The sequence below is a fragment of the Dipteris shenzhenensis genome, chromosome 33, assembly GCF_047967505.1.
Source record: "Dipteris shenzhenensis isolate YYH24624 ecotype China chromosome 33, Dip_SZ_1.0, whole genome shotgun sequence".
Taxonomy (NCBI): Eukaryota; Viridiplantae; Streptophyta; class Polypodiopsida; order Gleicheniales; family Dipteridaceae; genus Dipteris; species Dipteris shenzhenensis.
In genome coordinates, this window is record NC_141628.1 from 36120572 (window position 1) to 36192660 (window position 72089).

The following is a 72089-nucleotide window of genomic DNA, read 5'->3' on the forward strand; positions in this document are numbered from 1 at the left end:
TGTCTACATGAAGGAATTCCTTCCACCTTCCAAGTTTGAACTTTGAAGGTTACCTTTATGTAGATGTGCAGGGGAGGCTTCTCATCTTGAACAGGCTTCCTATGGTCAAGTCATGGTAATTTTGAACTTTGTTGGGAAGTATGGGAGCAGAATGGAGGCAAAGCAAGTAGATCTTTATTCATAATATGAGCCTCTTATATAGGCAAGAAATAACAAAGCACCAAACTCCTAAAATCTCTCAATCAATCCCTACATTCTCTCAATCACTCACCATATCTTTTGATTTACTCAAATCACACCTACTAGAATCCTTACCCACTCTAGCACACCTATTCTCACACACTCCTAGCATAGGACTCCTAGCCCTTAGGCACACACCAATACATCAATTTGACTCTACATACCCCCCCACAAATTGATGACCTCATCCCTCAAAAATAGTACATGGGATCCTCCATGATGGCCCCTACCAATATCTCACCCCTCTCTCGATAGTAGTATCTGGGATGCTCCAAGTCATGGCCCCAACCAGTACTCACTCCTAGGACTCTTGGTTTCTTATGTATCTTGGGGTTTTCTTGGAAAATTGACTAAGGGTATAGACCTAGGACCTAGACATCTTTAAAAAACACTCAAAACCCAATACAATCATTTTAGGAGGACTATCCATGGTAGAGAACCATTATTGACACACACAAAACACTTTATTTCATTCATTTTATGCATATAGCAAGGGCAGAGTACCCTAGTACATCAAGCTTACGTAGGAAAATAAATAAAGCTCCCAAGCTGGAAGATGTTCCTTGTGCAGCTGTTGCACACAAGTGTGCACATTCCTCCATGTCGATGAAGGTGTTGATAAAGTCCTTGGCAAGAATGCCCTTGAAGGATATGTCGGTGAAGTCCATGGGAGCAGTTCCGTAGGGCAATCAGCCCAAGACTCTCAAAACCTTGAGTGGAGAGGAACCAATATTGGAGTAGAAGACCTTAATTTAAGTCAATCTTGCTTGATGTAGCAAAATCCCCAAATGTTTACATGATACAAGATTCAATTCTTATTAGGAAGAATGAAATTTAGAAAATCCCCAAAAAATTAAGGAGCTAGTGCATCAAATGTGTCGTCAATAAGAGGAGAAGAGGGAAAAATCAAGAAGAGAGAAGTTGAAGGTAATCAACTTCAATTGGGCGACATTTTACACTTTCAAGGGGAAGCTTCAATCCCAGCGGCACCTTCAACAAAGATGTGCAACTTCGTGTATGAATGTTTTTTCCTGCATGATATCTACGCTGATATCTAGAGGTGGAGTACACTAATAACCTGTAGAACTTGTGCTGGAAATTGTGCAAAAAAATGAGTACGTTGCCCACAGAGCAATTGCTGCTGAATTTGCTATGATAAGGGGCGCCTTGTTCTGATTGATGATGCAGATTACTAGAACAGAGATAGATGTGCTTTGCGATTGCAATCCATCTTTATTATGTCATCCATGCTTGTCCAATGATCAATAGTGATGACCCAACATCAGTCATGCAAAGGTGTCACCCATCAAACTCGAAGCTTTCTTGGACAGGATCAAAGCTATGTCCATGAAAGACAGCAATGGACAATGGTGGGCACAGCTGGATTAGTGACCAACACTAGACAGCTGTAGCTTCATCAGGGCAAAAGAGTGCAAGGGAAGACAGGTAAAAAAAGAAGGAACGTGGTGAGCAGAATTAGGAGAAAATGGCGAGCAAAATGGCACAGCATTAGGGAAGATAGTCGGCAAAAAGAGGATAGTGAGCACACTTCAACAAGGGAGAGTCAAGAAGAAACATGGCTAGCTCTAATACCACATGTTGGGAAGTATGGGAGCAAAATGAAGGCAAAGCAAGTAGATCTTGATTCATGATATGAGCCTCTTATATAGGCAAGAAATTACAAAGCACCAAACTCCTCAAATCTCTCAATCAATCCCTACATTCTCTCAATCACTCACCATACTCCTTGATTTACTCAAATCACACCTACTAGAATCCTTGCCCACTCTAGCACACCTACTCTCACACACTCCTAGAATAGGATGATTTTTTCCTATCAGTTTCATTAAGAAGTGAAACTTTTATATTGGTATGGAAAGTTTGTATGCCCTAATAAAATTAAAGGTTTGAAAATTTCACCAAGATTTGAAACCTTTATGAGAAAAAATTAAAGTTTCGCCAGGATTTACAACTTTTTCTTTTAAATTCAAAAGAAAATATATAAAATTGTAATATGTTCTACAAATATTGTGAAACTAAAAAAACTAGCTTGATAAACTTTTACCAAGATTTAATATTAATATATAAGTATAGCTTCGATAAAAACATCCCTATTCCTAGCCCTTAGACACACACCCATACATCAATTTGACTCTATAACCTTGGTACTTCATATCACTCTCACAACCTCAACTGCAAGTCTTGTGAACAGAACAACAAATAGAAAGTGCAGATAGCAACACAGCACTGACAATTAGGACTATCACAGCACTAACAATTAGGACTATCTGAAGCAAAGCTTAAAGATGTTTAAATGAAAGGGAGGAGTGAGTTCATTAACTAACAAAGCATAGGCCCTTTTCCAATGGAAATACTGACCTTTTTTTCACTAAAAAGTTTTTTTTGACGGGCGCAAAGGTCAAAATTTACATCGCTATAAGCATCGAAAAAGAACGGTCGTTATATAGCAACACTAATAAATGTCGCTATATAGCAACACTAGTAAACGTCGCTATATAGCAACGATTAATAGATGCTTTAAAAAACCATTAGTGGGGCTAAACAGGGCCATAGTAAGCCTTGTTGCCCCACTAATGTTTTTTATTTAGTAATTACAAAAGAATGTTTTTTGTTAGAAAATTTCCCTTGTGGAAAGGGTGATACAAAATCGCTCAAATGAACAGAGCGAGAGAAGCATATACATGTCGAAGATATACAACATTGTTTGTTACAAAATTATCCTTTCAAAAAGGGCAATACAAAATCGCTCAAATGAGCCGATATACAAAAGCATATACATGGCGAAGTATATGCAAACTACTACTACTACTACTATTGCTCATCCGAATCATCATCCTCGTCCTCGTTCTCATCGCATTGGCCTGATCCCTGGCCCTCGTGAGTTGCACTTGATCCCTGACCCTCATGAGTTGTGAGTATAACTACATATGTGTGAGCACATTTCCTCATTTTCACACCAAAAAAGCAAGTACTTAAGTAGAAGAACATATGTGCAAGTACCTATGCATAGGTACATAAGTAGAATGGCATATGTACAAGTACATATGTGCACATACATAAGTAGCAGAACATATGTACAAGTACATACATCTGCATGCATATGCTTTTTGACATGTATATGTGTCAGTATGTAGAAAAATCATTGTTTATGGTTATATATGAATTCTTTCTTTGAGAGGTATTGAGCTTGGTTAAGCCTCATGAGGTACATATGTAAGTACCCTCACCTATAAAAGGGAGGTTCATTTGAAGTAATATCAATCAAGCACTTTGCACTATCTCAAGATTTTCTTTATGAGTCCAAGCTAATCTATCTTGAAATCTAATTGACTTGAGTTATAGATCATGATCACACTTAGGATTCATCCATCTTAGATTAGTGTTGTCATTAGAGTAGATTAGGGTCCATAGGAGAGCTCAGTCCATGTGCCTTAACATGGTATTAGAGCTTAGGTCCTAGCTCTCCTAGATTAGAAGTAGATTTTTTATTGAAAGTTCTCTTCTACTTTGAGAAATTTCTGTCATGCATTAGAAATTTCCGTTCGTATTTCTTGAAAGGTTCATGAGTATTTTCAAAAAGAGAGTGAGAAGTTCCCTTTAGTCTTCAAGCTTCCTTCGGCTGAAGACTCTAGGAGCTTAGACTTAGTGGCTCTTTTGAGCTGAGCAAGAGGCTCCCCACAGTTTGGAACTCCAACGCTGCAACAAAGGCACAATGTGCCTATCTACAAGCATCGACCTACTCAACAATAAATAAGGAAGCCAAGCTCACGATAGCAGCTTCCAAGGTGACCTCGACACCATGAGCTTCTGCCTCCTACAACAACCAGCAGCTGCCTTCTTCTCCATCAGTTCGGTCACATTAGGGCAACAACAGCACCAAAAGCCATAAACTCCAAAGGCAATAGCCTCTTCATGACACCTCAGCAACAGCAGCCGGCAACCAAGGCTTCCATTTCCCTATAGTATCCTCTCTACAATCCTGTCTTCTCTCCAACGACTGATTCTGTACACTAGCATTTTCAATGATGTGCCATCAACGATCTCTTACCAACAATCTACCATCTACATCTTGCACATTACCTTTGTTCAATAAGCCTATCATCGCCCTACTCTTCTCCATCACCGTAGGACATGCCATCTCTAGTCTCTGCAATTCCTCATATGCCGCCACTGCCATGCTCATGCTCGCCATCACTATGTTTCTGACTTCACTAGCAGAGAAAAACTCCACAAAATTCGAATTGCCTCACTTGCAACCACGCTCCATCGTGACTTCTCCCTCGAGCTCCAGTCTCCGTTGCCATCTGCATTGCATAAGAACCTTCAAGCTTCCTTTTTCTTCTCCAAGGCTGTTACCTTAGGCCACATGGCAGATAAGGTGGTCAAACTAATTATGGTTAAGTTAAACCAGGGTTGAGGGTTAGGGTTAGGTTAATGCCACATCATCATGCCACCTAAGCACACAGTAACCCTTGGTAAGCATAGTATGGAATTCTGCATGTGAATCCTTGTGCCACATTAGCAAAGGCATTCTCTTCTTCACAGAAATTTCGACAAGGAGTAACTTGCAATCTAGGAGGAACTTGCACATGCTCCAAAAAGGAAAAATAACCAGTTTTTTGAGCTCTACACACCTATCCACTCAAAATTTTTGTATGCAATTAGACACTGCCATATTTGAAAGTATCGTCAACTGGGAAGACCTTTGCAATGGCAATACGCACCCAAACTGTTGAGAAATTCACCAGGGAAGGATTTCATACCTGGTCTACACAAATGAGGTATCTCCTGATGCATCAAAAGCTTTGGAAGACTGTAAAAGAAGACATGCCCACAACACAAAATGATGCTTGGAAGGAAAAAGATGAAGCAGCACTATCACTCATTGGTTTGCACTTGGGTCCAAACATAATTCATCATATAGACTCCAAGGATCATGCCAAGGATGCATGGGATGAGTTCAACACAGTGTTTGGTGGAAAATCCAAAAAGCAAGAAATCCATCTTAAGATTGAATTCTATGGTATGCACATGGGCTTCAATGAATCCATGGCACAATTTGTCAATAAAATCAAAAGCATTATGACCCAACTAGAAGGCATAAATGCAAAAGTAGGTAGTGTATACTGCAATGACAACCACTTTGAAGAATTTGCCAAATCCAAAGTTTGAGGAGTGTGTATTGTCTCTTATTGAAAAACAAAGAGAGTTGAAGGCATCGACATCTACATGCAACAACTATAATGAAGAACAAGCACTATTCAGTAAAACATCAACGAAGTGCTACCATTGCAAAAGGATGGGTCACTATTAAAGTGACTGCAGACTGAAGACCAAACCAAAGTGTCACCATTGCAAGAAGCTGGGACACAAGGAAGAAGATTGCAGATTGAAGAGCCCACAGGTCAACTACACAGCATCATCATCAAGCCATGAGCCAAAAGGTGACATCAATGGAATGTATTGAGAAACAAAAAAACCTTGCCAACATTGCCTATATTTTGTAAATCAAACCTGACTACCTGAGAGTAGCTATCTAAGCACCCAAGGGAGGATTTGATCTTGTAACTCACATTTGACCACCTTGCAGTAGCCAAAGCATCATGGCACCAAGGGAAGGTGTTGAGAGTTGTGCCATGAGCACATGTAGAGCAAAGGTATGAGTAAAGGACAAGCTGCCACATGGCATGGAGGAGATATCCCACATGTGAGCAAGCATATGGATGTAGTACCCTCACCTATAATAGGGAGGTCCATTTGAAGTAATATCAATCAAGCACTTTGCACTATCTCAAGATTCTCTTTATGAGTCCAAGCTAATCTATCTTAGAACCTAATTGACTTGAGTTATAGATCATGATCACACTTAGGATTCATCCACCTTAGATTAGTGTTGTCATTAGAGTAGATTAGGGTCCATAGGAGAGCTCAATTCATGTGCCTTAATAGAACCTCCTCGTGGTATGAAGAGGCTATCGATCTTTCATGAGCTTCCTTATTGGGGCCAGTTACAAATCAATCATCTCTTGGATCCCATGCATATCTTCAAAAATGTGGGGGCTACTATTTGGGCACACTTGCTTGGTTCCAAAGACTAGAGAGGAGTGCAAGAAGACTTGTGTGCTATGAATAAGATGTCTCGTTTGTGGCCCCAAGTGCATGCTTCAGGAAAAGTTGTCCTCCTGAAAGCAACATGGATCCTCTCCATGACAAAGGAGGCAGCAGTCAAGGCGGACATTGCCTCTTTTCAAACACTCACAGGGTACATGCGTTTCTTGAAAGGAGTATTTTCAAAGAACAATAAGCCTCCAATAAGCTTAGTGGGCTCGAGTCCCATGATTGGCACAAGGTATCGATAATTGTGATTCGTTAGTGTAATTATGATTATGTTATATTATTGACATGACTTCTTTGTTGCTTTGATAGTTCATCCTCCCAATCACAATAAAAGGGTGCTTACAAGAAGATGTTAGAAATCCTATATTTAAGATCAGTGGTATTGTGAGGTATGCTTGCTATCAAATCACATTGATTGCATTTTTTTCAAATTTGTAGACTAATTATGAATATATCTTACATGGGCATGTGAAATAGGTGGATATCTCAAAAAGAGATCTCCATATCGAGCATCGAGAAGGCTAGGGTGGAATCCATCGAAGCCATATGCTTGCTTGAGAAGCACTTTCCCTCGAGCATTATGACAACTCAAGTGCACTTGCTTGTGCACATAGTTGATGAGGTGGCCATTGTAGGTACCATTCATAGTCAGTGGATGTTTTTTCTCGAGCAGTTTATGAAACCTTTGAAGGGATTTGTAAGACAAAGAGCAAGACCAGAAGCAAGCATGGTAGAGGGATGTCTTGTGCAAGAGTCATTAGTATATATCATGGAGTTTCTTGCATCCACGGATCCCGATATGCCACAAGATTAGCATAACAAGGATGATGATTGCATCATTGTTGAGGTTCCCCAAGGAAAAGGGATTGAAAGAATGATGAGCAAAGAGCAAATGGAGAAATTCAATAAGTTTTGTATCCTCAATAGCAAGGAGATGCAGAAGTGGATTGGGAGATATGAAGCGGCCAAAGCAGAAAGAATAAATGCAAGGACGAGATTCAGAGTAATGTATAGGCAATCGCAATCATATCCAGAGGATCTCGCCCTTCTCCCCACTCACATGTCACTTGATTGGCTACAACTCACTCTACATAAAGCCAAACGCGATGCAGAGACAATAAATGAGCACGAGCAAGAGTTATCATCTAGATGTAAGCATGTAAGTTTCTTACCTCTTGACGTAATTAAGTAGTTATTTGTGGCAATATACACTATAAAATAGATGCATCTTCATTGTTTTAATGATGCTCTTTTGCAGTATAAAAAGTGCAGTGCATTATGGTCATATGGACGACATTTTTGCATGGAACGCATGGATTCAAAGAGAGTCACATATGATTGTGGAGTCATGGCTAACTTCACACAAGATAGCCGAGCAAGTGCTTCGGAGACCAATCTTCTCCCCTCACAGTTGGATTATTGTGGAACCATATGCAAAATCTATGAAATTGATTTCAAACGATTAAGTATTTTCATTCTTGATGTAAAATGGTTTAGAACTATTTACAATGGTCCCCATGCAACAGTGAGAAAAGACAGTTTCTTTGCAATAGACTCCACCAAACTTTGGATCGATGAAAGTGATACTATTGTTCTTTTCGAGCATTGTGAGCAGGTGCATACTAATGATTTAATTAATTGAAGCTTTCATTTTTAAAGATCCATTGATACATGTACTTAAGCATTCATCATGTTAAATCCAATAGTCCACATTCTTTGAATGGTGCTAACCAATTAGCATGCTTGATATATTATAGATACACATTCTTCTTTTGCAAGGGTGGTCTTCTCCCAAGCATGCATTTGCTTACATAAATCCTCATGAATCACAATGAACTTGCCTATAAATGACTTAACTGATTCCCAGTCCTCGAAGTCCAAAGGGAAAACATTTGCCATGAATACGGGCTCTTCTAAACCAAACACAAAATTTCCAAATGGACTCATTACACGTACAAGTGAAAAAGGTACATAGATTGAAAAACACACAATGTGATGGTATACTAGATTGATTGAATGATGGAGACAACTACATATATTTTCCCATGTAGACGTGTTGCACCTTTGCAAGCCATTCTTTCTTCCCAAACTTGAACTTCAAGATGAGGCCCTTCTACTCATGCAAGAGATCAACTCTTTTGCTCTTGGGAGGACCTGTGGTCAATCCTTTCATGACTATCCAGTCATTCAAGCTATAGGTGCAAGGAATCTGCTCATCCATTGCATTTCTGGTGTTGTGAAAGACACCAGATGTCACAGCATTACATGGTCTTATATCCATGTTACTCACCATACTTGAAGAGGTCACAACAACTAGAATGGAACTCCTACAAAGGGCAGTGTAGCTGGAAGGGAGAGAGCGGCTCCAACAAAGGCAGAGCAAAGAGAGAGAGAGAGATAGAGAGAGGGTGGGCAAGAAACTCGGGGGGTGCACTGCTAAGACATCCTAGATATCATGTGCATTCAAGGGGTATTTAAAAAAGCCCTCAACTAAAATTTTCCCTCCAATATATCCACCCCTCTTTTCTTATGAAGTAACGGATTTTTTCCTAAAGTTGAATTTAAACACCCCTCTTGTTATTGTAATCCTGCTAAATTTTTGTCAAAAGTGGGATTAAAATACCCCTCCTTTTGAATGCACATGGTACACTAAAAGTTTTGGAGGTGAACCCCTTGAGGCCTAAAGTCGCTATATAGTGACACTTAACGAATCTCGCTTTGGTTACCGATGATTAGCACCCCACGCACGCTAAACATCAGTGCTTAAGCATTGGAATAGGACTCGTTGTGTAGTAGTGATTGGATTGCACACTAAAAAATTTGCTCTCTTATGTCCACATAAAGGTCGTCATCCCATGTTTGTACAGGTCTAGCAATTGATATTGCAATTAACAATGGGTTACTGTTACATTCGCGTTGTTATCCATTGTGGGCTTGAAGCTCATCCTCATCTTGATCCCTTCCACTCTTTGTGCTACAGAGCCCTAGCATAGACCTTCTTGGTCATATATTACAAGTTTTCTCCTCAGCAAGGCATCATATTTCACAAGGTCCTAGCATCCATGAATTTTCTACCTGATCCAAAGACCTATATGTTGCAATGGTTGTGGCTCTTATAGAACTCTCCTATCTAGATTGTGATGATTGATTTGAATTGTATGGGAGGATTAACATAGATGCACTTACGATATGGCTCCTATGGTGATGTTGGGCTATTTGTCATGTCTCGCTTCACTCTCAATCTCTATCCTACTCGTGGACTTCTTTTCAAAAACAATCAAGAGATCATGAAAGATATATGAAAGAACCCTCAACGCTCCGAGCCCACACGCAAAGAAACAATCCAACAACCCTTTTTTTTTAAGATGATGCTCAAAGTGATGACGATGGTGAAAGAATTTCTCATAATCATTAAGCTGAATGTGTAAAACTCTTCCTAAAATCAGCAAGAGTGTAACCATCCTATCGTATCATGTAGGATTAGTGTTTTCTTGATGATATCAATGAATGCAATTAAAGAAGAGGAATCAAGCATGTGAAATCATGATAGGATATGTGGTTATGGACACTATGATTGAATTGAAGGAACAAGATGATGCAAGATTGCATTACTCGAATGTAGTGACCAAAATCAGTAGATGATGTAGAAAGACGATTGCCTTGAGACGTGCAATGTTGATTCCAGCACGATAGCTAGGGCCTCCACTGAAAGCAGTGTAGTTTATGCCAACCACCTTTTCCTTTAAAAATGGAAGTCATACAAGATCAAGGCAATGACAAATGATTTCTTGCTATCCAGCATGAACGAGCTCACATCCTCAATCCCATCTGCATGGAGAGCACAAAAATTGAACAGCAGCAGGCAAAGGGCGAATTTCATGAACCAGTGCATCGAACCCAGTTACATAGTTTTGGCAGCCCCTTGACCCTTCCAGCGCTTCCGAAATGTCTTGATTCATTGTGAGATGAGAGTAGAGACCTTAAGGCATAATCTAGCTGTATAGCGACATTTAAAGAGCGTCACTATATAGCGACACTTATTAGACTTGTAAATGGTCGCTATATAGTGACACTTATTAGACTTGTGAATGGTCGCTATATAGCGACACTGAGATAGTTTCCTATAGCGATGTTTTACAGAAAGTGTTTTTTCCCATATCGACTTTAAAAGAGTTTTTCCCAATGACAATTTTTTTTTCCTTTTCATACATGTTTGATCCTTTGAGAGAATAAAAGTACAAGAGAATGTACATCAAGCCTTTGAAGCTCATATATTCATGTCTAAGTTTGAGGTTAAAAAAATCAATGAAGAGCATTTACATCAACGGCTTCATCTAAAGCCAAGTCTAATGCACCAAAGAAGTCTATCTTTAACTCTATGTCGAGTTGATCTCCTATATCATCATTGTACTCTAGGATCGTACGTTCACCTAAGACTTCATCATCTTCTTCAATAAAGTGTGGTGATTCTTGATGATCGTCATCTTCTTCCTCAATATCGTGATCTGCATCTTCCTCCTGTACGATGTCATTATGCGCATCTTCCTCTTGGCTCATATTGTGATCTTCATCTTCTTCGCTAGATCCATCTAGATCAATTGGATCCGACATTGGTAGTGGCATCTCCATATCCACATCTCTATCTTCAAAAATTTGCTTACTTCATGGTGCAACTTGGATCACATACCACCATCTTGGATCAAAACGATCTAGATGAAAAACCACCTATATTGAAGATGGGTGCTAAATGCCATCAATTGAGACTTTTTAGTGGCACCCCTACAAGGAGTGGACATCATCTTAAGACTGCCATGGAGGCATCAATATAATCCTACGATAGATTACGATTCACATCAGATGTGGATTGAGAAGGACAGACAAGAAAGATGTCTGAAAAGCTCAATGAAACCTGAGATCAGTCCTTTACTCAACCGCACACAAGACAAAAGAGCAATTAGAAAATGTGAGAAGACATATCTAATTTTGGTGAATACGGTAACGGGCTACTCAGCCAAACACTAAGCCTACACACCAAAAGTTTCTTTCTCAAATTTTTGATCGTTTCTTAGAGGAGCAACTGCTGCATACACACGCACACAAAGAGAGAGGAGCTATTGTAGCCAAAATGAGCAGAGGAGGAGGGGCCAGAGCAAGAGGGGCAAAGGGTAGCTGCAAGAGAAGGAAACCCCATATTCAAAAAATGGAGGGGGAAATTGGCTGGACCAGAGAAAGAGGGCAAACCACCTAGAGAGAAGGGAGAAATTGGCCGGACCTAAAATAGTGGACCAGAGAAAGAGGGCAAACCACTTAGAAATAAGGAGGGAATCAAAATGCGTCCAAGAGTGCCCACCTCCTCTTGAATGCCATTTGGGGCCTCTTGAATGCCATTTGGGGCTTATTTGGGAAAGGTGCACATGGGAGGAGTCTTAAGCCTGGGTTAAAGGGGGGGGGATGGTTTGGTGGTCTCTACTATAAGGGGATCAACCAATAGCCTGGGCTCTTTGCAAGCCTACCCACCCTCCACCTCAACATACCATTGTTTTCCATCTTGGAGCACTCTCATTGGTACACTTCAAATCCCTCCCTAATTTCGTGAAATTAGGAAACACTAATTAGAGGGCCGTTTGAGACCCCATTTCTCCCTAAATGAAAAGAAGGCAAGAAGCTTCGAGATTCTAATAACAAAGATTGAAAATTCCAACGAAAAAAGAAAGAGACTAAATGCGAAGAATCCAACAAAGTCAAAAGATGAAACGTGCAGAGCCCCGACCATGAGAAATGCTTTAGCTCAAAGATCCAAAATACGACTTCAGAATGAGAGGCGGTACCCCTTCAAGCTTTTGCCCAAAATATCGCCTACTCTCATCGACCCACGACGGCACCATAAGAGTGTAGCAAGGTGTATCTCTCCACACGATAGGCTTGGAGTTGGTTGCATTCAATTTTGGCCGCCTCTCTAGCACCGCTCCACGTTCTCGAAAGTAAATGAACCCTGACACTTGCACACATGGACTTATTTGCAAGTCTCATAAGGTGCAAAATGATCCAAAGAATCTAGTTTACTTTCAGTAGGACATGCCAAAAATGACGGAGTCATTGAATGCATACATTGAAAGCCCCTTGGAATAGACTATAAAAAAGTTCCAACAATACATGTGGACGAGTGCAAATTTTCAAGAAATCCTAGGCCACAACAAAAATTGGGAAAATTGTTTTTCCCTTTGAGAACTACAACCACCAAGGAGGCGTTCCCCTATGGGACAGGCCAATAAGTTATTATCCTCATCCTGAGTGATTCGACGAGTCAAAGGAAACGTTGCTACCCAGACAGGGTGATGCCAGGCCGGATCAACTGACTTTTGCATGCTCGATGCCGCGTGCCCCTCACACCTGCCAACATATCCACCCTCTCTCCACCTCGATCACTTATATATAAGCAGAATGCAAAGTGCTTCTTCAAGATTGCATTTGCGCCTCGGTGTTTGTCTAATTTGCTGGTTCGTTCTTCGTTGCATTAGCTTCCTACGCTTCCTTATCTACCATGGTTTAGTCGCTTGCTTCCTTATCAGCCAGCTCTCACCCTTCTGTCGTCCTCCTCCGTCGCCATGGCTCACCTCTTTCACCACAATCAGAACGACCAGCAGCCAGCAGACGAGTTGAAGCATGACAAACACAAGGAGCACATGGGTGAGCTCCGTGCTGCTGCAGCGGGTGGCTTTGGCCTGGTAAAGCTCTGTCTCTACTTCTCGATCTCGATCTTCTATTCGGTTTTGTAATTCTTAATGTATTTATGATTTGGGTGTCTCATCTGTTATTATCTGCAACTTCGAATAACAGCACGAAAAGCACGAGGGCAAGAAGGATCCTGAGCACGCTCATCGTCACAAGCTAGAAGAAGAGGCAGCAGCGGCTGGCGCAGTGGGAGAAGGTGGCGTTGCGTTGCATGAGCATCACAACAAGAAGGACGCCAAGAAGCAGGAGGAAGAAGCTGAAGGGAAGCCGAAACATCATATCTTCTAAGATATTCCGGTAAAAATAAACTGCTCGCAGGGCTACGAGCATGGCACCAGACACGCCATTGTAATCTATCGAAAGGGCATGGTGCTTGCATATGAATAATCTGTATTCCCGTTTGGTGACGTGTGTGTACCTTGTTATGTAAATTTTGTGTTTTGTGATTCTGTATTTATCTTAGCATTGCTAATAATTAAGAGGCAATTTGGGATGCTCACAGTTAAGGGGCCTTAAATATACTTTTTCCCAAAAAACAATGAGTTCTTGAGGTCATTGAAGACTTTATAGAGTTTAATTTCCATACCTTTACATTCCCATAAAACACTCTTCACTCCTCTCTATTTCCCCTCCCCCGCTTCCCCTTTTTCACCCCTTCTCTTGCTTTCCTCCCTCTCAATATCCCTCTTCCTCCCCCTTTTTCACTCTCCACATCTCAGTCCTTTCATTCTACCACTAGCGCAGAACATGAGCGTTGATACTATCTTGGAATATGACAATAATGTTCCTTTGTCTTTGATACTACATAGGAGATCTTAACGTTAACTTACAATAGCTTACAATGTAAGAAATGAAAAGGACCTTGCACCTCACTACCAAATTTGATCACAAGTCAACTAAGATGGATGTTTGATTGCTAGGATAATATGCACCACCTTATCTCAATTTATATGTGCACATGTAGATAAGAAACAAATTTCATATCTTGAAATGTCACACGTAGTAAAACCCCATTGTACAATGGGTGAATAAATTACAAAATATGGCCCAATATAGTATACCAAAACTCCTGGACCATGTGTAGATGGGGGAAATGAAAAACAGAGTCCCACCCCTTGTAGAAAACACCTATTGAAATAAAATATTACACAATATTCTCTAAACAAGGTAAGGAAATCTTCAATAGTTGAAGGATGAGCTCATGGATGAGTGCATGCTCACTATCTAGTCCAAATCCCTTTGTTAGCCCTATGCTTTGGGTCTGTGCAACCAATGTGACATAGAAGGACATTGAATGTTTGCTACCCATCTAGCAACCTATTTGCTTCCCACATGGCAGCCTCCCATCACGTTGCATCCCATTCCCCACCTCATTGCCACCTCTTCCCTTCGTGTCCCTATTTCCCTTTCCCCTTTTGTCTCTTCCCTCTCCCCTTTCCTTTTCTCTCTCCCACTCCTTTCCCCCTTCTAAATGCCAAGCTTTTTTCCTCGCTTCTCCCTTTCACCTCTAACCTACAAGCTCCCACTACTCAATATGTTGATTGTCTAATCAAGGGACCTTTGCTAGCTCCTCTAAATTGGATAATCATTTGTTGCCCATGTGGCATAGCCTATTTGCTACCCACATGGCACAATCTACTTGTTGCCCATGGAAACCTCTCTCAATCCTTGCTCACAAGTGGGGAGGTTCTACCCTTTGACTCTCCCCTATCCCATCTCCCTTTCCCCTCTCCCCCTTTAAATTTCCCTTTCCCCCCACATTTTCACTCGTCCCTTCCCCTCTTCCTTCTCTCATCCTCTGCTCTCAAATTTTTTTTCCCCTACCCCTTGAGGGCCCTTTGTTAGCTCCTCTAAATTAGATGGAACATTTGTCACTCATGTGGCACAACCTGTTTGCCACCCACATGACACAACCTTTTTTTTTCCCACGTAAACCTCTCTTAATCCCTCCTACTATTCTCCTCCCTTTTCCCCCTCACATTGGGGCTCATAGGTGGGGAGGCATCACTTCAAAGTCACTTCCAAGACCAAGGGAGTGTAGTTCCAAAGAGATGAAGCTATAGTGATGGTAGTCACATCATAAGCCTCCAGCAAGAGGAATATGTTGTCCTTTTAAGGAGAAATCAAAGAAATAAACAACTAGATCGTAGAAAAAGCACGCGCTGAGTGGGTAGCATAGTTCTCCTTGTAATAAATAAACTTTTGAAAGGGTGGTATCATAAATCTATGTTCAAGTACCTATGACATAGTTATTGACAAGATTGCAAAAGAATTAGTGCTAAAAAATAATCAAAGAAGCTCAAATAAAGCCAAAAGGAGTCTCATTGCATTAAATTACACAAGCCCTTGAATTACATGATTTGGAAATAGCTAGTTGCCTCTGATGGAGCCATTGCTAAGCAGATAATGGAGCATCTAAAGGACAATATCCACACCCTTAGCTGAGTAACAATCAAAAAATAGATTGTCAATGAGGAATTGCAGATACATAAATTTGAAAGTTATCCTTTAGAGATGCAACAGAATGAAAAGTGCATGATATGCATTTGCCACATCATAGATGACAACCACAAGCAATGGCCCCATGTTTGCACCCTGTGCACCTCTATTTCTTTGTGTTGCTTTTGAAGGAAACATTGATATGTAAATTGTGTAAGTATCCATTTCCTCACATGTGGATAGATCAGGTGTGCCTAACTTATGAAACTATTAGAGAGGAGAGTGGAAGATGGCCAAGGAATCCATGGATGGATTACTAATGATCCTCCACCCAACAAGAAGGTAAAGCCATGATAGCCAATTGTGGATCTCAACTCAAAGAGAAGGCAAATCAGGGGGATCCAAGTTGTGGATCTCTACCAATAAGAAGAGAAAAAAGCTGTACTAGAGTGACTGTGTCCACTAGGTCACCCTTAGCATGTGACTTGAGGCTTTCATTTCAATTACCATCTTGTTTTTTTTTAAATGTATCCTTCAATCATGATACCTATATGATGATTGATTATCATTGAATTTGCCACTTTCGTGTTTCATGTTCATTTGCCTTGCAACCTAGCCTCCTTGTCATTTCAATTTTGGAATTTCAATTTTGAGATGTGACTTGTAGGCTTTGGACTTGTAGGCTTTGGACTAGTGCCCATTGTGTCTAGACAATATAATTCTTAAATCTTACAAACTCAATCCATAAATTTGAAGACTACAATGTCCTTTAAAGGGGGATTTTTCACTTTCCAGGAAGGGCGAGACAACTAAATCTTCAAAAATAAGTTCCACATTGGAAAAAAAAATTGTAGTTTCCTTCAAAGATGATTAAAATTATCTTAACTAGAAGGAAGAACCTTGAAAATGAAATTCTAGGCTATCCTTTAAAATTGAGGCGTAACAAAACTCACTTAAGGTAAGAGCTTTGATGATGGACTTGGTTTTCTTCCTTGTAGCCTAGGACATTGAATTGTGATGGCACTTTCACACAATTCATGGGGTAGCTTCCATGACTATTTTGCGGCTTCCTATGGCCTTGGTTAGATGGCACTGAACGCGATGGCTTTGGGTCATTTAACAATTGGGCAACTTAATCATTGAAGCTTACAAGACAATGTGGTCGTGAGTCTCTACATCTGTTTTGAAGACCCTTTTATGCTTCTTTCCTCCAAGCACAACTTGAAATCACTACTAGACCTTTTTAAATCACTCCTATGCAGAATAAAAAACGTTTTAAATGTTTTAAAATGTTGATTTAGAACTTCCATTTTAAATGCCTCCCAAATCCCTAGTGGTAGGGAGGGGATGAGTGCAAAATGCTCTTCAATCTAATCCATAGATCCAGGCTAGATCCAAGGGAGGAGGTGAGAGCAAATGGCACTTCAATCTAGGCCAACCAAACAGGCGCTTCAATCCGGGCCCTTGATCTTGGATCTTCACCTCCACCATCCAAAATGCACCTTCATCCTAGCCCTCCAAACAGGCGCCTCCATCTTGGCCATTGATCTTGGATCTAGATCAAGGGTGCACATAAAAAGTTGCCTTTTCCCTCTTAATGAGGCCTCCACAAAGTCAAACCTTTCCCTCCCCTTGTCATATCTTGCACTTGCAGCGCACCAAAGCCATCCTAGGCCTTTGATACATCCACCACGCATCTCCATCGAAAGGCAAGGGTTGATCAATTTCAAACCATGTCAGTTGAGTGAATGCTAAGGGGGTCTTAGCCCATGGATTACCATAGTGGTTCACTTGTAATTAACTTAATCCATTTCTTAATCAATTCCTTATGAGGTCCTTTTGAGACCCCAATTCTCGCCTAATGGGCCTTCACTAGTGTAGCAATGATGGAAGAAGAAACTATTGCTTCTATAGCTAAAGGTAAACCATCTGCTCACCATCTGAAGGTTTAATAGGGAATAAAGTAGCTACACAAGGTTCAATGGCATGCTCAAAAAGATGACTTTACTAAGATAAGAACATTACATGAGCAAAAGAAATGAGCCTAGAGTATATATAAAGGGCTTAGGACCTAGTGTAGACTTTATGCATTCATAACCTACACAACACCTTTCTCATTCTTCATCTCATTCTAACCTTTCATGGACACTATAACTTAACCCACGTTGTAGGAAAGACAATAGCTTTACTTAGAAGGACCATACAATCACTTATGAAATTTGATTATACAAGTTATACCATTTAAAGAAACCAAAAGACTTTAAAGATCTAATACTAATGCACCAACTCCATCATTTCCTATAGCTAGCCTTGACTCACTTGAGTTTTACAAACATATTCATCGTAGTCTTTTTATAAATAATAAACTTTTTTTGAAAATAGATAGCAAAGTTAATATTCATTTCCTTTTACCTACTTCATTATGAGGGAAGGGCATATTTTTAGGCATGCTAGATGTTAGCCCTAAAATTCAAAACTTACAAAGTTTTAAAATAGTAATACACAACTATATACTGTAGTGTTTGGTTTTAAAAAAGCATATATTAGGTGCTTGCAACTTGGTAAGAAAACACAAAACCTCAAGGAAAAGTCACACGTCTACTAATATGGGAGAATATACTCTTATTTGCCAACTTTGCATCCTAAACTTGATTTCAGAAAGCTTGTAGACCTCATGAGATGCTATGACATCCTCATTGATCATAATCAAAGCCCCTCACAAGATACAGGACACATGCGTTAAGATATATCCAAATTTAAGCTGTGAAAAATGTTGAGCAAATGGTAAGGGCTAATGCATATTGCAACAAATTTAAGCTGGGACAAAGGTTGAGCAAATGGTTAAGGCCTAATGCATGTTGTAGCCACATGAAGGCTTGCACAAGTTGCCAAAGAATGATAATACCAAATTTTTCTCATGTTTCGAGTCGTAGGTAATGCGATGATGACATGGTTTTGTCATTTTAGTGTTCTTGATCTAAAACCATCAGGAAAACATAATGTTAGCCTTCTACTTAGGTAGAAAGCTATCCTTAAGAGATAAAATATCCCTCAATGAGATAATTTAGACATCTTCAAGCTATTATAGCACATTATTTCCTTTCGTTCTTTGTTATTAACCACCACAATTCTTGAGAATAGCATTAGGCTTGGAACCAGGCATACATCTAGGGGATGTAGTATCGAGGGGACACATTCTCAAAAAGAAACATAACTTTTGAATAAACTATTATTCAAGGGCTACATATTCAGGCTATATCTTCTCCAAGTGCTTCATCATACCTAGTTTCTTAGCACTGTTATGGATAAACTTGACCAAGGTAAAAGGCATAAATATGTGTGTGTGCTTGTATGTGTGGCAGTAGTATCATAAAACATGGTGTGCATAGGGCCTAGGGTTGATGTGGCAGGGCATGACCATGTGCCACGCTTCCATGTAAGAGGACCCATAGGTGTGTTGTACATAATCCATGGTAGTAATATTATAAAATGTTAAGGTGGCATGGTTCCTCCATGTGCCACCCCTCCACCTAGGCGGTCCCATGCCTGCATTTAGTGAGACATGGCCCAAGGACCATGGGAGAAGTAATATAAAATAGGTGGAGATGGATATTATATTGGATTATTCCCTCCATGTAGAACAAGCCCATGTGGGGGGGGGGTGTAGATAGTCCAAGAATGCAAGTTAAATAATGGGGAAAGTAGGATGAGGTGGCAAGATTCCTTGTGCCAACCCTCCACTTGTCCTCTTAGATGTTTGAATGTATTATAAAATTGAGAAGAGACCAAGGGAGTATCTTAGACTTGGGATATGGGGTTTGATTTATGTGGGAAATGAGGCAAAGGGTTGTCACACACAATTGAGAGTGCATACCCACCTAGCCCAGATGGGAGATTCCTCCACACACACATGCATGTGGGAGGATGCAATTATTGGGAGAGGCCCCCTCTCTTGGCTATAAAAGGAGGGGGCTATTCCTTGATGTGACACGCTCATTCTTGTAAAGCCACCATGCTAGTACTTTGATTTCCCCCATCCTTCCTTTCAAATAAACCATGACTCTCTTCCCTTAATGTCTCCATCTCTACATTCCACCTCCCATCATGTACATGCTCCTCTTCCCCCTCTCCCTTCCCCCTTGTGCCATAGTCTCCCTCTTAATCCCTTTTCCCCACCCATGTTAATGCTTCACCCCTCACGTTCCCTTTCCCCCATGCCCTCGAGCGTCACCATGTCTTACATCTAGCCTCATGCCTTGATTTCTTTTCTAGTTAATAGCACCTGTATTTAGTGACTCTTCATACTAGCATAGATAATGCATCCCTTCAACACTAAAGGGAGACTATTACACCAAACATTTAAATATATTTTTCTTAATCATAACAAAGGAAATATCATTGTTCCCTAGGTATATTTGGCTATGATTCCCCTACCATAGACAAGTTTTGTATAGACAAACTATGAAAGATAAATACTTTTATTCAAACTTCAAATTATACTAAAAAATCTGTAGCCAGTAAAAACTACACATTATCCACATCTCCAAGGTGAATCTAGCTATGAACACTTGGCACAGTCTTTTTTGCAAGGTCATAGCATAGAAAGAAACTTTGACTCAAACTAGGCTCAGATTAGAGACTTGCATTAGGAATAGACATTCATTCAAAAGCTAAACAATGCACTTTTAGAGATCATGACTTGTAGAAAAGTGAAGGAAATAAATTCCAAATCTAAAACTAGGATGGCCATTAAGAGGAGGTAGGACGTCAAGAATAAGATTTGTCTCATTCCTTCTTAAAACCACTAGGCATCGCTTGGGTGGTTACCAAGCTACGTCAACTCCAGAAGGAGAAATTTCCACAATTGCATTTGAAGATAGGGCCAGTAAAGAGTCCATATCTCTTTTCACACTAATTTGTACTTGTATGATAGAGTTACAACCAAATAAGAGTTCTTGGCATGTTTGACTACAACAAACACCAAGGAGGCTAAACAAAGGGTGAGGGAAGTTTAGAAAGGACTCCAACTATGAGGGAGAAGCTAAAGAAGTAGGAATGGGAGGGCTCTTAGCCTCCAAGAAGAGCACGTGGGGTGAGTAGAAGGAAGGCTAAAGTTTGGCATTTCATCACCCACTTTTTGGGTGACAGTTGATAAATTGATGTGGGGTGCTTCCCAAATTATGGTCCTTGAGTACAACTCAAGAGGTCTTAAAATATTATTGCTTAACGGTGGTGGGCTATGGTAGTCGTTATTTTGGACATGGGCTATTAAGTCTACCCATACCCTTATGTTGGACATGGTTAGACTTAATAACTTAATATCTATTACTATTTAGCTACATCAAGGAGGTCCGCATTCCAAGAAGTGTAGCTTGAATGAGGAGTAAGTCAAAACATCAAGCAACTACATTCTAGCGAACCTAAAGTTCAAGCGAAGTTTCCTAGAAACTATGCCACTGTCTACTTTTGAAGACCATTTAAAGGCTTTTACAATTCCAAGTTCTTTGACAATTGCCAATCTACATTGCAAGCATTATAGTATAATTAGAAATGAACTCATAAAAGGTGAACCTATTTACACGAGGAAAGAAATGTGATGCAAATGAACTTCTATTCGAATAATACGGAAGAAATGTCATTGCATGGACATTTATTTGTACATCCTAGTCTCTCAAAATATGTTGTGATCATGCTTACATTATAAGTTTACACATTTTCAATGTGCATGTATTAAAGTAATTATTGCTCTCCAAAATTAAAATTAGCGTCTAACGCATCAATGGGAGCATTACAAATTTCTAGTGCATCGCTCTTAGGTTACACAACATGATACGTTTCCTAACTACTTCAATTAGAATCTTGGATGAAAAGGGAGATGATTAAGGTAAATAATATCAACTCAATATAAAAAGAGAAGCACTACTACATTTCAGAATTACATGCATCAATTTCTTGGGAAGATACAAACATCTATGATCCCCCTCAAACACTAATTGATACCCACATGAAACCAAATATGAACAAAGTATATCTGTTGTCAATGTAGGTAATACAAGGAAGTCAAAGTGATGTCTCTCACAAGTCATCAAACAAATTGGAAGTGGGATTCGCATAATCATCATCCAAATCATCCTCCTTCTCATCCTTACGAGGCCGCCTGCCAAACGATGCATACACTAATGGCAACACGTGTGCCTACTACAACTGCATCCATATCAAAAGAGTAACAAGAGCAACCACTAACCTAGCATGGCCTCATGAGTAGGGCTATGCCACATCCCGTCTCAAGGACCAAACCTCCCAGCACATTTAACAAACTCAAAATCATAGAAAGGAATCCAGAGGAGCATCGCAAAGTACCCCTAGCACCCCGTAGTGCTACAGAAAGAAGAGTGTCCTCGAGTTTGATGAGCCTCGAGCAAGTAATGAGTCCACACATCATCATTCACCTGTGCCAAATGCATATCAAATATGGATCGACTGTCGGCTATGAAGATGGATAGTGTGTCTCGTGCAACATAGAAATACCAACATAGATGACTGAAGCTACACAAGAGAATTTAAAGCATGTAACATAGGGAAGTCAAGGAACATAAGACCTTTGCAATGACAATGTTCACATACTGGCATAGTTTCCCCATGTTATAGAGATGCCAGGGTTGGAAATCTTTGTCCAACCCCTATAATGCCGTGGGAGATCTTCTCTATTTCCCTCAAACTTTAAATGGGTGAGATATCTAAAAATTTTACGAGAAAAATAAGTATATAAGTAAGAAGTATATATCCAATAATTTGCAAAGGAGAATAGGAATTAAATTTAATGAAATTGGTCTATACCTGAAGACTACTCTATGCTACTTGGTCATGCTCTATTTTTTTGTTGCAAGATTCTTAGTCTTCGAAACACCCTACAACTCACTAGACTCCCTTATCTTAAGGGATGTGGACATGTGTTTCCTTCCCTCCAATTTAAGTCATCGTGAACTAGCTTAGAGGATATTCTTGAGGCAAGGCAAAAAGATGGCCAATGTTTGCCACAGTCTTTAATTCCTCAAGCAATGCTATTGCATGATTCTCGATCTTATCCAAAAAGATCTCTTGAGCCAACCATATTATTTTTTAAACAAACCAAGAAATAAAACATAAACCAATATCCCAAGCATGAAATTGGAAGACAAAATACATAGGAAGCATGCATCGAATACATCTTTCTCATGATGGAACTCACTTCCAACAATGACAAGTTTTGAATTATTTTTTTCTACTCTTAGGGGTGCAAGGGCAATACACTTAATTTTTTCTAGTGTAATCACCCTCTCTGCTGCCTCAAAATTCAATGAAAAGAGTTTTGTTTTCCAAACTTTCACTAATTGTGGATCGAGACAATTCAAGACCTATGCCAGATTAAGTTTACAATAAGAGCACTAAAAGAAAGAGTCTCAAATGTTGACATTTTGAAAAGAAATAGCTTGCCTACTCTTCCCATGCGATTAGAAATATTTCGTTGAATCCCATCAATTTCTTTTATTTCTATAACATTCCTCTCCTCAACAAAAATTGTACTTTTAATTATTTCAAGTGCTCACCTCACATTTGTTTTGAATTCAACCTATATTTGATGGAAGAAGGAGAGATTGTTTGAGCTCATACTCCAAAAACAAAGTATAGTTCCAAGTTACTGCATTTCTTGGTATGTACCCAAAACAAAACAAACTCAAACCAAAGGAGGCACAAGTAGCTTGTTTACCTAGAAAACTATGTTAGATATGCTCAATGCCCCACCCTCCTAGTAACCAGTAATGGTCCAAGGTGCTCAAGTTGTAAGGCCCCCATATGAGGAGAAGGCATGTGTGAGCCCGGGACACTGGATGGTGGATCCTAACTTGCATGTCAGATGACATCTATCAATGAGACCGTTGATGGTAGAAAGGTGATTGTGTGGGAGCCCCTTATTCTTGCTAGGGCCCGGGGGCCAACTGGCCCCCAACTAGGGGGTCCCAAAGGGGCCAGTGCCCCCCCTGGTGGGGGTTCAGGGGCGGGAGACCCCGAGGCGACGGTATAGGGAATATTCTTGAATATTCCATGGATGCCTAGCCGATTCCACCGACTAGGTTGACTAGTCGGCTTCAATGACTAGGTTGACTAGTCTGTTCCACTGACTACGTTGATCCAACTATCGTCCTCATAGCTATAAAGAGGCGACCTCCCCAGTCCATTGCATCAGATCAGTTCAGACCAGATCAGATCTTCCAGCTAGTAGCTCTTCACCTAGTATCTGTTTAGATCGCCATTTAAGCTCCACCGTGAAAGCACACGGGTGAACAGAGCCATCATCTATACTGAATCAATATTGAAGAAAAATTTTGTTTCTCTCTAGGTTGCTATGTACTCTCTATTCTTTGTTCAGTTTCTGTTTTGCTATGCCGTGTAATTTAACAAACTAGACATGCCAAATACCCTCTACTAAGAGGATACCATCCCACTGTTCCCTTCACTCCTTGTTCCTAGCATTAATAATGACTTGACGTTCTTGTGAGGTCAATTGCTCATAAATTCCTAAGCGTCACATTCGCAAATGTTGTTGGCATTAATGAGAACATCCCTTAAACTTGCCTTTATGATAGCATGTTCATTCAATCTGCATCAATTCAATTCCAATACCAATCCACGTAAAAAGGTAAAACAAAAATAGGCAACAATTGTTTGAGTCTTACGAATTCGTCCTTTGCAAGCTTGCCAATAGGGAAATCTCAGATGTCTTATGTTGGTCTTTCAGTGTGCACATAACATGTATGTGTCTTGATGTTGTTTCCTTGTAAGACTTCTCAATGATCGACATCCATGCCATTGTCTTGTGGTTGCCTTCCCACACATAAAACATCTTATTACATAGATAATGCAAATATGGCCTCTACTCCGATTCGTTTTTGAACATGTCATTGACCTCTCTCCACATCGGAGACCAAGAGTCTCTCTTTGCTAGAGTAACCACCATCTACTCCCCATTCCCTATGCAAATGGATATAATGGATGCTCCCTTTTGGGGAGATACCCCTCATATTGAAATGCACTCTTGAGTGCAACCACATCACTCCTTAAGCCTCTCCCTTTAGCATCAGTGATGAGTCAGCAAAGAGGGATCCTAGGACACTCATCTAAGCTAAGGATCCTACAATTTGAAATGATATATCCCCCCACTAACAAGTTCCAATTCTATATCCTCAACTTCTGAATCAACCTCATGTCCTCCACCCTCAGTGTCATGAAGATCTATAGTATCCTCTGTGTTCATAGACTTCTCAACTCTCAAATCTACTTCACCCTCAACAAGATTAGGCTGGACAGTTTGCTTTCTTTTCCTCTCTCTCTCTCTTCTTGGGAGCTGATATTAGTTTCTCTTTACCCTTTCCCCTTGTTTTAGGTGGAGGATTTTGTACTCTCACCAAATTTATCCATCCATAGAACAGTAACACCAACAACCACAAGGCTTGATAAATAATCCTCCACAATGCCATTAGAATGACAAGTTTGAGATGTTGTGTTCAAAGTCAATTTTGAGATGCATATTTCTTTGCAAAAAATGAAAAAACAAGGCATACAAGTGCCCGCGATGTCACAACCTGCTTCACACCTGATTTGCTTAATTTTTGGGAAACTTATTGGAATTTAGGGAAGCCCTTTCTATACAGAATATGGGCCTATTAGATGGTCAAAAGAATGTCCAGCTTGGGCTATTAAGAGACCGCCATGTCGCGGTCTCCTTGGACCCTCCATTTAATTATGTATACAATGAGGTGTTAGTAGGGTGCATATGCAATGCCTAACAAGAGATAAGTGTGCTTGACAGGGGACTGCCATGTGGTAATGTTGAGGTGGCAGTCAATGGTGACATGGTAGATGATTGGACAAGGTGATGTGGTTGATGACATGGCATTGCTGACATGTCAATCTGATGTGGCAGTGTGGCATGGCACTTTGACTTTGACTGGACTACTGACGTGGCTAAGATGACATGTCTACTGATGTGGCAGTGACTGGGATGCTGACATGGACCCAATAGTGTGTTTGATGACATGGCAATCAAGATAAGGTGATGACATGGATGATGTGGATGTTGTGTCACATGACCATTGAGTTGTGGTGCCACGTGTTAATATAAGTTTTGCCTTACCCTTGGAGATAAGGTATGATGTGGTAGTCTGTCGTGGTAGCCATATGTCATAGTCAGAATCCACCCATGTGTTGATAAGAGTGGAAGAAATGTCTTAGATTTTGTCAAAATCTTCTAGATTCTTTGAATAAAATATTTTTGTCATGGTCATCGTCCGTTGCGAGCTTGTTGTAGGAGTCGTCCCGCTCATCGATGGAGGCCTACTTGTGGAGGTCGATGCTAGCTGCCATGAGGGTAGGCAAATCATTGATGAAGCCGATGTAGTAGGTGCTTTTCCTTGGTCAAGTGCCTTCGTTTGTGGGTTGGCATTGTAGCCTTATGTGCATGGACTTTTGGAGCCAGCTGAAGCCATTGCGCCTCGAGGGTACGAAGAATATTGTTTGAGCTAGCTAGTGAGCACTGTGGAAGGCCAGGAGCTAGGGAGCCATTGTGGATTTCATTGCTATTACCATTCGTGTCAAACATCCATTGATGGAGTTTTGTTGTATAGTTTTGCTTTATGGCACTGAAGCCAATGAGTAAGATTGAGCACTCATTGAGGATGGAGCTGGCCGCCTTTGTTGTCGTTGATTTGTTATAGGAGTCGATTGGCTTTGTAGCAGTGCTTTTGTCCATCAGGTGGTATGCTTCAGTCGAAGTTAGTGGTTGTCTTTGTATATAGGATCTACTTAGTCCCCGTAGATTTTTTATAGGCGTGGAGGCTGGGTCAATGGAGCTACATGTCCAACTAAATATTATGGTCTCCAAAGAGACCTCTCTCTCAATAGGCTTCAGACAACTCTTTGGACACTTAGAATAGTGAAGGAAACAAAACTCTCTATCTCACGCACAAAGAAACCTTTCTCTCACAAAACCTCTCTCAGGTAATAGAAAGTGGTCTTTCTCACATAAAGAAGCTCTCTCAATGAAAGAATGCAATGAATGGAATCAAGAATCGAATGAAAATATCTCAAAGATGTAATGAGTAGAATTCAATGGAAATTCTCTCAAGAAAGTGGAATTTCTCTCAATGGAAGAGAACACTCAAGAATCTCACACACTCTCGCAATATCATGATGCCTCAGCAAAAGGCAAGGGAGCTCTGATACCATGAACAAGTATGGAGAGAGGAGAGGAGAAGAGTGGAGATGAGGAGAGAGGGAACAGCGAAAGAGCACACCACAAATGACTAACTGTACACTATATTTAGTTGAAAATGTAGAATATATACAACCCCTTTAGGGTTAGGATTAGGGTTTTTAAACATTCCCTTATAGCACTCTATTGGGTTAGTGCTATGCACATATCAGACATATGATGTTGAGATGGTTCCTCAACACACCAAATGGTGAATCACTTTGGCCTATAAGATGGATTGCATGTTACTTGATTGTAAGGTGCAATTATTTGCTTGTACCCTCAAGAAGGTAGACTATAACTACTTCACATGCCTTTTGCAAGGCAGGAAGATCAATCGATTGAATTTAGAGGGCATCTTGGAATTCTTTCATTACCCTTCACCAATCGAGCAAACATAGCTCTCGCACAATCAAAAGCTCCATGCTCTTTTGATCCTTCTTGATCTCATATAGCACATTCATTCCTAGCCACTAGTGGCTCTCCTTCTAGGATTTCCACCACCCCCATCACCACTCCTGCATCTCCACCTCCACTTTCAATGCCACCTCTTCCACCTCCATAACTATCACCTTTGCCAGGTCCTTTGCTTTTTGTGCCTTGGTGCCTAGGTTGATTCTTCAAGCATCAACAATCTCCTTGCTTGTGGCTAGGTTTATTGCCTTGTAGCTATAACTGCAAGAATCTTGAACCATCTTTGTTCCTCTTGTCATTCCTCATGCCTCCTTAGCGGATTTTTCTCCCTCCGAATGTGGTTTTTTGTGTGAGGGCTCACTCCTCCCTCTTTGCCTCTAGTAGTTTTTGTTCTTCTCCAGTGTGTAATTCTCATCATTTGTCCCAATATTTCTCTCTTAATCTTCTCTAGAGGAATTTATATGAGTGTCACTTTCTTCATTTTCATTCCCTTAGCAGGTGTGCATTCTTCTCCAACCTTTTGTGTAATTCTTTGAGACTTGCCTATAATAATTGTCTTTTCTAGAGATCATTTTCCCTGAGGCCGCCGCTCTTCCTATTTTTCTTGTTCTTGGCATGTGGGACATTCGAGCATGCAAACAATGAAAGCACACAAGGTACTATGATTGAGAATGATATGAAGTTTTGGTATGATAACAAAGAATATTTAGTGAGTTTATGACTACAATTTTAGCTTTAATAGCCACGTTTATATTTAAATCTTTATCATGGCCATGTTAAACCTTTTAATAATTATAGGCACCCCTATATCTAAAGAAAGTATTATTGTGAAATTACCAGCATCCTATTTTCTTTTTAAAAAAATAATAAACTCATCTTATCAAACCATTCTAAGATAAATACTCCAAAATATATTAAAATTTCCAATGATCTATAAATTTACAGAAAATACATTGAGTGACATCAATTTACATTTTGTTGTTGGATCCAACACTTTCCTAAATGGCTTCTATTTGCTAATCACCCGTGTATTTCTAGTAGCTTTTGAAGATTTCCATGAAAGCCTCCTTTTACGGATTGAGTTTGACAAGTTGATTAAGCTAAATTTGTTGCTGAATCTTTCTTGGTTGCATTAGAGGACCCAATTATGCCATGATAGAACCACTCAAACATTTCACGAAGAGCATTACTTTAAGTAACTCCGGTGTACTTTTAAACTATGCGTTGAGCTCCATAATTCACTTCTCCATCCCTTAGGAAATCCAAATGTTTAATGAACCATATGATTGAATGACTAGACCATGAGCATAAATAACATGCTGCATCCATAATAAAAGTAAACCCAATGAACGTAGCACTTTCATCTCTTCGCACACACTTGTAAGTCTTATGCAACAAGAACAAATAAATAAGAAACTAGTTCCTATTTGGTGTTTTTCTTTGACACAAATCATTTTGGCATGTACCTACATGATTCCAAATAAAAAATTGTAATGGATCAATTTAAACCATTGCTTGTGTAGATGCATGCCATTTTCCTTGTAAATTATTTTCGATTACAAATACACAATATTTTGAAAATGTGTCTGCATCAATTACAAAAATATGATGTCCTTTCACAGACATCTATGATTTTCCTCCCTTGGCAGAATGATGTCCTTTTAACCTAGGGTGTACCTTTATAAACACAAAGCATAGTAGGTTCGTTAATGGAAGAGAAGTTTTAAATTTGGTGGACTTACAAGCCATTTATAGACAAGAGGCATGAAAAAATACTATATAATATAATTATGGTACGTACATGTACTTCCAAATTACAACATATAAACGTATGGAAGAGGGGTAAACAATTACGCAAAATAATTATATTTTTTTTAATATATGGGTGTTTTAAATGCATGCTTAGTCACTCTTAAAATCAATTTGTCTTCTTTTTCCTATCACTCTCCTTGTTGTCATTGTCATGTATTTTGGTCAATGACTATCATTTGCATGGACCGATGTTGAACATTTTGAAACCCTCTTTCTTCTTATGCTCACCGGTTCTGTTATCGGCCTATTCATCTCAGGAGATTGTATCCCAGCCTCTTCAATCACTGGGTGTGATAAATCCACAAGCCTATTTCTGTCCCCTTTACCAGACCCACTACCATCAAGTATTCTTCGTCGGAGAGCATCCAAATTTGGTCCTGTACCCAAGTGTCTTCCATTCATAAAGGCATTGTAGTGGGCACTCTAAAGTAGCTCCCATGTTTGGGATACCACCATTTGGAGCACCTAATTGTGTGCCACGAAAATGTCTTTTATGGGAATGATGTGGTCATTTAGTTTTAGGAGTTCCAAAGGTAAAGCCAATACCTATTTCAAAAATGGGGTGGGATACTTTGTTCAAAAGCACATTCACATGTCATTACACTTTATTAGACTCTGCATAGCCCATCCACTTTTTGTACATGTGTCAGCATAAGTGGGGATGCACTCATGCTTATCAAATGTGGGACACCAATGATAATTAAAGTTGACCAAAAGAGTAGGTGGGTGATGAGTGAATGAGTGATTGACAAGGCACAGTTGCAAGGAGTTATTCTAATCATGGAGGGTTGAGACCTAATTAGAGGGCTTAAGTTACAAGTGTAAGTGTTTTGTTTTATCTCCTTGGCTTATACAATTTGTGACTATCCAAGCCTATCTAAAGGGGTTACTAGTATGCACCTATGGGCTTGGGGTTGGTCATTATATTACACTTGCACAACACAAGCCATTCACTAATTAAGGGCTTGCATAGCTCTCTTGCTTTTTACATGGAGCCAACAAGGCTAGGATGCACCATATATTTGTAAACTGGTTCACTAGTGTGGATTCCTTCAAATGAGTATACATGTGAGGTAGGATGTTTCAAGATTTTTCGGATGGGCCATGACATTTTCAGCATTCTACAATGTCGAACTTAGGTACAAATTTCTTGTAATGAAACACTCAAGTCTCAACTTGCTTCCGAGTCTCAACTTTGGTACAAATTTCTTCTAATGAAACACTCAAGTCTCTAACTTGCTTCCGTCTTGCATGAGATGTTCTCCTTATGTTTTTGCATGTTGTCATGTACATTGGAGTTTGCTAGAATACTAAGTAACTTAACTTCTACTCTTTTTTAAAAGTTAAAGTTATTATTCTCCGAGCCCGGACATCCTTATACATCCCATACGTTGTTGCTTAAGTATGCCCATATGCTATTGCCCATGCCATATGTTGCTCTGATATGCCTAGTCCTATGAATAACAACCTCTGCTAGTCTTCCCATAGATTAGCCCTAAAATCATCACCCTCACACACCATGCCTACATGTTGCTCTGTTGTTCAATGCCTCTGTGTTGCTCCCCATGCCCACATGTTGTTGCCCATGCTCATATGCTATTATTAATACATATGTTGCTACTTCCTCTTCTACATCTACATCTCCTTACCACTATTGTTACATCTAAAGGCATTTCAAATCTTGGGAGCTTTTGTGCTAAGTACATTGTGCCATCTTAGTTCATGGGGTGCATTTCCGCTTGCTAGGCTACTTGCTTTATAGATACACCCCTACTAAAATAGCCTTGAACCCCAAGACAACACATGGCCTAGCTCTAGATCAGTAGACCTCCACATCCCATACCATACATGGGATGCATTGATCTAGCTTGTCAATACAACCATGCCTCTAGTAGGAATCATTCTCTAGGTACTAATCAATCTCTCCAACATTGGACCCTCTATGCCAATATATAGCCACAATCCAAGGATATAATTAACATACAAGCATCATACCCTTCTAGACCTCAAACTAGGTATAAGACTCTAGTAAGAATTACTCTTGCTAACCTCTTGACTCTACCCATTAGGGTCTCCCCACCCCATCGATGAGTCAATAGCTAGCCACATCAAAAATAAAGCTAGGGAAGATTAGCAACCCTCTGGCCTATCTTTCATTTGATGTAATATTCAATAATAATAATATTTTGAGTCGTTTCTGTCTTTTATCTAGACACTTTTTAGGATCATGTGGGACATAGGTTAAGTCCACCTCAATCAGTTCTTTTGTAGATGCTATACTATCTCTATCTCCCAATCTCTCTTTGAGTTTACTCACATGAAACACTAGATAACCCCTAGAAGAACCCTCATATTCCCAAAAATTTGATGAACCTTCATATTAGAAGGGAGTTCTAACGAGGGGGCCTTTGAAGTGCACAATGTACAAGAAAGACACATGACAAATGGAAAGAAAATGAGGGGAGAAAATAAAGGCAAAGTGACTAGGAAGTGGAAGCAAAGGTAAGGATACAAGGACGAAACGAGCAAGGAAATCATCCTTCCGTCATCAACAATACCCTATTTAAATAATGATGGCTTTGAAAAGGCAAGATGAAATGACTCCACTAGTTTGCTCTACATGATTATGGCCATCAAGCTCACCAATGCAAACAAATTGCAAATATCTTTCCCATAACCAAAAGACTCCAAAGGTGTAACAAACCTATACTTTTCCTTGACTACATTTATGGATCATTATTAGAGATTCTATTTTTCTTATGATCATATGTTTACTAACGTATGAGTTTCTTTGCAGGAGTTCTTGTGTCAAGACTTATCACCTTCAATTTGATTTGTCATCTTCTATATGACTTTACCATTTTCAATGTGGTTTGCTTCAATATTTACACCATCTACAACATAGTAGTAGATGATAGCCACATCCAATGTCAAGATGTTGGAAGCTAGACTAGTTATTAACATGCCATATGAGAATGCACATCCACAAGGGTTTCCTAACACCTGTTGGATCTCTAGTAGCCATGGTTTATTCCTCGCACCTTCAGAATGGCTTTGGAGAGTGAAGTTTAACTTTGGAGAGGCGAATCAACGATCAACCCCTCCTTTTTTTAAAGTTTTACTTAAGCGAAAGCGTCATTTTTAAGAAAGTTATTTAATTATATTAACTTAGGATTTCAAATAGCCATTACTTATATCATTCAAATTGCACACGAGAAAACAAAAAGAGAGGACTCTCATTCCATGGGGTGCGATTGAGATATATCCTCCTACCTAGTTGACCCTAGGTATACTTCTTTAGTATCTCTACCCATGAACACAATTAATTAAACAAGGTCGGCCTAGAACAAATACAATCTAGGCTTGCTAGGCTCAGAGTTTAACCTCGACAAATCAAATTTATCCAAATTGTAGTTGTCTTTTAGACCTCAATGTGTCCTAACTAATGTGCATGTGAGTGATCAAGGTGCTAATCCTAACAATCGGTTCTTATCACATCCACCTAATAGTTTAATACTACGCGATCTTGGTTTGCACTCAGCATCATTGCTCAACACACCAAGGCTCCTCAACCTTCTGTATTCGGTGCTACCTCTATGATAGCCATGGGTGGAAACCCCCCTTTTTTCCCTTCTTCACGACTTTCACAATGCGTTGCTTGCAGTTTATATTATCCTACTCCTTGTAAATTGATACATGTTTTACTTGTTAAGGTGAAAAACAGAGAAAAATGAAAGATTTTGACATTGAAGACTAGATGCTTGAAGGGAAATGAACATTAGAGAATGAACAGAGGAGCTAATATCACCTTGCAGTACTACCCTTTTTAAAGCACCTCTCCTTTGGATATTAGCGATTTGTGACTGCGCTACAAGCATAATCTTTTGCTTGCCGTTGTCCTAAGGAAGATTGTTCTCTTCTCTCACATCTATATCATCATCATTAAAATTGATTGCTAAATTTTGCAATGTCGAAAAGAGTTCATAATGAGATACCTAGAGGGTCCTTTGTGCCTACACAAAGCCAGCCAGCTCTTAAACCAGAACAAAAACAGCTTAGAGGTGGAGCCGCCCATGCATTGATCTTAAGTTTCATGAGGAGGTTGATAGTGGTCCATTAGGCAACGCTCACATGACTTTCAGTCGGCTCTCCTGATTCTAGACAATGAGCGTCCAAGCACAAATATTCAAAGTACAACACCTACAAAGATTGTAATGGCTAAGTTTCCCTTATATTCACAGTAAAAGACGCATCTTGTAATGATACTTCCATAAGACAGCTGTAAAGCTAGACTTAAAGAGTGGACAGTCTTGATGGAGGTGCTAGCTGCAAGTTTCCAAGTAAGCCTGGTAGCCAAGAAAATATTTTAAGCCCATAATATTTTACTCCTATTCACAGGCAAGCTTTGACATCCTAATCTACCACTTGAAAACATGCAGGAGAAACAAACGATGAGACCTTCGAAATGGTGCTCCCTTTGCTAGCTGAGAAAAAGACCTTCAAAGTGTACAGACATTTACCTGATGAAACCCTGTAACCATTACCACAACATTAAAAAAACTCGTTATGTTATGTTTAAGTCAAAAAGAGATTGTCTGAGATTAGTTTAAAAAGAGAAGCTCAAAAGATCACGGTATCTCAAACGAGCGTCAATAATATAAAGCATAGCACTACGGCATAGCACTGACCAGCTTCACATTCTTCTTTTCCTTTTTAGATAGTGGTGTCAACATCTCCAAACCAGACTGACCATGAAAACAAATCACATGCTCCATCCTTGTATGACCTATTATTAGGTGCCAATGACGACTAAATTTTTGTGCATGCCCTTTTAGCTTTTGAAGCTTTTGCTTTGGACACGATCTATACAACTCTGGCTTTCAATAAAATGTTCTTTCCCCAAATCAAAAAAATGCTCCTATTCACTGTAATGGCGGTTCTGGCCAGAATCTCATCGAAGGCCCACCTTGCTAAACTCATATCTGATTGTAAACAGCTTGATACAACGTAAGCAGCACCTTCAACGGGGGATCTGTTTTTAGTGATCCAGAGCAATTAGTAGCTATTCCACAAAATGCATTTCTTTGACAATAGATGACAATAGTAGGAGCGTACCGGTGACCGAGATGAACGCCGTCTTCTTGGAGGTAAAGAAGGAGATCTTGGAGGAGATTTGGAATACCTACAAGACAAGGTAGATAAAAACAATAGCTTCCCATTAAGTTAGACTTATTAAAATTCAATGCACAAAGATGGGCATACTAAGTCAAATAACTCTTCATCCAAAAGGTGAGAATTGATCTAATGGACACCTCAATTCATCTTTTTTTAACGAAGAATGGTTCTGGGCTTACCTATCTGGAGAAGACCTCTTGCTCTCAGAAGGCGACGGCTCATGAGTGCGTTTATGAGACTGCCTGACTGGACTTTCTGACCTTGCAGGAGATCCGGAGTGTCGTGCTGACCTCTTGCTGTTGGTGCGGGATTCTTCATGCCTGCCTTTGTGCGGACGCCTAGCTGGACTTGGAGACTTCACAGGAGATCCAGAGTACGACCGTTCACGTGCTCTTCTTTCTTCTGGGGATGGAGACCTGTGAGATGTTTTCACAACCTTAGGTTATAGACATTTGAGCACACAGTATTTAATAAAAAGAAGAAGCTTTGAAAACTTACCTTGAATAACGATGTCCATGTGGACTTCGCAAACGATCCCTAGGAGAGCGTGAGTTTGATTGATCTATGATACAGAGTGCCATAGTGAATATATTAGAAATGTTTGATAGTACGAGGGATGCAAGACTCTTCCACATAAACATCTATCTTCACAAAGTATGTACCATAATATGGAGACCGGTGCTGACTATCATACCCAGAAGAGGAACGACCCCTAGATACCACCATACACACAGAAAAGTTAAGAGGACATAAAATGGTTAGCTAGCCGTAGAAGCCACTTAGAAGCCATCCATTCGGGAAAAAACAGACATTCCTGAATCCCAATCATGGATTCATTTAAAATGCAATGAAAGGATCCTCTCAAGATGTGAATATGAACTGGCACATGGCCAAACACAGAGAGCCTGCAATATGGATCATGTAAACTCATAGATCAATAGAAGTCCAGCCCAATTCCCACACTAAACGTCAAACAAAACACATACAGTCTTCCTGTTATATATTCCACATATTAGTTGTAAATAATATCAACTACATGGCATGCCATCCCGAAAACAGGTAAAAGGCATGTTTATTTTATATACAAGCATTCATACCTATCCCAACATGCTGAGTTTCTGTTGTTACTTTGAAGGCAGGTTAAATTGAAACAAGAAACAGAGAGGCACCACTATATCATAAAAATTTTACCTTATTCTCTCTTTGCTTCTCATTTCATTGGGTTTTTTCCTGTTCTCCTCTGCAAAAACCACAGTTATCTCGCGGCCATGAAGAATTTGATGATTCATGTAGTACTGTGCATCCTCTGCATCAAACGGATCCAAATATTGCACAAAGCCAAAACCACGAGGTTCCCTGCCACAGGAAAGAATTAGCATCAGAGAAAGTTCGCCCAAAAACACAAATAAATAATCTTGAATCCCACATCCTCATTGCATAAGGTCAGAGATCAGTGGCTAAACAACCTCATACCAGTATTGCTTCCATTTAAAAAACGAGGGAGTCAAGGTGTCTTAAACAATCTCGTCTGTTGACCTTGCAATAAAAGTCACTAGTGATCACCTGCTCAAATCTATGAATGGACTTCATATTCTTCACTTGAAACAGAGAATGGACAACTTGAAATCAATTCGCTGCAAGTATTATCTTCTCTTCAAGCATCCACCACTTCAGTTGCCAAGCTACTACCTTCACTTCATATGAGCCTCTTCAGAAACTTCTTGCACACCATCTATACAGTCTTGAAGAGCAAATGTTAGGCAGGCACACAAGAGCATTGAATTGCAAGCCAGCCTTGTTTAACCAGATTATGGGGCTTCCATGACATTTCTCTAAAATGGGACGCCCCGGTCTATCATGGGTAACAACTATATAGGCAATTTTTCTACACAAGAAAAATGGCTCAGCACATTCTTCAATGCTTTTGCCTTCAAAACCATCTCTGCAGCTTTTACATTAAATCTGCTTTCAAGACATGCCCTTTGCATGTATAAAAGAATGTCCCCAAGCCATGTTATCCAACCACAAAAAGACACGGACAGTATTCCAGAAAATTGCTGCAATATTGTGAGCTTCAAGCAATTCAGACTGAATTATCAACATACAAGAAGCCAAAGTCATTGGTTCTACCTTCCCAAAATCTCAAGTGCAACAAACTTGGCAAGCAATCACTGAAATAGACTAGCAAACTGAGCTCAAATGGTGCAAATAAAAGGTGGTGAAAAGCACACTGAGTAGAGAGAGTACCCAGTGTAATAATCCTTTGGAAGATAAACATCTCTAAGGGGTCCAAACCGTCCAAATGGACCACGAAGATCATCGGCCCTACAAGGAACAGAATAAAGGATAAGCAAGTCAGCCAGAAGAAGATGACAATAAGTTTTCAAACTTGAAATAGAATAGCAAATCTCCACACATAGTGCAGCTAACAGCAATCTTAAATTCATGCCAGAGTTGTCAAATCCCTTCCGGATCTATCCCTAATCACATCCATAGTAGTCATTAGCAATAAACATTCATGGACAGGCAAACTCACCACCCCCAAGCATGTGGGAACGAACTCACACTCCATCCACAAATTGGATCTGCCAAGTGTCCCAACTGGATCTGGCCTCTACCAAAGACCTTGGCATCCCATACCACTAAAGCCCAGCACAGCATCCTGCATCTGCCATATGGGTAGAAGAGCCTTGGCTCACATCCCAAGCCTGACCATCCAGTTGAGCCTTGGCCATTCTTATATAGAAGAGCATCCCGCCATAATCTGCTTACTCCGCTAAATATTATAACTTCTGAGAAAACCTCCAATGAACAAACTGTGCCACTGGTGGACTAGAAACCGAGGCAGAACTGCACCTCCTAGTTCACCTGAAGTACACTGAACTGCTCATACAATCCCAAGGCTAGACATGTGCCTGAGAACACTCCAAACTCAGGTAAGGGACTACACCTTCATCTGGTCACAACTCCAGGGCTAGACTGTGCCTGGGAATACTCCATATGCTGAACTTCACCTCCAATTGGATGCCAAACAGTGGCTGGAAACTGCTCCACTGAATGTCCAAGACCAGGGCCAAATGACCCTATTTATAAGGGGGACCTGACAGTAAACTGGCCGACCAGATCAGGTGACCTGGTCGACTGACCTCACCAGGTCTAGTTGGCTGACCCGACCTCTTCTGGTCGGGTTAACCCAACCTGGTCAGGTTACTTATGGCCACAAACTAGCCCGGTTACTAGCCCCACCTGTGGGCTCTTACCAGAGCCTATATCAGCTTTATACCAAGCCTAAACCAGGCCGACTTGCTCAGCAATTGACCCTAGCAATGTGTCCTGGCCAAACCCCAAACTAGCCTGCATAAATGCACTCAGAAAGGACACTATTACTACACAACTCTCTGGGCAGGCACACCCACATAGAAGCTCTCTCTCCCTAATGTACAGACAGGAGCTGACTAGCTTTAACAGCCCCTCTCAGCTCCCGGATGTCGAACCAAACCCACATAGCTGGAGCAATTACAGAGCATCTAAGAAGCTTTCTGTCCTCTGTCGAGGTCGCCTCCTCGCCAAGTAGCCTTCGTAGCACACCATCTCTTCCACAATTCCACAAGCAGCATGGTTCTCAGCTTGATGACAAGGCTGGTTGTTTCGTGCAACTCCATGAGATTTCCCTCGGATCAGGGGTACACCTTTCCTCTGCTGTAGAGCTCCTCATACCTTGATCTCCTTCCCAACCGAAGTCACTCCAACTTTGAGGCTCCACTCCCACTCCATAATCAGGGGAATGCCACAAGTCACTTAGATGAGTACCTGTAAGAGAAGAGAGCACAAGGAGTTTGTACATCCTGTTGTCAACTGCTCCTTCCCTACAACCCAGCCTGTCGCTTTGTCTCTAATGGCCACTAAGACTTCTCCATGCCCTTGCTAATCTTACACACTTCATGTATTGATAACAGGTGGTAACCAAGAGCCAAAACATAAAGAACATGGGAGGTATGCTTCCCCCCTCGACCATTGGGAATTATCTTCAACCTGCCCTCACCTTCAATTAGTACAGTAGGCTTATCACCAATGCAAATCTCACTGGACTGTCACCAAAGGTCCTCAAACTCCTTCAGAGAAGTGTCATGTGCTAGGAAGCACTGCTGTCCACAACCCACTCTCCAACAGTATAACCTGCCCACTCTCTACTTGAAGAAGATGGAACTCCTGTGTCCACGATCTCCACGTGCATGAAAGTTGGGGTTGTCGTGGTTGCTATTAGTGATCATTCTCGTGGCTTCGCAAAAGGCACTTTCTCCTATAGTGACCCTTCTTGCCACAGTGTTTACATGGCTAATTCACTTTCAAGGCCTCGCAGTCTGCATCAAACTTCTTGTCAGAAGACTTTCCTTTCCCCTTGTCGTTGTGCTCCACACTTTCGCCTACGGAGCAGCCAAGCCTTCCGATTCTCAGTCCTGTGGAGGGATGCCAAACCGTTCCTCTTGGTCCAACACCATAGGCACAAGCTCCTCCCACATGAGAGTGTTCAGCCTTCCACTCAAAATCAGGGATGAAGAGAACGTTGGGTACTGTGTAGAGAGAAGGAACAGAGCAAAGAGATGCCATGTCTTCCGAAGAGAACTTCAAGGACCTCCTGTTGAAGAGCTTTCAGCTTGTTGAGGTGCCACACATTGTAGCTGACTTTGTGGGTTCAACACTCGCACCTGGACTTTCAAGGAGATGCGCTTCATTGGAGAGACCTTGTTGTAGAGTGTTGCCAAATGCTCCCATATACTTCTAGTCAGCATCATGTGCATCACATGGTTTATAGCCTGGGGGTACAACTCAGGAAGATGAAGGAACGGACTCGAGCAATGATCCGATTCCTGCAATTGCATCTCTCGCTCCTTCCGATCTATGATTCCAAGATCATCCTCCTCCGGATCTGGCCTTACAACTCCAACAAGAATAAAATCCATATGATTGCAACACTGACTCATCATCACGCTCCACACTCCGTACGGTCTGCCTGGAATATAGGTAACACGGGAATCTTCAATGTCTTCTCAGCCATCTCACGCGGACTTGCCACCTCAGGGGGGGAAACCTTGTCTTGTGAAAGGGAGACATTCATCAGTGTTCACCTTCTTCTCGCGCTCTCCATGTCTTCAGCGATCAGCAGCAACTTCCGTCTGCCACTCATGCTCTCCTGATCCAAGACTTTAGATGACCTCGGGCTCTGATACCATGTCAAAGTGCAGCAGAATATACAAACAGATAGAGAGCAGATCTACGAATAGAGAAAGACATATACCTAGATGAATCCAAGAAAATTCCCAAACTCATCCTCTAAAAACACAACATAGTGCAGTTTCAATCTTACGATAGTCACTCATAAGATTGAAAACCATAAACTCCATCACGCATAGCAGGGACTAGCTACTATTACATCCCCACTACCATCATCAGCACCCAACAGTGGGTGTAGACCATAGTATAAAAATATGCTCTCACACATGCAAATCCATACACCCACACATACTTGAGCATCCTTTTATACAAAGTCTTCGTACTAAGTTTCTGTCAGCACTCCGGAGGTGAAGAGCAGACTCAGCCATGACGAAGGCTAGCACTAAAGGAGAAGGCTAATCAAAAAGTAGTCCAAATCTCTTCATTCGAGCTACAACTGCTTGTGAAGTCTAAATGATTTCATTTTACTCTCCCAAACGAGCATCTAAATCTAGCTGATAGAGAAAGACAGACTAGAGAGAGGATAGACTGTGCAAGAGAATACAAGTAAACCTCACATATAACTGCTGAGAAAACCTCCAATGAATGATCACAACCCCAGGGCTGAACTGCACCTGGAAACTGAGTAGCTGAACTGCGCCTACAAACTGGTACAATCTGAAGGCTAGAACTGTGCCGGTGCACACTTCAAACTCAGGTAAGAGACTACACCTCAATCAGGCCACAACTCCAGGGCTGAACTGCACCCGAATAGAAGCTGAACTGCACCTCCAAATGGATGCCAAACATTGGCTGGAAACTAGGGCCAAATGACTCTACTTATAAGGGGGGACCTGGCAGTAAACTGGCCATACAGAGCAGCTGAACTGGCCAACTGAACTGGCCAACTGACCCAACCATCACATCGGCTGACCCGGCCCTGGTCAGGGTCACTTCTGCCTCCAAACCACCATGGTTACTGGCTCCAACTGTGGGCTCTTACCAGGCCTAAATCAGCCTAAACCAGGCCTACTTGCACTGGCAGTGTGCCCTGGCCAAACCCCAAACTGAAGTGCATAAATACAATGAGAAAAGACCCTATTACTACACCTCTCTTTGGGCGAGCACACCCAGATAGAAGCCCTCTCTCCCTGATGTACAGACAGGAGCTGACTAACTTTAACATCACCCCCAAAGCCAGTATGAAAATGCTTAAATGCCTACGGACTGACAATGGTGGAGAGTATCTCTCTCATGACTTTCAGCATTTCTGTGATACACGTGGGATTAAGAGGGAGCTCACATCCCCTCTTACTCCTGAGCAAAATCCAGTTGCAGAAAAGATGAACCGTACCATTCAAGAAAGGTTGCAATGCATGCTTTCCAATGCAAGTCTTTCTGGTGGTTTTTGGGCTGAGGCAATGAAGACTGCAGTGCATGTGATCAATAGATCACCTAGTAAGAGTTTGGATGGTGGTATTCCTAAAGAGGCATGGAGTGGCAAGAAGCCCTCTTACTCTCATTTGCGTATATTTGGGTGTGACAAAGTCTCACGGTGTAAGAACAATGGGGTAAAATGATAGCTGAATTGAAGAAGACCAATGGGCCGAATCTGTAAAGTCTTGTGACATAGGCATGGCTAGTTTAGATCATCATGTTTAAGCTTTAGGATTGCCTTGTAGGCATGTTACAATTTGCCTCGCCTTTCATTCCACAATGTGAACACGCTCGTTCTGTTCGCCATCACATAAGCGCCCACCTGCGTAAACCAACGACATGTAAATATAGTAAGCAGCAAAGGGGCCACGGGTGAGGAACGTAACGGCGACCTTGAGTTGCAGGGAGCGAGTCCCGGGAGATCCTAGCTAAGAGCGGGATAGCGGAGCAGGAGGCGACGATGAAATCTGAACCGGAATGACGACCACGAAAGACCCGAAGTTTTTTCCCAACATCCCTTGGGTTTGTCGATCAGTGCACACGTGATGGCAGACTTCTCACCACTTTAGATTGACAGACCGTATATACAACAGGGCAGAGTCTTTTTGCGAGTTTCAAGGATATCCAGGGGGCATCTCTTTCCCTTTAGGATATATATTTCAAGTTTTCAGTTTGTAGTAGTTTGTTCCTGTACAGGAAGGGATTTTGAAGTGCTGTACTTTTAAAGTTTTCGCATAAGAAGAGAAGAAAGAAATTTATTATTTTTTTTAAAAAATCAGTGAAAAGTATTCTTGTTACTCCACTTAAGTGACGAGCAGATCACTAACATGCAGTGCTAGAGTAGCCTATTTTTCATGAATGGAGTTCCTAAGGGCCATCAGAAGACGCTTCCTTCCATCACAATACTTGGACCAATTAGAGACATAGTCATTGGAACCGTCCTAGCATCTAACAAATCAATATGCCTAGCCATTCAGCTACAAAAAGAGGAACGGGATAAGACCATGAAGTTTCTCCATCAGGCATTCAATGGTAAAACTTTCAGCCTAAAGACCACAACAGTGCTTACAAGCTCATTCAGAATTTCGGCCTCGTAAGCAGCAAGATTCAAGGACCCAAGACGGGCCTCAGCAGGGACTGTTAGAAATGACCCAACAGAGGGTACACACAGCGGAAGAATTATAGTAATGCCCAGGAGCTCACATAGTGTGGTGTGGGGTGTGGAATCACAAACTTCTATACTTAATGTGCATAAAATAGGTGTGCAGACTCATCAATAGACAATGAACCAGCCAGATATAGAAGACACCAAAACTTATATATTTCCGTCCAAAACTATGGACACAATACAAAAGAGATAGATCCAGAGTCCCACCAATGGTGTGGTCCTCTGATCTAACCACAAGGTCCTTCTCCTATCTGCCGGCTATCTCTAGACTCGAGTCTGCGTGCTCCACCTCGAGCGTCTATAGACTTTCTGTCCAGTGTGTTCTTCTCCACCTTACTGCCTGTGAATCAGCCTAGGTGGGCAACCCCTGCCAAGCTTTGTCTGCAGCACACAGGTCCCTGTTCCACTGCTTCTGAATGGCTGCTCCAGAAGGTATGATGATCACAACACCTTGCTGCCCTAGAAGACAGCCAAGGTCCCAGCCCTTAGGAAACTCAGTCTGCAGCACTCCCAACTCTCCTTTACCTCCAAGATGAGGCCAAAGGGAATGCCTTCAAGCTGCTCCTGTCTGCTCCACTTTCTACTGGATGTTGGATGATTTGTGAGGCATCAAGCCTCTCCTTTTATAGGCCCTAAGGCCTGCTGTACAAAACCGACCAGCCAGCTTCATACTGGCCGACCAGTCTGCTGCTGGTCCAGCCCTTTAAGGGCTCACAAAATTAGGCCTTTATGGCCCACACTTTTAGGGCTTTTGGCCCTCCAACCTAGGCAAGGGCCCAGCCCCTAGGTCAGCCCTATATAAGGCCTGTGGTTGGCTGCCTCAAAGCAGCCCAACCAGCCTCTCTCCTGGCCGACCATGTGCTGGTCTGTCCCGCCTCTGCTGCGCCACTCGGATCTGCCCACTTGCAGGCCCATCTGTACACGCCTTGCCACGTGGCACTGCGCCACTGGCCCAGGCCATATGCGTCCTATTACGAGCCTTCCTGCAGGCTCCAGCCTGCCCTGTTTGCAGCACCATGGTTGCGCCTCTCTGCTGCAGCATCCTTGCCTCCTGCCAGGTCTATACCAGCCCCGTACAGCCACGTATGCATCCCGTACCTTCTCCGTACTGAAGCGCCGTCTGTCCTTGCTGGAAATCCCTATGCAATCAGGCTGCTGCAGGTCCCTGATGTCCACGTGTCTGCCCCGTACTTCAGGAGCTCCACGACTTGCCAGGTACCCTTCTTGCTTTGTGTGAGGTGCTGCCCATGTGGCAGTCCCCCTCCCTTTCTCTTCTCTGGGCATCTTCTGCCCTAGGTCTCCCTCCCCCATGCTCTCCTCATTTGGGGGCTTACAGATGGGGAGGTGACCTTTCCAACACCCCCTCTCACCAACACATCTCGGCCCAATGCCAACAAGTCAATGAAGATGCTCCAGTAACTCCCTAGTCGTAGTCCTCTTGAACCTTTCAATGTCGAAATCTTTTCCTGGCTTTTCATCCAGTGGCTCCTACTCCACCAGGTCCGGTTCCGCTTTCGCACACCATCCTGGTACACAAGTCCATCTCTGGTAGCACCTCCTGGCACTACCTCCTTCAGTCACATTCCTGCCTTCGAACTCGAGCAACCCAGCCTCTACGATCTTCCAGTTGTCCCCCTCATAATCAGTGAACAACCTGGAGTCTTCCAGGCACCATGCTCTGAGAGTCTTTCAACCCGTCCTTCAATCGAGCCTCTACGATCTTCCAGTTGTCCCCCTTATAATGAGTGAACAACCTGAAGTCTTCTAGGCACCATGCTCTGAGGGTCTGTTTCAACCCGTCCTTCCTTTGGCAAGGTTTGCAACAAAAGTACATCTCCAGATAACCTGGACTGCGAACTTTAAATGCACCTGACTGAACCTGAATCACCCTCCTTCTCGCAAGGGCACAATCCTCCAGTCGTGGAAGTCGATTCCCAAGAGCTTCTGAATCAGGGTCGTCCTTCAACAAGGTCCCTACCTTCAGGCTCCCACAAAACTATGGACACAATACAAAACAGATAGATCCAGAGTCCCACCAATGGTGAGGTCCTCTGATCTAACCACAAGGTCCTTCTCCTATCTGCCGGCTATCTCTAGGAGTCCGCGTGCTCCACCTCGAGCGTCTGTAGACTTTCCGTCCAGTGTGTTCTTCTCCACCTTACTGCCTGTGAATCAGCCTAGGTGGGCAACCCCTGCCAAGCTTTGTCTGCAGCACACAGGTCCCTGTTCCACTGCTCCAACCTGCTTCTGAATGGCTGCTCCAGAAGGTATGATGATCACAACACCTTGCTGCCCTAGAAGACAGCCAAGGTCCCAGCCCTTAGGGAACTCAGTCTGCAGCACTCCTTCAACTCTCCTTTACCTCCAAGATGAGGCCAAAGGGAATGCCTTCAGGCTGCTCCTGTCTGCTCCACTTTCTACTGGATGTTGGATGGTTTGTGAGGCATCAAGCCTCTCCTTTTATAGGCCCTAAGGCCTGCTGTACAAAACCGACCAGCCAGCTTCATACTGGCCAACCAGTCTGCTGCTGGTCCAGCCCTTTAAGGGCTCACAAAACTAGGCCTTTATGGCCCACACTTTTAGGGCTTTTGGCCCTCCAACCTAGGCAAGGGCCCAGCCCCTAGGTTAGCCCTATATAAGGCCTGGTTGGCTGCCTCAAAGCAGCCCAACCAGCCTCTCTCCTGGCCGACCCATGTGCTGGTCTGTCCCGCCTCTGCTGCGCCACTCTGATCTACCCACTTGCAGGCCCATCTGTACACGCCTTGCCACGTGGCACTGCGCCACTGGCCCAGGCCATATGCGCCCTATTGCGAGCCTTCCTGCAGGCTCCAGCCTGCCCTGTTTGCAGCGCCATGGTTGTGCCTCTCTGCTGCAGCATCCTTGCCTCCTGCCAGGTCTATACCAACCCCGTGCAGCCACGTATGCATCCCGTACCTTCTCCGTACTGAAGCGCCGTCTGTCCTTGCTGGAAATCCCTATGCAATCAGGCTGCTGCAGGTCCCTGATGTCCACGTGTCTGCCCCGTACTTCAGGAGCTCCACGACTTGCCAAGTACCCTTCTTGCTTTGTGTGAGGTGCTGCCCATGTGGCAGTCCCCCTCCCTTTCTCTTCTCTGGGCATCTTCTGCCCTAGGTCTCCCTCCCCCACGCTCTCCTCATTTGGGGGCTTACAGATGGGGAGGTGACCTTTCCAACAGGGACTAAGACTCCATTTTTCCCAAAGACACTAGCTCCACCAGCAGAAAGTAGCGAGGGGATTCTTCAATAGTGGGGCAGTCAGATGCTACTGGCATCTGTATGACTGCCTTGCTGGCAGCCCTGGAGTCCACTGCAGCCCACAACAGCAGCACAGCAGAGCAGGTCTACACAGTCAGCACAGCAGCAAGTTGGCAGTACAAGACAGCAGGCAGCAATCTGCAGACAAATGTGGACACCAGGACCAATGACAGGCTACCATGTGGCAGGTCAGGTCAACAACAGTAGACAGCAGCCATGTCAGCATGTCGACAGTCCACATCATCAAGTGGGGCAGTCTGTGGCTTCTCAAAGGCCATGCACTGGGTCAGCCAGACAGCAGCCGTATACCTATAAACCCACCAGTCCTCTCTTATTCTTGCATCCCCCAGTGCAGTAGCAACCACTCCAATATTCCCTCCTTCAGCAGGAGCCTCTCAGAGCATCAGCTGCCAGCAGTACAACAAGTTTTTTTCATTAGGAGAGACATACTAATGTAGGGTCTTGTTTATTTGTTTCCACATGTTTATCTACCTATGTCATCCCATTTATATATATATATAGTCAGCATTCCACAGTTCCACACGCAGTAGTTAGGATGGGCATAGTTAGAGGCCCCTTGCCCGCTACACTCTGAAGCTCAAACTCTCTCTAGCCTGTTGTCTAACTGTCATTACGGAAGCATGTACTGACTTGACATGCACACAAACTAAATGCGCGATCGGGTTGCAAAATCTGCCCCATGGTTATGTAGAAACCGAGCAGCACATGCTCCTTAGATGTCAAGCCTGTGCACACATCAGAGAACAGTACGATCACAGCAGAGACAACCTGTTGGAACAGCAAGCCAGAAACTAGGAAGCTACCTAAAGGAAGTTTTGGAACACCGCAACAAAGTACTCGGACTAGCGCACAAGCTAGCTTCACAACATAACACACTTTGCACAGCGGTCAACCAATCCAATAGATCCTGAAGCATCTCAAGCAGACTTTAATAACACCACATCATATCATCTCTCTCTCTCTCTCTCTCTCTCTCTCTCTCCCCAGTCAGCATTCCACGGTTCCCCACTCAGTCATTAGGACGGGCATGTTACCTTGCTCATTACATTCTGAAGATCTCATACCAATGTAGCAGGCAAGGGAGCTAACTCAAACTCTCTCTCACTCTAGCCTGTTATCTAACTGTAATTGCGGAAGTATGTACTGAACTTGAAGGGGCACACAAACACATGCTTGCATCTGTTGGTGTGTGAGAATAAATGTGAAATTGGGTCGCCACTGCAATCCCCCCTCCCGCCCTCTCCTTAAAGAGTATTTACTGTTTTTTTAATTGTTCAGAATAAAATCGTTGCCCAAAGGGCTGAGAAATATTACTGTAGATTAAGGGAAGGCTCTTCCTGTAGGTGTAGATGGAGAGAGGCAAACTGCTGCTCTTCTCTCTCCCTTGGTCCTCCCTGGAGCTGTTGGAGGCTTCAGCCTATGAGGCTGTACCAAGGCTGCAAGGGTTGATGGATGAAGTAAAGGGAAATGGCCCCTTACATAGGCCTTTACGGCAAACTCCTTCCACAGACTTTGTCTGTAAATCCATAAACCATCTGTAAATTTCCAAGTGAGACTCAGTCTGTAAATCTAGAGACTGGCTAAGTCTGTAAATCCACAGACTGACTGGGAAGGCCTACTAATCCCCCCCTTCCTGCCCTACAGACCATCTGCTGTCCTGCTATCCTGCTGCTGTGGGCTGCAGGGCTGCACCAAAACATCATGTCATGGATTGTAGATGCCTATGGCATTATTACTACCAGGCCTGGCATTGCATACACAGTTCTTCAGGTGAGTCAATTTAAGCAGCACCGATGGAGTTACAATGAAATACGGCGACGAAAATAGTGAGAAATCTAAAGGTACGATGCATCTGGATATGGTTTATGCCAAGCGTGGACATAGATCTTCATGGAGGAACTGATGCAGATTTTGCCAGTTCAATGATGAACGGAGATCAATAAAAAGTAGCATGGAGCAATCTTAAAAAACAGACAATTCTGTATTATTTAGGGCACCTTGAGACACTTTTAGGGTATGGCCTCTCTGTCATTACGTGTAATAGCTTCTTGGAATCTACATCTGCACCCTTTACTGCATTCTCTCTTTGAAACGACAAAGAAGACAAGGGAAGAAAAAAATGAGGCTGTGCAGCGGAAACTGAATATTGTGATATTGTCAAACTACAAATCTCAGCGACATTACAACAGAACCGGCAATGCGAGAAAGGAATGCAATGAAGCCCTTGGGTGCGATATGCTGGGTCATTATATGACTTCACAAGAGGAGAAAGTCAGACCTAGAGAAGAAGGACCGAGACAAAAATACGTGTCTGAAGTTTGCAAAAGTTCAATCAATTAGCTCCAATTTTCTCCTGAGAACCGTGATTTTCTACAAAGAAGGTGTATTACAACGCATATTCAAGCAGAGTAGCCTAGTTTCAGGACGAAGACGTAACCCTATGTTCTTTACATTTTTTTAAAACATTACAGCTTTACAGCACATAGAAGGAATGATCCTTTTCCCAGTAGAGAAGAAAAGCATACTTATCCATCTATGCGAAGGTAACGTCAATCAACCATGACTGCAGCTAAAACCCGTGCAAACCGTTTCAACGCAGCTTTCATACACATTTGGCATCTTCATTGAAACATACTCAAACAGGGATATGCATCAAGTAACCTGAGGTTGAAATGAAAATCGATGATACTTTATGTAACAAAAAGGTACTACGTGTGAAATTAGTTTACCTGCAGTCCTTAGCAAGATTTCGAACCAAGAGGCTTGTGGGAGGATCCCTACGAGCGAGATAGCGTCCTCTTGGACTTGGACTTCGATATCTGCCACGCCTGGGTGGAGGACTGTAACTTGGGCTTCGTCGCCTCATGATTCTGAATCAAAAGAAGAAACAAGAAATTCTCTGAGTACAGAAAGCCCACATCAACATGAGAGAGCTGAAAAGCTTGCATTAAGCGCAGGGGTTGCAAAGTTAATTAAGGCGACCTAATAGAATGAAGACCTAATGGCTGAGGGTGAAGACTCTAATGTAGGGCTCAAGTAAACGGAAAACAGAGCATCGAAGGGCAAGAGACATGAATGAGGAAACAGGCAAAATACAGAAGCAATCAAAACAGAGAGGGGAGAGCGACGGAACCTGCAGGGTGAAGCACAAAAATCTGTTTGGCGGAGGAGAATGGACGAAGAAAAGAAGACGAAGAAGCCTTTGGCAAATCACGTGTTCAGGAGGGATTCAGGACTAAGCACGCTTCCGCAAGAACACTAACATCGTTTAGACCTATGTGCCGGTCCTCAGTTCAAGCCCCATGAGTGTGTATGCACTGGTCATGAGTTCAAGCCCTAGGTGCAGCTGAGGATTCTATCGTGATTACTCCGTATGGGGGCGATATTGGCACTTTCAATTTCAATAACCCTTTCTTTGTTTAAGAACAGTACTCGGATGGGTGACCTCTCGAAAAGTCCTGGTGCTGCACCCTTTGCCAAGAGTGCTTAGACCAAGCAGCTAAAATGTATGGGTGTGGGTGTGCTCTTGCGTTCGAGCCCCACTGAAAGATAAGGATTTTGTCTTGGTCTCGGCACTTTCAATTTCAATACGTCGCAAAAAAAAAAGAACACTTCTCCCCAAAACCGCATCTTTATTAAGGGGGCCTTCACACCACTCCACAATCTCAGACGAGTGAAACCCCCATTTTGCATGTCCGCCTTCGTACAATGCCAGAATCTACATCAAGATGAAAAACATTATATAATAAATGCTTCTCCAATAGATCACTGACATTGGCTAGATCAGCTAGCAAAGCTCTCACAACTCTGACCACGGGCCCCAGGGCTCGCTTCCTCATTCGTCGATGGCCTATGGACAACATCTTAGACACCATGGCTAGGCCACCCAAGATTTTACTCATGCTCAAGCACATGAGTTAGCTCCTAGCACAATTTTTTAGCGAACGCATAAAGCAAGCCCAAAGTGGCTTTGTAGAAAGAATGGGACGTGATCCATTTTTGATAAAGTGAGCCTAAAGAGTCTTTGTAAAAGGCATTCAATGTACTCCCTTACTTTTGGGAAAGGAGGGATAATTTTGGCTCCTTGAACTATAATGCAATATTATAAATATTCTAGATGAGGAAGCGTAAGCCACTCATATGAGGGGGGGAAATTGTACCCATGGTATCAGAGCTATGGCTACGCTCTAGGTTTGTTGAGGAGATGATGAAAAAGGCTCTCTCATGTGAAGGATCAGAGATATTCAAAAGAGAGAGAGAGACTGTAGAGAAGTTTTGGAAAATGATGGACAATTGAGCCTCGTGAGCATAGGCGCCATAACTAAAGACCCCTAGCATGATAGTGGCATCCAAAGGTCTACCCATTCGTCTTCCCTGGCTCAGCTCATGTGTTTTTCTTAGCAGTAGACTATAACTCTACCCAGCACTCTTTTAATGCATTGTAGTCTCAAAACTGTAAGAAAACAATACAACATCTGTGCTCAATAGATAACAGGATCTCGTACGCAAGAGAGAAAAGCAGATAGTATGGAGAATCAAAATTTTGATTACTGTAAAACTGATACAATAGATGGCGCTACCTCCCAGTCGTGCGCTCTTGTGTGAGAAGCTTCGATGGCATGCTGGAAACAATAGAGGACGGTTGTTGTAGCTAGTGATGAATATGGGCTTCATGGGCTTGCTCTTATATAGCCACCAGTCATAGTCAGTTAGACCCAATTGGGAGACCAACCCAGTCGGCCCAAAATGGCCGGTTGAAGGTCAGTCCCGAAATAGGCCACCGACCACATGTTAGAACCGTGGCGTAGAATAGAGCAACCATTCGGCCCAGAGCCATCTGGGATCATCTTGGACTCCAAACAGGCCCCGCAACCTGAGAGTGGGCTGCCCCAGGAAATGCTCCATCTACCATTAGTGTGGTCAGTCATGGGATGCCTCCCGCACTTGCATGTAGCCTAGTTGGTAGTGTGCCAACTCTATCTAAAGCCGTCCAGCCATCAGGCCACACATGGCCCCCATCTGGTGTCCAAACCAGGACCTACCAGATAACCGAGCTACTCAAATGCCTTATCCTCATATGGGGAGGCTTACAAGTAGAGTTAGCTAGTTCCCGCATAGTTACACGAGAGTGGAGCATTGATATCTACCACCCCTCCCAAATGTCCAACTGCAAGTGAACTTACTTTTTCGGCCCAATGCCAAGTCGATGAAGATGCCTCTCCAGCAAGTCTCTTCCAAGAGCCTTCGTGAAGATGTCCGCAGCATTCTCTGTAGTTGGACAGTACACCAAGTCGACCTCTCCATCCATGATGAGCTCGCATACAAAGTGATATTAAATCTCAATGTGTTTTGTGCGAGCGTGGTACACCGGGTTCTTTGCAATTGCCATGCAACTCTGATTGTCACATGATAACTGCGTAGGCTTGTTCTACACTGCACCCATGTCCCCTAAAACCACACTGCCTCACAAGAAGCAAAACATGCTGATTTTTGTACTCAGCCTCGGTAGAAGAACGAGCAACTGTACGTTGCTTCTTGCTGACCCATGACACAGCTCCAGATCCAAGTGAGAAACAGTAACCTATCACTGATCTTCTGATGTCCACGTCTCCTGCCCAATTCGAGTCATAGAATCCAGTCAAGATGTTGCCCTTGGTATAGGTGATGCCATAATTAAGTGTGCCTTTGATGTATTTCAGCACCCGCATCCTTGCCCTCTAATGGTTCTCCCGGGGCTTATTGGAAAACCTGCTTAGTACACCAGTCGCAAAACTGATGTCCGACTGTGTGTTGCACAAGTAAATCAAACTTCCCACAAGCCTTCTGTACTTTGCTTCGTCCACCAGTGGTGATGAATCCTCATTTGAGAGCTTCACGTCAACCTCCATAGGGGTGACAACTGTCTTGCACTCAACCATGCCAAATGCCTTCAGTATCTCTCCAGCATATTTCAGCTATGAGATGAAGATTTGTTTTGGCTCTTGCCAAACTTCAATCCCTAAATAGAAATGCATCAGTCCGAGGTCTGTCATTTCAAACTCTCTTCCTAGCAACTACTTTATCTAGGAGATCTTCTCTTCATGGTTTCCTATTATGACAAGGTCGTCCACATAAACGACCACGATCATACACCTGCCTCCTTCTCTGTAGATATACAAATTTGCATCATATGGGCTCCTCCTGAACCCGTTTTGCAGAAAGTAGGCATCAATCCGTTGGTACCATGCTCGTGGGGCTTGTTTCAGCCCGTAAAGTGCCTTCTTTAGTTTATAGACCTTACCTTCTGAGCCGGGGATCACGAAACCTGGTGGTTGTTCCACGTATACCTCCTCCTTGAGATCTCCATTTAGAAAGGTAGATTTTACATCCATCTGAAACACGGGCCAACTTTCCTGTGCTGCTAAAGCCAAAACACTGCGAATTGTAGTTAGTCGAGCTGTGGGAGCAAAAGTATCTTGATAATCAAAACCATGTACCCATGTGAATCCTTTTGCCATGAGCCAAGCCTTGTACTTATCCAATGTGCCGTCGGACTTGTACTTGGTCTTGTACACCCACTTGGTGTCAATGACCTTGCATTTTGGTGGTCGATCCACAAGGTCCCAAGTGTTGTTCTTCATTATGGAGCCATACTCCAATTGCATAGCCTCCATCCACCTATCATCACCCTGTGCCTCTTCAAGACACTTGGGTTCTTCAATACGGATCACCTCTATCATCAAAGCGTAGTAAAGTCTTCCTGTGCCCTTCTTTGCTCCTCTAATCTCTTGGACCGACGGTGTTTGGATGATTCCTCCTCAATGGCTGGAGGTTCTCTACCTTCTAAAAGTTGCTTTACCCACTTCAGGAATGGCTGTTGTCGTTGTGGTTTTGCAGGCTCTTCTTCCTCTTCTTTATCTTGAATCCTCCCAAGCACTGTTGGGGAGTTTGGTCTATTGTTGGTGGTTGTACTGGATGGATATCCTGGTCCTGGTTGTCTGGGAAGGAAACATCCTCCTCCAATTGATGCGGCTGTTCTGAGAAGACCACATCACGACTTACCATTATCTTCTTGATAACAGGATTATAGAGACCGCAACCCTTCGCCTCTTCACTATAGCCCAAGAAAATACACTTCCGGCTCTTCGGTTCCCATTTGGTCCTGTTAGCATCAGGGACATGCACAAAACAATCACATCCAAAAACTCTAAAATGTGCAGCTGAAGGTTTCTTACCACAAAAGGCCTGCAGTGGAGTCATCCCATTCATAGCCTTTGTGTAGGTACGATTCACAATGTAAACTGCCGTGTTACATGCTTCAGCCCAAAAAGTCTTTGGCAAATCTTTCCCTTTCATCATACTCCTGCCCATTTCGTAAATGACGCGCATTTTGCGCTCTGCTACTCCATTTTGCTGTGATGTATGTGGCGGGGGTTTTTGCCTCTTGATCTCGTGACTTTTGCAAAAACTTTCGAATTCACTTGATGTGAACTCACTGACAAAGTGAGGATCATGCTTTCCTAGTCACTGAGACAACATCCTAATACAACACTAATCTGAGGAGGATGCAACCTAAGTGAAAACATGATGAAGAGAGTGCTCATGACATGTACCTCAAGTCAATTAGGTTCCAAGATAGATTAGCTTGGACTCATAAAGAGAATCTTGAGATAGTGCAAAGTGCTTGATTGATATTACTTCAAATGAACCTCCCTTACATCCATATGCTTGCTCACATGTGGGATATCTCCTCCATGCCATGTGGTAGCTTGCCCTTTACTCATACCTTTGCTCTACATGTACTCATGGCACCACAACTCTCAACACCTCCCCTTGGTGCCATGATCCTTTGGCTACTGCAAGGTGGTCAAATGTGAGTTACAAGATCAAATCCTCCCCTGGGTGCTTACATGACTACTCTCAGGTGGTCAGGCTTGAGTTACAAAATATAGGCAAGGTTGGCAAGGTTTTTGTTTCTCAATACATGTTGTTCCTATCATTCTGCTCATGGCTTGATGACGATGATGTGTAGTTGACCTGCTGGTTCTTCAATCTGCAATCTTCTTCCTTGTGTCGCTTCATGCATGATGCTTTGTTATTCCATGTGCCTTGATGCTTTATGTGTGGATGCCATGCCTTTTGCTATGGTCATCTCATGCACTTGAGCTTTTGGCATGCTTATGACAATGATGTGTGCATTCATGCTTTGACTTGTCATTTGTTGCAAAGGTCTTACCATGAGCGTTTTTGCTTCAATGGCAGTGTCTAATTGCTAACAATGATTCTGATCTGATAAGCACGTAGAGCTCGAAAAGACGATCACTTTTCCTTTTTGGAGCAAGCAAATTCTTCTTGGATTGGAAGTTACAGCTTGTGGAAGTTTTGATCAAGAAGAGGGACCTTTGATAATGTGGCACAGAGATTCACATGCTGAATTCCAAACTGTGCTTAGGTGGCACTGTAGATGATGTGGCATATTAACCAATCCTTATCCTAAACCTAAGCCTTAACCATGGTTTAACTTAACCACACCCAACCTTATCTGCCACGTGGCATAGACTAGAGCACTGACCAAACCAACTAACCTAGGGTTGCTTTGAGCTAACCCAAGTCAAAGACTTATTTGCCACGTGTCAAATTGTGGTGAACCTTAGGGGAACTTTGTGAAGAGAGAATTCTAAGCAGAGATCTCATCTGCATCGCAAATTAATTCTCTAGCTGTCATCAATCGAATCTATTGTGGTGAAGTTGCATGCTAGTAGAAGAGGCCTTCGTTGACAGAGGTGTGGCTCAACCGACTATGTGTTTGTGCAAGTCGGGCTGGAGTTGTTGAAGAGGCGTCGTGCTTCTTGTAGACTCTACTGCTCGGGTCTGCTTTCTCAATCGTTGATGGCGGCCTGTTTCACTGACTTAGAGGCCAATATTTGGGAGAGGCAGATAAACAAAATGAAGCATCTTCTATGTGTCAAGAGCCGAGAGCTGATTCCGCTGTGCCACTCTATTCGTTGCATGGAAGCTCGTCATTGATGGTGAAGCTAATGTCCTTGGCATTTTTCGGGGCTATTGGTGTTGGATACAGGAGCCTAGACGATCAACTGCGGCACAAAGCAGTCTTGGTCGATGTGGAGGAGGCTATATGGCACTGGACATTCAGAGGTGCTAGCTGGAGGCAAAAGCTTGAAAAGGACCAAGGCATAGGATGTCCATTGGATGCTGCAGCGCTCTGTTGAGGCGTATACTCATTAGGCATTGGAAGTAGCCGTTGTTGTTGTTCGTTGAAGGCCTACTTTGGAGGTTTGGAGCACATTGCTTGAAGGCTGGAGCACTTGAAGGCTCTGGCTGTGTGGAAGGCAGTTGAAGATTTGGAAGCTAGAGCTAGCCCATGTGCATGGAGCCACGAAGAGATAGTGTAGGAGGTCGGTTCAGTAGAGGTCGTGCTGCAGCATGTCAATGACGGAATTCTTTCAATCTAAAAACTAAAAACTAACCTAGGAGAAAACATGTGCTCCTAAGGCAAGCCTACACCTAATCTAGGAGACTAGACCTAAAAGCTTTGATACCATGACAAAGTGAGGATTGTACTCTCCTAGTCACTGAGACAACATCCTAATACAACACTAATCTGAGGAGGATGCAACCTAAATGCAAACATGATGAAGAGAGTGCTCATGACATGTACCTCAAGTCAATTAGGTTCCAAGATAGATTAGCTTGGACTCATAAAGAGAAGCTTGAGATAGTGCAAAGTGCTTGATTGATATTACTTCAAATGAACCTCCCTTTTATAGGTGAGGGTACTTACATCCATATGCTTGCTCACATGTGGGATATCTCCTCCATGCCATGTGGTAGCTTGCCGTTTACTCATACCTTTGCTCTACATGTGCTCAGGGCACCACAACTCTCAACACTCACCACCTCTGTCTGATCTCAACTTCTTCACCTTCCTCCCCGTTTCTTTCTTGACCATTACATGCCATTCTTTGAACTTACTGAAAGCCTCATCTTTAGTCTTCAGGAAGTATATCCATATCCTTCTACTGTAGTCATCGATCAGCATCATGAAGTAGTAGGAACCACCCAAAGCTTCCATCTCCATCTTTCTGTAGAGGTCCGTGTAAATGAGCTCTAGAGGAGCCTTTGCCCTGCTGGCCTCTTTAGGAAAGGGCTGCCGATGTTGCTTGCCCATCATGCAAGCTTCATATACATCAGGCAGATTTGTAATTTTTGGTAGGTTTGCAATCATTCCACTTTTATGCATCTCCTTTAAAGAACTAAGATTTAGATGACCAAACCTCTCATGCCACAACTTAGTGTTGCTCACACCGGCGGCTCGAGCATTGAAAGCTGAGAGTTCGTAGATGTTCTTGCGTCGTGTATCTTTACCAATGACCTTCCCTTGAAGATCCAAAATCTGTGTGCCATTCTTATCGAAGTGAACTTTGAGGTCTCGATCTATGATCATAGAAATGGACAACAAGTTCCTCTTGATATCTGGCACATAAAGAACATCGAACATTTGTTTTACAACATCTGACTTGAGAGCAATCGTACCTTTTCCTTTTGCTAGGCATTTTGCATCATTGCCGACTGCTACCAGGACGTCATTCCCTATCGGATGTAGAGAGGTATACCAATCCTTATGACTGGTCATGTGGCGTGATGCACCACTATCAATAATCCAAGGTTCATCCGCAAGTACATGAACTGCCTCCGTGCAAATCTCCTCAATTGCTACGAACAGCTCTATTGGTATTGCCTGCACGCTGTTGCTAAACTCTTTCTTTACTTCGTTCTTCTCATCTGCAATCTTCTTTCGGTACTCATTCTGCTTGTGCCCTGCCTTGTTGCAATAGAAGCACTTGATCTTCTTCTTTCTCTTTTTATCATCAGAAGAAGATGGGTTACCAGAGTCCTTACCCTTACATTTCTTTGATCCAACCGAGAAAGCCGAATTTCAGTCCTCGTCTTTTGACGCATCTCCTCTAGAAGCATCGCGCTGAAATCCTCAAAGTTGAGGGGCAGATTTCTATTCTGTGTATTCAACACTGTAACAAGACCGTCGTACTTTGGCGGGAGAATCTGTACGCACCTTCGTGCTAGATTCTCACTGGTGACGGTGATGCCAATCACACTCATCTGATCGCGCAGATTCTTCACCCTGGTGATGAACTTCTCTGCCATTTCAGACTCAGACAGTTTCTCGTTTACGAGTTGAGTCTCCAGATTCTGAATCCATGTTTGATTCGTGGTCTCGTACTGATTTTTTAAGACCGCCATCCATGCCTCCTCCGCTATGGTGACATGTTGAATTAACGCCATGACAGAATCACTTACACTGCATACAATAGAACACAGCGCATCTGCATTTCTTCTTGTCCACGCGAGAATCTCATCCGCAGTTGGTACTATTTGTTGTCCTGCTTTAGTTGGATCCAATCTCGCAACCGGCTTCACGTCCACCCCAGTAGCAGTATCCCAAAGCTCGTATGCGCTTAGGATGGTCTTCATCTTGAACTTCCAGAGTGGATAGTTAGTTCCATCCAACTTTTCGCTTTCGTCAAACGATGGGATTCGCAGTCTTGTGGGCTGGGCCATCTCTCACAATCTGCTCACAAACAAAAGCACGCTACCAAATCTTCTTGCTAGAGCCCAAGCTGTGATACCATGTAAGAAAACAATACAACATCTGTGCTCCTCAAATGCCTTCTCCTCATATAAGGGGGCTTACAAGTAGAGTTAACTGGTTCCCGCATAGTTACACGAGAGTGGAGCATTGATATCTAACAAAAACTAGTGCGGCAGCTCACCTGACTCTATCTTTTATGTCTAGCTCTTTGCTCATGAATAGCAAACCTAATCTTCTTTATCCACGCTAAGAGTTGGTCCCCATGGACTGGCTGAACAAGCTTGCTCAGAGGTTTTCTCACTTACCTCCAATGCCTCCAGGCCCCATGCCAGGCACTAGCTAAAGCCACCGCGAGCCTTGAATGCAAGACTCATGGAACCTAGAACCACACTCAAAAAAGGCACACAAACTATGGAGCGGGCATATCCGATCACTAGGGGGTGCCCCTTGCCACCCCCTGGAAAGGAGCTTCTTCTCCGATAGTGCCTCTCTAGAGAATTTAGGGCGGGTTCAAAAATAGGCAATGATCTTGGCTTTCATGGGAAATGCCGCTCCATGGGGACCAGCTCTAAGGTCTCCCATAGACTTGCACTTAATTGCGCATCCATTTAAACTTGGTTGTCGCCTCTGTTTGCTATCCAACAGCCCATCTAAATCTTGGACTCTTTGTGTCGGTTGTTGAATCAATGAGCCTCCACACATAGTCCATAGCATCACTGCCTGTAGCCCCGTGTGCCTCTGTTGGAAGTCTACTCCTTAGTAGTTAATGCCCTATAGCTCCGCCAATAGCCTCAAAATCCATGTGCATCCTCTCTATTCATGTGCCTTCTCTGCTCACAACTAATCGCACCGGAGTACACTAAAGGTTGAACTGTCTCAGCCGACCCAAAATCCTGTGTTGCCCATTAGCACCTCTACCAGTCTGCCCATTTCTCAGCTTGTGCAATTCTCTCACATAGCCTTCTGGGCTTGTAATTCGTCAGTAGCCACCATCCTTATGAAAGAGTTATAAAGGAAAAGAAGGTCCCTCTAAGGGAAATTTTCAAGAAGACTCTCGCAAAGATGACTCAACATCACAAAGTACAAAGCCATGCCAACAACATATTTATTTCAACGAAGGCAAAAAGCACAATCGGATTTGAAGACTAAGAATAAGAAGGAATTTTTGAGCCACAAAGCAACCGAGCAATAAATTGGAAAGCACTTAGGCACAGAAGCGACTCAAGTGACACGAATCGACAACCAATTTCCTACTCTAATCCACATTCCATCTGTTCAAGAGCCAGAAGTGATTTCTTTCTTTTTTTGTTTTATATCTCATACATTAATTAACATTCATGATCTGTTTCGTTGTTCACACACTTGAATCAATATACATCTTCCATCTGCTTATATTTTTATACACTTAGTCTTCTTATTTGTTTATGCCCCACCTTAATTATACCCATTGCACCATCATGGGAGATCAACGACATCCACCCACACCCTAAGAGCAATTAGATGCACTTTAGGTACAATTAGTACATGAGCATGAGCATAGGCAAAGAAAGCAAAGAAAAGGAAAGGAAAGTCAAGAGTAAGAAGAGGAAAAGGCATTCATCTAGTGAGGAGTCATCTGATTGTGACTTTGACAATGATTGCATTCTAAAAATAGTTAAAGCCACCATTAAAGCATAGAGTTTGAAGAAAGGAATTAAAATAAGTAGAAAAGCTTTCACATTTCAAAATTTTGATGGAAAGAAAGATGCATGCATTGTTTTGTCATGGATTAGGAGTGGATTAGCCAGTTAGACAATTATTTTTTAGGTGAGAAATTCTCTGAAAAAGTTTTGAATGTCTTTTTAGAGGCTTATCAAGAAAGATTTCCTTCCCATGCATTTCAAGGCAAAAGCTAAGCAACAGTCAGACATTTTTAGACAATTTGATAAAGAAAGGATCTCTACATACACTGATTGCTTCAGCTAAGTCCTTAGAAAAAGTGAGTGAGCGAGATCAATCAAGAAAAGATGTGGCAAGTTTAAAATCTAAATTGAGGTTCTGTCCCCGTTTCAGTTGCCATGAATTATGAGAGGAAGAATGCAATGCCAAAGGAAGGGAACAGATCGGACCAACTTGTACACTTCCATAAAAAGAGGAAGTCTGATAAAAGGCCTTTCTTCAAATCTAAATCTAGTTTTGTGCCATAGAGAATAGAGTCTCCACCAAAGACCAATGGCAAAAATTTCAAGAAGAAAGAAATATGATGTTACAAGTGTAACAAGGTGGGGCATATAGCAATTGAATGTTTGAAAAGAAAGGAGAATCCAATGGTAAAAGTGCATATAATTGAGGACAACATAGCTAAGCAAGAGGGTGGCATGATGCAAAGCCACTTTGAAGGTGAAGGTAAGAATAATTGTCATGATTTTTTGAAAATGAAAGGTTTTATTAATGGTTAAGAAGTCATCATTCTGCATGATGAAGGTAGTACACATGACTTCATATCAGAAAGAGCTTTTTTGAAGCTAAATTTAGAGTCACATCCCCATCTCACTATAAAGTTAAAGTTGCTTCCACCAAGACAAAGTATAATGGCCTTAGAGAAGTCGAGGATCTAGAGATTTCAATCAAACCTTACAAAGTTAGGTGAGACTTCCTAGTAACCCCTAAAAGGAGTTGATATCATCTTAGGAATGCCCTAGAGATGTCAGTATAATTCTAAGATACATTACGACTCACATCAAATGTGGATTGAGAAGGAAAAACAAGTTTATGAAAACTGAAAGTAGTCGTTTACTCAATCATACACAAGCTAATAGAGCAATTAGAAAACATGAGAAAACATATTTGATTTTGGTGATTATGGTGATGGCAGCTACCCAACCTAACACTAAAGCTACTCACTGAAAGTTTTTATCTCAATTTTCTAATTGTTTCTTAGATGATTTACCACCAGGGTTACCATGTTCTCAACCTGAAGATCATAGGATATAAATCCTACTGGGTAATACTTCACCTTGCAAGGCACCCTATAGAGTTAATCAAATAGAACAAAAGGAAATTCGGAGGCAAGTGGAGGAACTAATACAGAGAGGATTGATAAGACCTAGTAGTTCCCCTTATGGAGCACCTATCTCGTTGGTCAAAAAGAAAAATGAAACCTATCAAATATGCATCGACTACCGTGCACTAAACAAAATCATTGTGAAAAACAAATATCCAATCCCTATGATTGATGATCTTTTGGACAAATTGTAAGCGGCCAAGGTCTTTAGTAAGATCAATCTTAAATCCGGTCATCATCAAGTTTGTATGGTAGAAGAAGATTGCCTTTTGAGCTCAAATGGGGCATTATGAATTAGATAGAGTATTTGGGTCATGTAGTATCATTCGATGGAACTTGATTAGATCCAAAGATCAGATAGAGTATTTGGGTCACATAGTATCATCGAATCGAATTCAAGTAGACCCAAAGAATATTGAATGTACAATCACATGGCCTAAACCACGAGATACATGAATTAAGATCATTCTTGGGATTATGTAGCTTTTATAGTAAGTTTGTCAAGAATTTTGCACTTATTGCACCATTGACAAAACATCTTATAAAAGCTAAGCATTCTCTTTGGATCAAGCATTAAAAAAAACCATTTGCAACTTTGAAAGAAGCTCAAACAAAGGTCTTGTGTTGCAGCAACCAAATTTCTCTAGACCATTCTTTGTAGTTGTGGTAGATGCTAGAGGATATGGAATTGGAACCATCCTTATGCGAAATGGACATCCTATAGCATATGAGAGCCAAATATTAAAACTAGTGGAATGTAATTATAGTACATATGATAAAGAATTAGCCGACGTTGTTCATGCATTGAGGATGTGGAAACATTATTTGATGGAAGCTGAATTTCTCATCAAAACAGATCAACAAAGTATCAAGCACTTGTTCACCTAGCCACTGATATTTGATAGGCACATCAAATGGGCATCGTTTATACAAAGTTTTCATCCCATGATTGTGTTACAGAAATTATATTTCTGATATATCTTGCTTTGGACATTATTATTTTAGTCAAGTGTGACTATGGCAAAGTACTCCATAGGAGCACACTGGATGCGGCGGGGGTCCTACTGGATACTTTGTGTGATTACTTGGGGATGCCTGACTAGCTTGTGTTTTACCATACTAGATGGTCGGTATTGTGGGTGATTCCATGTTAATACTGATGTCACTAGTGTTATTGGTGTTGTGCTTGATTATTGTGCTTTGAGTACGGTTATGTTGGGATCGGTTGATTTGGTGATTCGTTCAATCGATTGTTAAAAACTAATGTAATTGGCGACTTGAGTATAGGTGATGGAACTCATAGCGAGGATTGGAGTTAGTGCGAGGGTACCGATCGAGGTGTCACATAGTGCTTTATATATGGCCATGGGCCAATTTTGTATTTGCTTTATTATTGCAAGTTTGAGCAATATATTTTGTAGTGGACATAATTCATTTTTGGGCCCTAAGATGGCTATGTAAAGCAAATCCCTCATTTTGGAAGAAAGGGATAATTTTGGCTCCTTGGTGCTTTTATGAAATATCATAAATACTCTAGATGAGGAAGCATGAGCCACTCATCTAGGGGGGGGAGATTGTACCCAATCTGTTGTTGCTTTTGTGGTGTGATTGTGTTCTTCTTCTCAAATTGATTAAGTGGTGAATTTGTGTGGAAGAGTTTTACCTTTTGGTTTCAGTGGTATCAGAGCTTTGGTGATGCTCTTGTGGAGGAAGAAAAGAGAACCTCCTTTGTGTGAAAATTAAAAGAGAGAGAAGTCCTATGGAGTGTGGAGGATTCAAGAGGACCACCTGACTCGCATGCAGAATTAGAGCTCATGGGGAGAGAAAGCTTGCATCGAGGGATTTGCCCATGAGTGTGTTTTTGGAACCCCGTTCAAGGCCGCACCATTCTCAAAGTCCTTGCAGATATCCCTTATGCTAAAAGGGCTAAAAGCTCTCTTTAGTCTTGGGCTTTGAAGTTCGCACCAAGCAAATTTGTGCGTCAACATCTCGGGAGCCTTGCCTTGCTTCAAGATCTGGCACTCGACTCTCACTGCACATCTACATAGTTTGCACTACCTACAGCAGCCAACTCTAAGCGACTGTTGGCCCACTACCCTTATAATCTTTCGAAGAAAATATTGATTTCTGGCTCGCATGCCCACTATGACATAAAATTCAAGTTATGTGCATGTCCACTGCCTCTGTGATCCGACCCAACAGTTCAACACTGAGCATGACAGTGCCAGTTTTGAAATCCATGAGCCCACTTGTGGACTGCAACAATAAGGAGAGCCCCCTGGAGTCTGCGGCTCTGTCTCTACTGAGCCTATGCAGTAGCCTCTACCTCGATTAGCCATGATGGCCACCTTTGGAGATCGAGTCTCCTTCTCCGCGCACGTGTCTATAAAGTGTAGACCTACAACCAACGATTCATCAAAGTAGCCCCAAATCAGGACCTGTCGTTAGTACACTCAATCTCTATCAGTTTGCAAGCAACTGTCAAGTTCGCCACTAACAGGCTATGCAGCTCTTTCTGCCACTGTCACAGAGTCAGTGAATTGAATCAAGTCAAAGTTTCCTTTGACTACATATAAAGCAAGGGTAAACGAACCCCAAGGTTCAAAAATTCCCTTTAAAGAAAAATTATTTATTAAAAAAAAAAAGGTTTATCCAAGGGTTCACAAAAGGACCCTTAAAGGGAGAACTTTTCAAAGGCAACATTTTTCGGCACAATCAACCACACACAAAGTGCGACGCCACTCCACCGACCAACAAAGGCATTTAAAAAAAAAAAAAAGAGCAAAGAGAAATCTGAGGAAGATTGAATCAAGAAGGTAATTTGGAACCACGAAATCACCATGCAATTAATTGGAGATCATTTGAGCACAAAGATGACTACAAGTGACATTATCGGTCACATATCTCCCACTCTAGTCTTTTCTATGTCCGATCAAAGAGCTAGATAAGTGATTTCTTTTGCTTTACATTTCATATACTTAGTATCTTCCGCTATCCATTTCTTACAATACACTTGAATCACACTTTTGTTTTCATCCGTTTAATTCTCACACTTATTATCCTTATTTTCCTCCGCTCCACTTTATTTGTATTTATTGCATTATCATGGTGCATCAACCACAACCACCCATGCTCCAAGAGCAATTAGACGCACTTCAAGCACTGTTGGCCGATGAGCATGAGCATAGGGAGAGATTGGAAAAGAAAATCAATGGTAAGAAAAGGAAGAGGTATTCATCTGACGATGAGTCATCCGATGATGATTCAGACGATGATCCTATTATCAAGACAGTCAAACCCACATTGAGAGCACATAATGTTAGATATCAATGTCCACTCTTGTGTAACTACGTGGGAACCAGCTAACTCTACTTATAATCCCCCCATATGAGGAGAAGGCATTTTAGTAGCTCAGTTATCCGGTAGGTCCTGGTTTGGACACCAGATGGGGGCCATGTGTGGCCTGATGGCTAGGCAACTTCTGATAGAGTTGACACACTGCCAACTAGGCTACATGCAAGTGTGGGAAGGCATCCCATAACTGACTGCACTGAGGGTAGATGGAGCATTTCCTGAGGTAGCCCTCTCTCGAGTTGCGGGGCCCCCGTTTGAAGTCCTAGATGATCTCAGATGGCTATGGGCGGAACGGTAACCGTAGGTTACCGGCTCTATTTTGTGCCACGGTTCTAACATGTGGTCGGTGGCCTATTTTGGGACCGACCTCCAGTTGACTGTTTTGGGCAGACTGGGTCGGTCTCCCAATTGGGTCTAACCGACTACAACTGGTGGCTATATAAGGGCAAGCCTGTGAAGCCCATATTCATCACTGGCTACAACAACCCTGATTCCTTAGCATCCAGCCTCCGTCCTCTACTATTTCCAGCATGCCATCGAAGCTCCTTACATAGGAGCGCATGGCTGGGAGGTAGCGCCATCTATTGTATCAGTTTTATAGTAATCAAAATTTTTAATTCTCCATACTATCAGCTTTTCTCTCTTGCATACGAGATCTTGTTATCTGTTGAGCACAGGCGTTTTATTTTCTTACATGGTATCAGAGCTTGGGCTCTAGCAAGAAGATTTGGTAGTGTGTTTCTGTTTGCGAGCAGATTGTGAGAGATGGCCCAGCTCGCAAGACTGTGAATCCCACCGTTCGGCGAAAGCCAAAAGTTGGATGGCACTAACTATCCACTTTGGAAGTTCAAGATGAAAACCATCCTAAACACATACGAGCTTTGGGATACTGCTACTAGGGTGGACCTGAATCCGGCCGATGCAGCACAACAGATAGTACCAACTACGGATGAGATTCTCGCATGGACAAGAAGAAATGCAGATGCACTATGTTCTATTGTCTGTAGTGTAAGTGATTCTGTCATGGCGTTAATTCAACATGTCACCATAGCAGAGGAGGCATGGATGGTCTTGAAAAATTAGTATGAGACCACGAATCAGATGCGGATTCAGAATATGGAGACTCAACTTGTGAAAAGAAATTGTCTGAGTCTGAAATGGCAGAGAAGTTCATCACCAGGGTGAAGAATCTATGCGATCAGATGACTGCGATTGGCATCACCATCACCAGCAAAAATCTAGCACTTCTTTAGACCATTCTTTGTAGTTGTAATTGATGCTAGTAGATATGGAATTGGAGCCATACTTATGCAAGATGGACATCCAATAGAACATGAGAGCCAAAAATTAAAACTAGCAGAATGCAATTATAGCACAAATGATAAAGAATTAATCACTATTGTGCATGCCCTACAAATGTGGAAACATAATTTGATGGGAGTTGAGTTTCTTATCAAAACTGATCAGCAAAGTATCAAGCATTTGTTGACTCAGCCACTAATATCTGATAGGCACATCAAGTGGGCATCATTTATACAAAGTTTTCAGCCCATGATTCAGTATCAACCTAGAAAAGAAAATGCAGTTGCTGATGCTCTTAGTAGAAAGCCAAGTATTAATCACATAAGTATTGTAGAGACCTAGCCTTTCGAAGGTATGAAGAATTCTTATCAAGAGGATCTAGACTTTTCTGATATTTGGAACGAATTAGAGAATAATAATTGGAATCCTATGTTGGACTATTCATGCAATGATGGATACCTTTTTTATCAAAATAAATTATGCATCACTTGACCCTTTAGACAAATTGTAATGAAGGAAATGCACCAACCACCATATATGGGACCATAGGGGAGTGACTGCCACTTTACAAGTGATAGCGAGGGAATTTCATTGGCCTACTATAAGAAAAGATGTGGCTAAGTTTATAGCCAAATGCATCACTTGCCAAAAGATTAAGAGTTACAAAGGAAAGACCCCAGGATTGCTAATGCCTTTACGTATTCCTATGCAACCTTGGGAACAAATATCTATGGATTTCATAACAGGTTTTCCTACTACAGCGAATCAAAATGATATGATTTGGACGATAGTAGATCACTTTAGTAAGCAAGCTTATTTCATCCCATGCAAGAAGACTTTAACAACTTAGCAAGCTGCATAATTATTCATCAAGCATATCTTTGTTCATCATGGCTTGCTGAAGATTATAGTTTCTGATCGAGATTCGAAGTTTTGTAGTAAATTCTGGACTGCATTATTTCATAATCTAGGCACTAAGTTAGATTTCTCATCAGCTTTTCATCCAGAATCGAATAGACAAACTGATGTTACAAACAGTACTATTCTAGATATGATAAGAGCTTATGCGGGAATTCAACCAAAGACTTGAAACAAATACATTTATCTCTTACAGTTTGCTTATAATAATACTCCTCATTCTACAACTGGAAGAGCACCATTTGAGATTATATATGGGAAGGTTTTACCTATTCCTATCACATGATTGACCCATAGAGTGGAGGAAATAGATGCATTTGCCCATGACTATCAAAATATTCTCAAAGAGGTTCGAGAAGCCATTACAATAGCTCAAGAGAAGTACACAGAACAAGCTAATAAAAGAAATGGAAACATGTGCTTTTAAAGAAGGTGATTATGTACTTCTTCGGATTGAGAAAAGAAGATTGAAAAGTGTTGAGAAATGGCCAGTAATCAAGATGTCCCTACATTTTTATGGACCATTCAAAGTGATTCAGAAAATCAATGATCCAGCTTATAGGCTTGACTTACCTGATAATTGGAAAATACATAATGCTTTCCATATCAGCCTCTTAAAGCCTTTCAAAGGACCTTTACCTATTCATCTTGTCTATGAAGAGGCTCCATTGATTGTTGATGAAGAAGAAATTCTAGAACCTAAATGCATTATTGATCATCAACAGACCTCGACCCGAAAAGGAAATGTCTATACTAAATACTTGCTCAAATTTAAGAATCATAGGAGAGATGATGCTCAGTGGATTCCTGAGCAGTTCTTTCAAAATTTTCCAGACCTCATTAGTTCCTATAATCAAACATGCAATCCAAGCAAGAGGGATGTTACGAAAATTATATTTTTGATATATCTTGCTTTGGACATTATTATTTTAGTCAAGTGTGACTATGGCAAAGTACTCCATAGGAGTGCACTGGACGTAGTGGGGGTCCTAGTGGATACTTTGTGTGGTTAGTTGGGGACGCCTGACTAGCTTGTGTTTTGCCATACTAGATGGTCAGTATTGTGGGTGATTCCATATTAGTACTAATGTCGTTAGTGTTATTGGTGTTGTGCTTTATTATTGTGCTTTGAGTGCGGTTATGTTGGGATCGATTGATTCAGTGATTCATTCAATCGATTGTTAATAACTAATGTAATTGGCGGCTTCAGTACAAGTGATGGAACTCATAGCAAGGATTGGAGTTAGTGCAAGGGTACCGATTGAGGTGTCGCACAATGCACTATATATGGCCATGGGCCAATTTTGTCTTTGCAAGTTTGAGCAATATATTTTGTAGTGGACATAATTCATTTTTGGGCCCTAAGATGGCTATGTAAAGCAAATCCCTCATTTTGGAAGAGAGGGATAGTTTTGGCTCCTTGGTGCTTTTATGAAATATCATAAATACTCTAGATGAGGAAGCATAAGCCACTCATCTAGGGGGGGAGATTGTACCCAATTTGTTGTCGCTTTCGTGTTGTGATTGTGTTCTTCTTCTCAAGTTGATTAAGTGGTGAATTTGTGTGGAAGATCTTTACCTTTTGGTTTCAGATTCAGTAGTAGCCTAGCAAAGAGAATGTAGTTGTTGTTGATGCTGTCATAGGAAGCCAAGTATTAATCACATTACTATTGTGGAAATTCAGCCTTTCAAAGATATGAAGAATTCTTATCAAGGGGATCCAAAATTTTCTTATATATGGAATAAATTAGAAAATAACCATTGGAATCTTGTGTCAAAATATTCTTACAATGAGGGATACCTCTTTACTTGTCAGAAGATTAAGAGTTATAAAGGAAAGACTCATGGATTGCTAATGCCATTGCCTATTCCTATGGGACTTCATGACAGGACTGCCTACTACTATAAATCAAAATGATATGATATCGAATATAGTGGACCGCTTTAGTACTTTATCCCATGCAAGAAGACTTTAACTGCCTAGCAAGCTGCACATATATTTATCAAGCACATCTTTGTTCATCACACGGCTTGCCAAAAATCATAGTATCTGACTGAGATCCAAAGTTTTGCACTAATTTTTAGACTGCATTATTTCATAATCTAAGCACTAAGTTAGATTTCTCCGCATCTTTTCATCCATAATCTAATGCACAAACTAAAGTCATAAATAGTACTATTCTAGATATGTTAAAAGCTTATGTGGGAAGTCAACCAAAAACATGGGACAAACCAAAGTCACACATAATACTATTGTAGATATGTTAAAAGCTTATGTGGGAAGTCAACCAAAAATATGGGACAAGTATATTCATCTGTCACAGTTTGCCTAAAATAATATGCCTCATTTAGCAAAACTGGAAGAGCACCCTTTGAGATAATCTATGGGAAAGTTCTACCTATACGTATCACTAGATTGACCCATAGAGTTGAAGTAGCTGATGCATTTACTCATACTTATCAGAATATCCTCAAAGAGGTTAAAGAAGCCATTACTGTATGAAGAGTTTTTTGTCTTCTTAAACATGCATATATTCGATTTAATTACACATTGGACATCTACCAGCAGATAGTGTCACACCTACACATACAAGTCATAATAGTAATTTGGGTGGTACTTTCTAAAATCAGGTACTTGGTAATTTCACTAGTGCTCATATCTTTTTTAGATTGGTTTCTTAAGAAATACATCCATTTTACTTTCTATAAAAACTTAATGTGTTTAAGATTTGTTATATAAACTTAGATGGGCATAAAATATTGTAGGACAATGATACACAAATTCATTCGAGTCATAAGAGAGTTGTTACGGGCTCCTTTCTCGATCAGGTACTCTGTAGCTTTACACATGTTAAATTTCAAATTTTAATTATATTTTGCTATTGCTAGAAGTCATGGTAAATTATACAACACCACGTGTTGCAATCAAGATAAGGGGGCATTAGTGCCAGTGCACTACCCTTCCCAAAGAGACTTATGATAAAAGGAAGGCCACCGTGACTGATGAGGGCTGGTAAACACCAAGTCCCCACCCCCACCAAAGCCACAAAATTTGGCCTTTTCACGGACATGTAACTTTACACACCAAACATGCCTGCCAATATCCCAATAGTAACTCTTTTGCCAATGTGTCACAAGGAGCTAGGTTCAAGCCCCACAGTTGAGAGTGCTCTCAACGGAAGCAAGAACGGAAGAGGGAGAGAGAGCGAGAGAGAGAGACAGAGAGCCACACAAGTTTTGGTGGGTGCAGAACCACCCTAATCTTCTTTTTCATTCATTTATATATGTGTTTGAGTATTGTACATAACCGGGGTTAAGGCACAGTGACCTTTAACCCCCACAACCTCCCACTTAAAGGACAATGTGCCTTTAAGGGAGAATAACTAGTGAGCATACTATCCAATGCCCATCAATACACAACAATACTCAAACCGCTGACTAGGTAGACTCTTCGTCAGCATATCTGCAGGGTTATCATCTGTATGAACCTTGACAAGCTCTATGCGCTTGTCCTCAAGTACCTCCCTGATGAAATGGTACCTGACCTCAATGTGTTTGGTCTTTGCATGAAAGACCGGATTCCGTGCTAGCTGAATAGCACTCATGGAATCACTATGCAATGTCGGTACACCTGTATGAATCCCCAAATCTCCCACTAGCCGATCAAGCCATATAGCCTCCTTGCAACCCTCTGTGGCTGCAACATACTCAGCCTCTGTGGTAGACAAAGCAACGCACTTCTGTGCGCGAGACATCCACGACACTGCACCACCTGCAAAGGTGAACACATAACCAGAAGTGGATCTCCTACTATCCACATGCCCTGCATAGTCTGAATCTGTGTACCCAAGTACACGCATGTCTCCTTTACCAAAGCAAATGCACATCTCCTTGGTACCCTTCATGTACCTCATGATGCACTTAACTGCCTCCCAATGCCTCTTTCCTGGATTAGCCATATATCGGCTAACAACTCCCACTGCAAATGCAATGTCTGGTCTAGTAGCTATCATAGCATACATAAGACTGCCAACTGCTGATACATAAGGAACCTTGGCCATCATGGCCCTTTCCTCATCTGATTTGGGACTATCTGTATGACTCAGTTTCACATATGGAGGCAATGGAGTACTCACCACCTTCCCCCCCTCCATATTGAAACGCTGTAATACTTTTGTAACATACTCTTTTTGTGAAAGCCAAAGGAGTTTCCTACTCCGATCACGCGTGATGCGCATACCAAGAATATGACCTGCAAGTCCCAAATCCTTCATATCAAAGGCCTCATGCAACTTGGCCTTTAAAGCATCTAGCTCATAAGTATTCTTGCTAGCCAATAGCATATCATCCACATATAATGCCAAGATTATCAGGCTATTATCCTTAGCCCTTTTAGTGTAGAGGCAGTGATCAATTTCACTCCTTCTAAAAACCCTGGGACCGAATGAAAGCATCAAACTTCTGATACCATTCTCTAGGTGCTTGTTTAAGACCATAGAGACTCTTCTTCAGCTTGCAAACTAAATGCTCTTTGCCCTTTTCTTCAAAGCCTTCCGGCTGAACCATGTAAATTTCCTCATGCAAATCCCCATGCAAGAAAGCTGTCTTGACATCCATTTGCATAAGCTCCATATCCTCTGATGCCACTAGTCCAAGCATGCATCTAAGTGTGGTCATCTTCACAACCGGAGAGAATATCTCATCAAAGTCCACACCCTTCTCTTGCTTGAACCCTTTAGCAACCAAACGGGCCTTGTATCTAGGCACATCATCACCTGTGACCTTCATTTTGTAGACCCATTTACATGGCAATGCTTTCTTTCCATGTGGCAAAGAAACCAAGTCCCAAGTCTTATTCTTCATAAGTGAACTCATCTCTGATTGCATAGCATACTCCCACTTGCGTTGATCCTCACGCATCATAGCCTCTTTGTAGCAAGAAGGCTCCCCGCAATCAGTAAGCATCACATAGTCTACCACTGGAACAAACCTATCAGGCGGTCTAGACACTCTAGATGATCTTCTCAAGGGCATTTCAGCTTGCTGTCCCACTTGCATATCAGCCACATTTGGCTCATCATTTCCACCAATAGATGATCCATCATCTACCCTTGATTGTATACCTGTGGGAGTACTTGGTTGTACCATTTCTTGCACATTTGGTGCATGGACAGCTTGCTGTCTATCAACATAGGCAGGTGGATTCACATCCTGGAAAGTGATTCTCCTCATTTCCACATCCCTCATGGGTGCCTTATGCATCTTCTTCTCATTGAAGACCACATCATGGCTGCGTATGATCTTCTTTGCTTCTGGATCCCAGAGACGATAGCCCATCTCTCCACTTTCACCATAACCTAGAAAGATGCATTTCCTAGACTTAGGATCTAGCTTCTTTCGAAGCTCTTTTGGCACATGTGCATATGCCTCACACCCAAATATACGCAAATGAGAGTAAGAGGGCTTCTTGCCACTCCATGCCTCTTCAGGAATACCACTATCCAAACTCTTACTAGGCGATCTATTGATCACATGCACTGCAGTCTTCATTGCCTCAGCCCAAAAACCACCAGAAAGACTTGCATTGGAAAGCATGCATTGCAACCTTTCTTGAATGGTACGGTTCATCTTTCCTGCAACTGGATTTTGCTCTGGAGTACGAGGGGATGTGAGCTCCCTCTTAATCCCATGTGTATCACAGAAATGCTGAAAGTCATGAGAGAGATACTCTCCACCATTGTCAGTCCGTAGGCATTTAAGCGTTCTACCTGACTGATTCTCAACCAAGGCCAGCCATTTCTGAAATACCTGGAACACATCACTCTTTTGAGCTATAGCATAAGCCCACACTTTCCTAGTTGCATCATCAATGAATGTCACATAGTATTCAGCCCCCCCTAATGACCGTGTAGGCATGGGACCACATACGTCTGAATGCACCAAATCAAGCATTTCAAACTCTTTCTTTCCCCTTCTTTTATGGGCTGATTTAGTCTGCTTCCCATAGAGACAGTGCTCACAAAATTCAAAATCAGAGAAACTCAAATGCGGTACATAACCCAAATGGCATAAGAGTTTCATTCCATTCTGGCTCATGTGCCCCAACCTGCAATGCCACAAAGAAGTGCTTGGCTGCTCGGTTATTGCAACAACATGATCAAATACCCCTGATACATGTAAGGGATACAAAGTCCCACACTTGGCACCCCTAGCCAAAAGCATAGAGCCCTTTTGAATTTTCCAACTTTGAAAGCCAAAAGTGGTGTGAAAACCAGCATCATCTAGCTGACCCACTGAAATAAGACTCTTGGTCAGCTTAGGCACATGTCTCACATGTTTCAAAGCAAATGCAGACCCATTTGCAAAAGAAAACTTTATGTCACCTGCTCCCACTATGTCACATGCATAGTCATTTCCAAGATGCACACAACCTGTCTTTCCACTGTCATAAGTGGAGAACCATTCCCTATGGGGAGTAACATGGAATGAAGCACCAGAATCCAAAATCCAATCCT

General features: G+C 42.0%; 2 protein-coding genes across 3 annotated transcripts; one reads left to right on the top strand and one right to left on the bottom strand.

The window, feature by feature from the left end:
- Window positions 1-12850: 12850 nt before the first annotated feature.
- Window positions 12851-13449, top strand: LOC147880047 (abscisic stress-ripening protein 1-like). Its single transcript, XM_087372154.1, has 2 exons — window positions 12851-13103; window positions 13216-13449. Exons 1-2 carry the CDS (start codon window positions 12984-12986, stop codon window positions 13396-13398), a joined length of 303 nt encoding a protein of 100 aa, XP_087228280.1. The 5' UTR covers window positions 12851-12983; the 3' UTR covers window positions 13399-13449.
- A 20063-nt stretch (window positions 13450-33512) lies between these two features.
- LOC147880048 (serine/arginine-rich SC35-like splicing factor SCL30A) lies at window positions 33513-48618 on the bottom strand. Of its 2 annotated transcripts, XR_015540659.1 has the most exons (10): window positions 48483-48618; window positions 48079-48219; window positions 36485-36562; window positions 35429-35593; window positions 34900-34949; window positions 34736-34799; window positions 34417-34653; window positions 34178-34244; window positions 34029-34094; window positions 33513-33593 (listed from the first exon to the last, which is right to left on the bottom strand). XR_015540659.1 is itself a non-coding variant. In XM_087371785.1 (9 exons), the coding sequence occupies exons 2-9, from the start codon at window positions 48213-48215 to the stop codon at window positions 34083-34085; spliced, it is 810 nt and encodes a 269-aa protein (XP_087227911.1). In that variant the 5' UTR covers window positions 48216-48219; window positions 48483-48618; the 3' UTR covers window positions 33701-34082. The 2 variants fall into 2 exon arrangements, 1 of the variants encoding a protein (XP_087227911.1); XM_087371785.1 differs by lacking the exon at window positions 33513-33593 and having other exon boundaries at window positions 33701-34094.
- Window positions 48619-72089: the final 23471 nt, after the last annotated feature.

Coding starts and splice junctions, on each gene's coding strand:
- LOC147880048 (XM_087371785.1), bottom strand. CDS start 48,215: ATGAGGCGACGAAGCCCAAGTTACAGTCCTCCACCCAGGCGTGGCAGA. Junction 36,563..48,078: donor AATCTTGCTAAGGACTGCAG/GTAAACTAATTT, acceptor TGTTCCTTGTAG/GGCCGATGATCTTCGTGGTC. Junction 34,800..34,899: donor GCACCGGTCTCCATATTATG/GTACATACTTTG, acceptor TCTGTATCATAG/ATCAATCAAACTCACGCTCT.
- LOC147880047 (XM_087372154.1), top strand. CDS start 12,984: ATGGCTCACCTCTTTCACCACAATCAGAACGACCAGCAGCCAGCAGAC. Junction 13,104..13,215: donor CAGCGGGTGGCTTTGGCCTG/GTAAAGCTCTGT, acceptor TTCGAATAACAG/CACGAAAAGCACGAGGGCAA.